Genomic DNA, 72089 nt, shown 5'->3' on the forward strand with positions numbered 1-72089 from the left:
GGCCAACTCCTCCTGCGTTCAGGGGAAGTATATGTGCTCACTGGCATGTGGTAACATGACATCCAGGAACTGGTCGAGTACCCTGGATGCTGATGCCTGTGAGATCCCCATGTTATCCCCAGTTGGCCTTTGGAATGTACCTGTGGCTAGTATTCTCAAGCTTACACATACCTTCGTGTCCACTGGGATGGGTTCCCCTCTGTTACTTCTGGCTCTGAGGCGTGACCGGCACAGCTCAACAAGTTGCTTTATGATGTCCCTGTCCACCCTGTAATACTCTACTATCTCCAGATTATGTAGCCCTGGTAGGTTACCCTGGGTTTGAACACTCGTCTCCTCCTTCGGTGCCTGAAATGGTTGTCAGCATCATCCTCCACACCACCATCAGTCTCCAACACATGCTGGTGAATCAAAGCTATGGCAGCCCCTAACGTATACATATTAAAAGTTCCCCGTCTGTATACACCAATGGTGCAGAGTGTCTGGGAATACACAAGTGTGTGTCTGGGGCTTTCACACCTTATACTATTGTGCAATGGATGATGCTGGTGTAATTGGGTGTGTTTTTGCTATTCCAGCTGCAGGGTATCTTAATTATTGGTTTTATAACAGGTACTACTATTGTGGGGCCTTTAGTGTTGACTTATGCTTGTCTGCCGTGATTCATCTATTGCCCTTTACTTCTATTTTCAACCCAGTTCACCTCCCATTGTCAGGCATGTATCCAGCTGCCGCCTTTCTTGTTTTGTGCTTCCACAACCCAGGATTGTGTTGGGAAATGTGTTATGTAGCTGATCTACAGCAAGTTTGCTTTGTTCTGCTGTGACAGTTCTCTTTTCTTTGCTGTACGGCACCTCACCTTTCCTGTTCAGCGGGTAGCTGCTAGCAGCCTTGTTAGCTGTTGTCTATGGCCTACTGTAAGTTTCTAGGTGTTAATTACTCATTTGTACTCCAATTACCATGCTGCAGCATTTCCTTATTGTTTTCCCGTATCCTTCCTGTTTCAGCTGTGGTGAGCGCCGCACACATCCGTTTACCGGGTTTCATGCGCGTTTTCATTCACATGAACTTTCGGTTACCTTGTGTGCTCTCAGCTAAGCAAAGCTATGGCTACTTCCACACCCCTATCCTGCGACTTTGCTTAGCAACATGCAACATGGATTGGCAATGATCCAATGTGCTTACAGCTATGGTGGCGCACCCCTCTCTTGATGTCATGTTTGCCTCCAGGCCACTCCTCGGTGTTGTAACACTATGCCGTGTGGTACATCCTTATGCCGGCGGGACGTTTGAGATTCAGTATTACTTGACTCATTTGCATGGCACTGACTGCTAATTCCTAGTTACCACACAGAACACTGTCACAGACCCTTAGCAACCCTTGCGCCATGGTTGTGGTGTAGCATGCGTGCCATTGACTATTATGGGGATATCATGAATTGCGTTACATTACAGTTTTATGACATGTAAATATATTTTCCTTATGATTCCATTTGTGCACCAATGCACTGTGGTTTTACTTTGCGTTGGTGTGGACATGAAATTAAATGTTATTTTTTATATGTTATGCATGTTGTTTTATGCCATTGGCTATATATTTAGCCATTGGCATATATTAACATTATAATACGTAAGTTTGGTCTACTTTCATTGCTCCAATTTTATGTTTGACAACATGTAAACTGTTTTTTTTCTTTGGTTTACATTTCTACATGCTTATGCTACGCCTGCACAACTTCGTGAATTGCTATATACCTTCATTTGCATGCTACACTGCTGCACATGGGGTAATTAGCATACATGCGCTGGGAGCTGTGCAGCTCTGGCATACCCTGGTAGTGCATGTGGAAACAGCTCTTACCTGAATCGCTCGACGGCCATATTTGGCGCTACATCGCTGACGCTACTCCGGCGCATGGCGCAAGCATCATGAATCCCGGGGTTCATCTTAAAGCTTACACAATAGCAAACTCAAATACATTAATATTTTACCTTTGTCTGATGCAGCAAAATAGATATTAGCTGTTGTTTTTATGATATTAATGTATATATATATATATATATATATATATATATATATATATATATATATATAATTTTCACATTGTTTTAAATATCTCAACAACCAAGTAACACAGACAGAACTCCTTAGCCTCACATGAAAGTTTTCAGCTAGATGAATAAAATGCTGCTGACAGTATGTGTATAGCTTGAGTGGCTGCTGAGATATTGTATGTTATTTACAAAATATTACAAATGTAATAGTTACTGGTCAGATTCAACAAAGCCTACACTATGTGTACACTAAGTGTACACTGTTCCGAGTGAACAGACAACACAGACATAACGCACACCACCTTTCTCCTAATTTTAGTTTTTCTACTGATATTCTTGCAGCTTTAAATATTGACAGGGATTCATAAAGGTTACCACAAGTTGTAGACTACATGTACACTTGCTGTGATCTTTCTGAGTGACTAGAAAGCACAAAAAATGTAATAAGAATTTTATTGAATACATATCGTGTACTCTTAGTGTACACTTGGTGAACACTTAGTGTAGGCTTTATTGAATCTTACCCACTGTGTTTACTGTGACTTATAAAATTCATTTTAAGATCTAGAACCTAAATAATAATACCACTATAAAAATACTTTGTGCTGAAGAGTTTGCCATTTATACTTCTTTCATAATCCCTATAGTTCCAGAGATGTGAAAATTTGTTTGACATGTGGAGACATAATTTGATTCTGTCAAAAGGCTGAGTCTCTGCCCATTGGAAGTTACAGTACAAACGTCCTAAGCTCCATTGGAGTGAATGAATTAACCAACACCTTTTGGGGCCAGTCAATCATTCCAAAATAAGAAGTTATGTAGTCACCATAATGTTTCATTTGTGTTGTCTCCTTCAGTCTTCATCAAACTTGTGGAACCTGCGGGTCTCAGTTCCAAGCTTGCAACAACTCAGCTGTCAGAAAGCTTAGGATTCAAAGCTAGAGCTCCTCCCACCCTACCCATACTGCCTAGCTCCTCTCAGATACCTCAGATCAAGTTTGCTGCAATACTTTCTTAAAGTAAAAAATTATATTCTAAAAGGCAACAGAGCATAAATGTTGCTCAGGAGCTCAACACAGGAACATAGTTTTCCAGTACAATCCATCAGGTCTTTCAGAGATAAGGAAGGGGGAAGGTGGGTGGAAAGGCTGAAGAAGACTGAAGCAGACAACACAGATGGAATGTTATAGTGAGTACATAGCTTCTTCATCTGATGTTGTCTATTCAGTCTTCAACAAACTTGTGGGACAGAGTCCCCAGCTACATAGGTCTGGGCAGTCTTATGAAAGAATATTCCAGGGCACTGTAGAACCAAAAGCAGCCCTGTTCCCGGATATGATGTGAAGTTTGTAATGGCAAATAAAGGTGTGGGAGTTTGTCCAAAAAGCAGCTGCACAAATATCGTTCTAAAGAAACCCTAGACCAGATAGCCTGGGAAGTGGCAATAGATCTCGTGGAATGAGCTCTGACTGGTTTAGGTAAGAGAACATTATTCAAAGAATACACATGAATGATAGAGCTGATGCTAGCCAATGAGCAATAGTATTTTTAACAACAGCTTTCCCTTTTCTGGAATCTGAGAAAGCTACAAACAACTGATCAGACTTCCAGAAAGTTTTTGCCCTACCCAGGTAGAATCACAATTGTCTATGGACATCCAAAAGATGCACCATATATTCACCCTTATTTTTGAAAGTTTAGAAAAAATACAGGGAGATTAATAGATTAATTAATGGCAACCTTTGGTAAGAAAGAGGGATTAGTATGTAAGGCAACTCTGTCTTTATGGAAAATAAGACAGGGAGGTTTGGAAGATAGTGGCTGAAGTTCAGAAGCCCTCTTGGCCAAAGTAATGGCCATGAGAAAGGCTGTTTTCCAGGACACGAATTTCAATTCAGCCTTAGCAGCAGGTTCAAAGGGGGTAAGGTCAAAACTTGAAGAACTAATGTAAGATCTCACAGATGAGTAGGATCCTTTATAGGTGTTTGAAGAAGGAAAGTACCCTTTAGAAAGGCTTTGAAAAGTCTGGAAGAAGTCAATGATGTAGCATTCTCTCAGATGTGAAAATAAGAAATGGCTGCTAACAACTTTGACAGTAGAGAAACTGGCCCCCAAATGAAAAAGACCAGCCAGAAATCCAAAACTGCAAAAATGGGCACCGTAAGTGGATCAATGTGATGCTGTTGGGCCCAAATGGAAAACCTCTTCCACTTACTTTTATACATTTTTGGGATGGAAGACTTATGGGAAGACATGATAATCTTCTGGACTGGGGAAGAAAGCTTGAATTGACTAGGCATCATTAGAATTGGAGAAGCCATGCAGTTAGTTCAAAGCTGTGAAGATCCAGGTGAATTTGCCCAGAGACAGAAGGTCCAGATGTGGTTCCATGGTCCATGGAGGGCTAATTAGGTGAGACCAAAGGAAGGTGAACCAAACTTGTTGAGGTCAAAAAGGGGCAATGAGGATCACCTTGCTCTTTAACCTGTGTGCCTTCTGAAGAAATTTGGGAATTAGGGGGACAGGAAGAAAAGCATAAAGTAGACCAGGATGCCAAGCATAGACTAGAGCATCTCTTGGTGACTGTCCCTCTGCAGGGATCAGGGCAAAGTACCTGTTGCACTTGTTGAAAGAGAGGCAAAAAGGTAGCAGTAGGGTTGATCCCATCTGAGGAAGCTCTGGTTTGCCACTGACTGATTCAGAGACCACTCATGAGGCATCAGAAGTACCTGCTAAGCCTATCCACCAATATGTTGTGCTCCCCCGGAATGTGCATCTCAACTGGAAAGCAGTTGGTAAAGAAAGCCCATTTCCACACTCGCATCGCACCTCAACAAATGGGGTAGGACTTGGTTCCACCTTGTTTGTTGAGATATCACACAACAGACATATTGTCAGTGTGAATCGCAATTGTCCCCAGAGGAAGAAGGGAGTGGAGGGCTTGCAATGCTAAAAGCACTGCCCTTATCTCTAGGATGTTGGTATGCAGATTGGTTTCCTGGGGACTCCACGTGGCTTGGACTGTCCATCCTGGGCAATGCCCCCCCACCCCAGCTGGAAGGCATCTGTAGTCAATGTGGCAACAGGGGTGGGAAGAAGGAAAGGTTAACACTGAGATACTTCTGGATCATGAAGCCAACACAAAAGAGAATTCCTGCACACCCGAGACAGTTTCACAGGATGATTGAGGGAGTGATACAGAAGGGACCATTGGACGGACAGACAATGTCCACTGGAGAACTCTCATATGTAAGCAAGCTGTTGGTAGCAAGGTAATTGTTGGAGCCATAGAATCCACAGCCCTGAAAACCAGACTTGCTGTAGGGACTAGTACTGCCAGCATTTGTTTGATATGTGTCCGCAGGGAAAAAATCATATCTGGTGGAAGAACGGCCAGTGCTTTAGTTGTGGCCAGGCAGGCCCCTATAAAATCTATCATTTGCACAGGTTGTAATTGCAACTTCTGGAGGTTTATGGTGATCCCTAAGGTAGGGGCAAGTTGTAAGAGAAAATCCCTGGCCTGGATCAGTAGGTGCCTGGATGGTGCAACTAGGAGCCAGTCATCCAGGTAAGGAAACATGTGGAATCCATGCAGTCTGAGGCAAGGTGCAGCCACTGCTATGGATTTGGTGAATTCCCTGGGGGCTGTGGTGAGACCAAATGGAAGCACACAGAATTGGTAGTGACTGGCTCCCTACCTGAAGCAGATATACCTTATGAGCATCTGTTCATTTTGATGGGATAATGCGTATCCTTCAGGTCTATCGCGCACATCCAGTAATCCCTCGGTAAAAAGGGAAGGATGGACTGAACTATGACCATCCTGAGCTTTGTGTGTTTCACTGATTTGTTCAGGTAAGTCAGGTCCAGTATGGGCCTGAAGTTCCCTGTTTTCTTTGGAACTAAAAAGAATCAGGAGTAAATCCCTGATCCATGCTGGTCTGAGGGAACTTCCTGGATGACTCTTTTTTGGAGCAACTTTGCAATTTCTAAAGTTGCTGCCTCCCTCTGATTGAGTGGAACATTGGGGAGGTGTTGTCTGGGCATGGGAGATTTAAAAATGGAATAATGGAGTAGCCTTGGATATAACACCTTGCACCCATTGGTCATTTGTGATGGCTAACCGTGCATCTAGGTGCAAGTAGCATTGTCCCTCAACTGCCTCCAGAGAGGGTCAGTTGGGCAACACCTCAGGAATGCTGCAAGGATTTTTCTGAGGGGGAATCCCAAGATCTGTGATTCAGCAGACCCCCTCTGACCCAAGGGTAGCATCTACCACTGGAATTATTCCCCTCTCTGCCCTGGGGGAAAAATCTCCCTGAGTCACTTAGAAAGGACCCTGGGTTTTCTGAACCACAACTTCTTTCCACTGCACTGATTCCTGGAGAAGGACCTTTGTTGGGCAGAGACGTGGATCCCGACAGTAGACAGGGTCTTTCCATCTTTCTCACTGCAGGAAAGTGTGTCATGTACAATCGGTCCAAAAAAGGAGGAACCGTCAAAGGGGGCATGGACAAAAGATACCTTTAAAGGGTTCCGCGAAATCACATAGCTGCATCTAGGCATGGCACTGAATGGCAATGCCAGAACAGGCTGCCCAAGAGGTGCCCTCATCTGCATGAGAAATCAACCTCATGGATGCATTAGAAATGGACTGCAGTTTGGCCATATGGGAGGTAAAGGAAGTTGAATCGTCCGGCATCATGCACTCAGGGCCAGAGCTAGAAAGTTCCTTAAGTAAGTCCCTCTGTAGACTGGTAAAATGTGCAATGTAATTCAACCCTCTGAGGGCAAAGATGAAAGAAGCATAGACCCTTTTTCTGAATTTGTCCATAGGCCTAGACTCCCTGTTAGGGGGATGGACAGTAGAGCTTTCCTGTACAAGCTCTTACTTGGTGGCCGCCACCACCACCATGGCATCTACTGGAATGCCTTTTGTCCAGTGAAGTCTATCCTTGGGGCAATAAGGATCTTGTCTGCTCTTTTTGGTATAGGTTCTGCAGCATCTGGTTCCTTTCATGCTCATGCAGATACCAGGTCCACAAGGGGATCTGCAGTGGGGGGACACTCAGGATGTAGATGGGCTGGTCCCGAAGGTCTCCAAGAACACTAACTCATCCAAGGTGGGATTTGGGGACAACCAAACACCTCTCTGATGAAGAATCTCTAATACATCTCCAAATGAGACATCAGGTGGAGATCTGGGTGACCCCTCCCCTTCAATGAAGTCAAGTGTCCATCGTGAGATATTCCTCTGGGGAATCTAGGTGCCTCATTTTGCACCTTTTCTTCCAAGGAACTTCCACAGTGGGGTGCTCTGGGAAGGTGTCAGAAGAGGTCTGGGCTTCCCTAAGTGAAAGAGACTGGAGGCCTTGTGGAACCAGCTGTCTCAGTGGCAGATGAGAGGTCTCTGACACAGCGCCCAAGATGGGAAGGGGTGGATCTGAAACGGTAGCTGCCAAAGGTCTCCTAGGGGTGGAGAGGACCATCTCCACCACCTTGAAGGCAGAAGGACTGCTGGAGTCTTGAGGAAGCCCACTCTGTCCTGAGGGATCAGGAGCAGATCGTCCCCAGTCATCAACAGCCCTCTTCTCTAAGGGGGGAGTCAGTGCCGAGCTGTCAAACACAGAGACACCAAGGGGAAGTGAAGACTTTGATAACTTCAGAGTGGAAGTCACCCCCCCCCCAGACTCAACATCGAGGCTTTGGCTTAGAGACATGTGCGGTCCTGACACAGTCGGAACCAAACAAGTCAAGGAAGCAGTTGGACTTGAAGCAGAAAGCACCATCAGGGCTGACAGACCGGCACCAGGGGCCAAAGGATTCAGGAGTTCCAAAATGGTAGGCTGGATTGGAGAAGGAGAGATAATCCTAAAAGGAGAGGCTCTGCTTGCAGATCCTGCAGGGGATGGAGCTGGGAGAGCCCCCATCTGGATCTGCGTATGGATAAACATCCTCATCAATCTGTCCACCTTGTTCTCTGACAGGCTCTGAGAAGACCTAATGGACGAGGACACAGAGGAGGGTCTGGATTGATGCCTGTGTGAAATGACCCTAGGGGACAATCTAGGTGCTTATTGGAGCCTGGAAACTGTGCTGTGACAGTCTTGGGGCCGTCTTAGGAGGATCTGACTCCACAGACATGGAGGGCACCAGGGACCATTTCTTATGGTCCCTGGTCTCCTTATATTTCTTGGTGGGGGCTTGAGTCCCTGTAGCAGAAGCAATGGCAGGAGATGGAGGAGGAGGAGGAATAAAACCACTGAGCACAAGCTTATGTCTATCTGCAAGGGCCTGAGAGAGAAAGGCCTTGCAAATAGAACAATCCACTTGAAGGTGGGCTGGACCCAAACAGTAAACACACTCACTGTGGGCATCAGTTACAGGGATCTTATGCCTACAGGAAGTGCATTTTTTAAAACCCATTTCTCTGACATGGTAGAGAAGAAAAAAGAGAGCAAGAAGTCACAACAACCACAGGCAGATGGATAAACTATACTACAATCTTAAGATAACAACTAACTAGCATTTTTTTTACTATCATTAGAAGAAGGGTGGTAAAAAATAAGGAAAGAATAGGAAAGAAATTGAAATATAAGCCACTTATGAATTTAAATATATTCTCAGAGGAGCTCTAACTAATCCTGATGCTTTCACGGAGCACGGCAAATGAGATCTGAGGTATCTAAGAGGAGCTAGGCAGTAAGTCTAGGGTGGGAGGAGCTCTAGGTTCTAATCCTAAACTTTCTGATGGCAGAGTCAGTTCCAAGCTTGGAACTGAGACCCACAGGTTCCACAGGTTTGATGAAGACTAAACAGACAACATCAGATCTGTAAGTTAGGACAGGAAGACAAACTAGTTTAGAGCTTGGACTTTGTTCCTAGATGTTTTAAGTATTAATTTTAGTCTTCTAAAATATTCCTTACTAAGTTTTATTTACATTTGTTCATGTTTTTTGTTGATCCTTCATCAATTCCCAAGTATTTATACGCTCCCTCTTTCTCAAGTTTGTTTATATCACATTCCTGTCCCAAACTGGTGTTTTTTGGTGCTGCAGCTTTCTTGCTTTAAAGGTATCAAAGATATGATCTGAGAAAGTGTTGACCACTTGAAGATGTGCTTTCAATTTGTCATCTGATGAACTATACAGTTGTAAATAATCTACAAAAAGAAGACGAGAAGTCTTTATACTTTGTTGTTTTCTGGGAGCCAAACTGTAACCATGACCTAAGTAGTTAGCTTAATGGGTTAAGGTCAAGACAAGAGAGCAGCGGTGACAAAGAGTCACCTGGGAATATCCCCCTTTAAATTTTTATCCCCGGAATAATAATTTGGATTTATCATGGCTTAACTACAAAATGATTTGTCACTGTCTCATGGTTGCTATAATGTAATCGATCAGTGTAGGGTATATCTTGTACAGTTTTAAGCACCTTTTTATCCATCAATGTGGGATACTGTCAAATGTGTTTTTTGTAGTCTATCCATGCCATACTTAGATTCTTCCCTTTTTTACAGTTCTGCATTATGTCTTTATTTAAGAGTAAATAATCCTTTATTCCCTGTGACTTTCTTTTATTATCCTTTTGTTCTATTGCCATGATTGAGTTTTCTTCTAAAATGACTATAAACTCTGTCAGCATCAGTTCCAGTGTATAGTTTATACATCATTGGAAGGCAAGTTATTTGTCTATAGTTTTTAGGAAAGCTAACAGGTTCACTCTTAAGTAGGAGTATTGTTTTTCCTGTTCTTTACCAGGCTGGTGTCTGTTCAAGGTGCGCATATAAATAGTGCTTACTCATGGCCAAATCTTCAAGTAAAGATGTTAATACTTTTAGCCAGAAGTTAGGTACTGTACCTGAGCCTGGGGTTTTCCACTTAGGAGTTTTTCTTAACTTTGTTTCCATCTTCTCTGGCCATTACTTCATCCCATTTCATATCCTGTACATTTGAACTTCTTATTCTTTCTTTTACTTATTCTATCCATTTAGCATCTTTATTATGTTCAACATGATCTTCATAGATATTTCTCCAAAATGTATATATTTCTTCTTTTTTTTTGGTGGTGTTTAAATTTTGCCTTGTTTCCCAATTATCTATAAAACTATTTTTGGGTCATCAATAAATTGCTTATTTTGTACTTTTCCTTTATATTTATCTGCATATCGTCTATGTTTTTTCTGTCTGTGCTGATATTTCCAGTTTATTATTTGTGACAGTATGCGATAGATCCTGATTTGGTCTGATACTTCACATTGCTTTTATCACATCTACCTTGAGTATTTCTGATGATCTCTTTCCTCTTCTATACTCAAACAGTGACACTTTTTGTCTTGTTTTACAGTTTTCTCTGTTGGCTAGTTCCACGATGGTATTTGATTTCTCCCCTTCCTTTCCATTACTGCCCCATGTTTTTATGGTAAGACTTTATCTGCTATTACAAAAACACTCTCCTTTCTCCTTCTCCTGTTATTAATTTAGCTGCAGAGTAATATATCCTAGTTATGTCTGTTATATCCATGAATCTCTATGGACAGTCCTAATTACTGTGTTCATTTGTTTTCTCAGACTTCTAACTTTTGGGGTTTTATAGACTTTCTGTAGTCTTATTTCTTTTATTGATCTTAATTAGACTGTCCATTTCAATTAAATCAAGCAACTCTTCTATTAGATCATATTATTCTAAAATGAGGACATATTCTTTGTTCTCCATATCATGTGGGAATTTCTATAGAAAGTTCCAGAGCATCTCGCATTTCCTTCAGTTTCATCCTGTGTCATCCGTTGCTTTTTCTTTTTGGGAGCTCACTGACCCACCACTCCACAACATTGACTTCATCAGAGTTGCCACAGTTTTCTGTTCTTTCTCTTGCTGTGCAACTTCAACTAAATGTTTGTACTGGTTTTCTATGCAAGGTTCCAAACTATCTTCATATGGCAACTGATCAGATGTTTCCTGCTCCACTGGTTTCTCCTTAATTTGAGGATCCATTGCTCTGCCCTGCTGTGATGCTTTCTGAGTTAGATTTTCTCACAATATCCTTCACTTCACAGATAATCCATAAACTCAGTTTCTATTTCTTTAACTTCTCCATTACTAATCCTCTTTGCTACTTTTCTTCTTTGTTTTCTTGTTTTTGTATTGTAAAATGTTCCATGTCCAGATGCCTTTGCCTGTATTTCTCTTAGGTTCATAGGTTCATACTAGGCTATCTGCCCTAGGGCATTTATAAGCCTAGCCAGAATGTGTTTGGCTTTCACCACCCATTTTAAATTTATTTTGCTATGCCCTTTTTCGAGGTTAGTATACTGTGCCTCTGTCTAACAGTGACACAGAAGTGATACCCAGGGTAAACCTACGATCTCCCATCCACTCATCAAGATTCCTCTTGAAGAGAGTCAATGAGGGACTCTGCTTAACCTGGACTGGGATTTTATTCCAGAGTGAAGGGAGCCTCTGGGTTATGAATCTGTCCCTCCAGCATGTCCTATTTATTTCAGTGCTGAGGTTCAAGTCTCTCGAGCGCGTAAGAGCGTAGCTCGATGGGATTTGGATTTTCTGAGTTGCAGCATGTCCATTAATTCCGGGTTGGGCATGGCTTTATAAGTCAGGCACAGATCGCCTCTGAACAGGCAGTATGCCACTGAGTAGAGCTGGAGTTTCTTTAACCGGGAAGCATATGGCATCTGTTTGAGCCCTTTGATCCTCTTGGTGAGGTACTTTTGGGGTCTTTCCAGTTGCTGCAGGTGTCTGGTAAGGTACATCCCAAAAGGGGCATTGTACTCAATTATGGGCCTGATGAGGGATGAGTAAAGAGGCATGATGACCTCCCCTGATCTAGATGTGAATCCCTTCATGATTAGGTGGGCTATATAAAATGTTTTTCTAACCACTTTGGCCACGTGGTTGTCAAATGAGAGATTGCTATCAACTTGGGTCCCCAGGTCCCTAATTACTTCTTCTGTACTTAATGGATTACCACCTATGTGGTAATTTATGGGCACTTTGTTTTTGCCAAAGGGGATGACTATACACTTTTTGGCATTTAGCTTGAGGCCATGGCTCTGGCACCGGTTGTCTGTTTCTAAGAGGCCCTTTTGGAGGATGCTTGTGTCGGCTGGAGAGTCGATTATATAGAGAGTCTTCAAATATCTTTGGTGCTGCTCTTTTTGTATTGATTAGTTTTGCTTTCTCCTTTGCATAAATACTCTCTATTTCTTTCCCATGTCCATATTTCTTCTTCAGATGCCTCCTGCTTATCCTGTTTATCCTTACTTTGGGGACTCATTTTATCTTGCTGTGACACAGTTTGACTAGTCCTATATACAAGGCCATGGAAAGAATTATCGTAGAACTAATAAACAAAGACATAGGAAATCTTCAAACACTGGACCAATCTCAGTCCAATTTCATCAAGGGCAGGCCATGCTTACTAGAGCCATTGATGAGGTCAATCTGGCACACACTGCCTACCTTGACCTGGCAAAGGCATTTGACACAATATCTCATTCAGGTATTATAGACAAACTCACAGATTTAGACAAAATTCCCTATGTCAATCAATGGATAGCCAAATGGCTTGCAGATAGAACACATGAAGATGGGTTTGATGAATGCACCTCCACTAAGAGGTCTGTTATTAGTGGTATCTCACAGGGCTCAGTAGTGGGACCTCTCCTGCTTGGAATATACTTCAATGAAGTCAAGGCAAATATAGAGGGCCTTTGGATGACCAGATTTTGTGACGACTGTCTCCCAGAAATGTAGATATCCTCCAGAAGAGTCTGACACAGATAAATAACTGGTGCCAGAGCCATGACCTAAATCTCAATGCAAAAAAATGCATAATTGTACTCTTTGGGAAGATGAACACTCCTGGAAATTGCAACACTGATAACATTCTTCTAAGAGTAGACACAGTAATAACAGACTTAGGACATCAGGTTTACAGTAACCTGAACTTTGATCACCATGTGTCCACAGTAGCAAGAAAATCCTTCTGCATGGTGCAACTTATAAATAAGCACATAGTATCCAGATTTAAGGAGATCATAGTTTCACTATAATGAGCTCTCATTAGAGCAATAATTGAGAACAATGCAATCTTTGGTGCATACCTGACCAGGTGTTTGCAACATCTGGTGTGGCCACAGAGGTTTCTCACTAAAACAGTAAATAATACATCTTATGTGGACCACCTCAAAGCCCTGTCCCTTTACTTGGTCTCATACAGACTACTGAGGGGCAATCTATGCCTAACCCACAAGGCATTCTCCAATGCAGCCCTGATGAATCTGCTACACATTCACAAAACAAACAGCACTAGAATTACCTGATCTAAAGATATAAATCCTGTCTGTGATATAAACAAAACATGTTGGAGGGACAGGTATGTGTCTCAGAGACTATCTCTTCTCTAGAACATATTTCCTATTTATGTAAAAGAAAGCTCTTTCCTAAGCCTATTCAAATGCAGTTAAGACCAATGGATGAGGACTCACAAATTCATCCCTGATTTGCAGCCTGTGGCCCTTGTGGACAGGGGCAGTTTGCAAAAGCCCTAAGGCACATGCATATACCAAAGCCATACTGGCCCATGCTCATTTATCATTGAAAAATTGGGGCATGAATAGCCAAGCTTAAAAAGTATCTAGGGCTGTTAGTCTAGAAAATAATCTTATGATCCTAAGGTCAGGATCAAACCTTGTACTTTGTAACTGTGAGTTTAAGTCATTAACCATTATACCAACCTTTCTCCCTTTGGAGCTATTCTGACTTCTGCTCTGATGGCCTCGTTTCTTCATCTGTCCCACAGTGTGCACCCTCCACTCATCTCAAGCACTTCGTCTCCATCATTTCTAGCTTCCACAATTGATACTGATCTGCTTTTACTGCCTATGTGTTGATACCAAACAGTACCACTGACTGCACCTCTGTTTTGTACACTTGACTTTTCAGCTTCTTTGACATTCTTCTTTCACACATTACCCTTCACAATCTGTGCCAGATGGCTGCAGGCCTTCTGATTCTAGCTTTGACAATATCAAGTCAGACTTTTTATACTACTCAATTACCCTTCCCAGATACTTGAAGCTATTCACCTGTTCCACTGTTTTCCCTTCTACATCAATTTTCAGTTTCCTCCGATTTCTCAATTTTCTGCCATTATAACAGTCTTGTCTGCCCTCAGTTTCATCCCATGTGTCTTAAAGTTTTGCATTCCATCCCTTACCATTTGCTGAAAGTCTGTTTGTAATGTCATATCATCTGCATACAGCAGCTTGGCTAATCTGTCCCTTCGGACCTGTTGGCTAATGTAGTCCATTACCAGTATGAACAGCAATGGGCTTAGCTAAACCCTTTTGCACACCCACTCCCACTCCTAGGTGGGAATGCTTCCTTGAGTCCAACACTGTTCATATTTGTATCACTGAGTCCTTGTACACAGCCTGCACCATTTCTGCCAATGTATCTGGGGCATTGAACCACTACAGGACTGCCCAAATCAACTTTCTTAGGATCTTGTCCCATGCTTTCCCCAAGTTTAGGGATGCCCAGTTGGACCCTTTCATCATTTCTAGCTTCTTTTCGACTATCTGTCTCACTGCAAATACTGGGTTCCTTTTGTTGCAGCTTGGTCTGAATCCAAAATGTTCATCTGCCATCTTGCTTTCTTCTTCTCTGTGTATCTGTTTATCAATCACATTTTCATGCAGTGTGACAGGAGTTTGATACCTCTATATTGTCCATAGTTGAGAATGTCTCCTTTGTTCTTTTACAGAGGAACATGAATGCTTATTCTCTAGTCCTCTGGGATATGCTTTTCTCTTCATACTGCTATGAGCACCCTCTAGGGCCATTTTTCCCCTAATCCACCAAACATCTAGTCATATCTGCTGTCACCTCTTCTGAGCCTGCTGCTTTCTCTGACTGCATGTTCCTTAGTGCTGTTCTTACTTCTACGGTGGGTTTTTCTTCCTCTTTCATCTTAAGTTGTGTCTGGGACAGTACAGTTTCTGTGAGGTTTTCTTCATTCAGTAGATGCTAGAAGTAGTCCTGATATCTGCCTTTGATATCCTGTGAGCTAGTGAGCAGGTATTACTTGCATCCCATATGAAGGGTGTTCCAGAAGCTGGTAGAATGCCTCTCATACCTTGCTCTTTGCTATGGGGACTGCTTTCTTAGCCTCTTTTTTACCCAACCAGTATTTCTTCTTAGACTGGTCTAATTTATATATACAATGCAAAACTTTGCGATCTCTGACTCCACCGCAATACCCTTTTTTACTAGGAGGTAATCTACCAGAGTTGCATGTTCAATACTCTTGTATGTGATCGTGTGACTGTCTTGCTGAACCATGTGTTAGCTACCATCATCGGTTTTCCAGAATGAAGGCTAGAAATGCCTCTGATTCTTTACTCCTGTTACCCCAGCTAGGTGGACCCAGGCAGTCATCATATCCTGTTCTGTCTCTCCCTATATAAACATTCAGGTCCGCCTTTATCAACACCAATTCATGTTGTCCATTTCCATCTAGCAGGTCCTATTGAATAATGCCAGGGGCTTATGTGAGAAAAAGGGTGAGGTTCAAGTGATAAACATAAAGGTAAGTATAGTATGTAGCTGTGACAAAAAACTGCATTTAGATTAAAATGGGAGTCTGCACAGAACTACAGGAAAACAAAAGTGATTTCATGAGTTAATATTCCACACAAGCATAGTAGAAAAGCTAAGTAGACTGGGAATAAACCCCTGTGTCACCCACTGGATTGCTAATTGGCTGACAGATCTGGCCCAGTTAATCAAAATAGAAGAAGTTACCTCCACAAAGAGACCAGTCACCAGTGGAGTTCCCAGGGATTATGTGCTGGGATCTCTTTTGTTTGGCATCTGCTTTACTGAAGTAAAAGACAATAACAAAGGACTCTGGATAATGTAGTTAGAAGATGACTGCAAGGTAGGAGCAGTCATTGAACCCCCAGATGACTTAGCTATCCTGCAGGAAGGTGTGTCCTAAATAAATAACTGCTGTCAAAATCATAGATATAAACTAATTGACAAAAATATATTATATCATTTGGGAAGTCATTTACCATAGAAAAATACTACATTGACAATACACCCCTAAAAGTTGACCTAACTGTTCAGAGTTTGAGATCTTATGCGGACAGTGACCTAACTTTCAATCAACGTGTCCAAGTCTTTATATATTGCACAGCTTATAAACAAAGGGATTGTGTCTAGATTTAGGGATGTCATTGTTCCCCTTAACTCAGCCCAAATTAGGCCATTCATTGAGTATAATACCTCCTTTGGCATGTATCTGTTCTGACACCTACAGCAACAGGAATGCACACAGAGATAACTTACTAAAAAGATAAAAACCTAAACAATATGTCCTATGTGGACTAACTCAAAGCCCTGTCACTATACTTGATATCCTACAGACTGGTAAGAGATGACCTGTGTCTGGCATAGAAGGCATCCTCTGACCTAATACTGGTGGATTTATTGCACATCTACAAGACAAATAGCATCATAAATACTTAGTCTTAAGATCTAAACCCCTTTTGCAACATCAGCATAACAGTTCGGAGGGACAAGTATATCTTGCAAAGGATACCACTGGTCTAGAACAGACTCCCCATCCATGTAAAACAAAGCTCATTCCTGTCCATATTCAAACCCAACTTGGATCCATGGATGGGAAACAGAAAATGTACCCAGGACTTTCTCCTGAACTACTAATGGGCAGAGGCAGCTCCTAAATGTGTTATCCCATGTATGAGTCACTGTAAATTATCTATGGCATGATCCCAATTATTCTCAGTAGGATAATATATAATTATCACTCATGGGATGGCCAAGGCCAATTTAACACCAAATGGGATAAGTTAATTCAAGCACCAAAGGGAAACTGGCAAGGTTTAAAATGGCCTACAAGGGCAGTTAGCATGTATTTACCTTTGAACATATAAGAAGAGAAGACAGGAATATGGGCAGTAGTACAAACTGGTTAGAAAAAGGTCATAAAGGTAACAAGATGATAACAAATCTGTAGAAAGATCTAGAAGCAAAAATAAAAGATAAAAGAAATGATATAGGAATTAGAAGATCACGGTACAGCTTCAGAGGTAGTTCAAGGCAAGGAAAAGGTACAATTGTTCAAGGCAAGGAAAAGGTACCATGGAATTGGAATAGGTACAACTTCTCAGTGAAATGCTTGCCTTTGTCTGAGCAAAAAAAGATAGAGGTGCATGCTTGGGGGGAGGGGTGAAGAACACATAAACAATCTGAAAGTAGTAGAATGTAAGAGGTGACGTGTCTGGCATAGAATGCATACTCTGTCCCAATACCAATGGATTTATTACACATCAGCAAGACAAATGGCTTCATAAATACTTGGTCTCAGTATCTAAACCTCTTCTGCAACATCAATATAACAGTTTGGAGGGACAGGTATATCTCACAAAGGATAAAGCTGTAGTCAAAGGTAATCAGAGGCTGGATTGGATTTTCAGAGGCAAGAGGCAGTAAGGCCAGAGATGTTATACTTCCCCCTCAACAGATCCCTGATCAGGCCACTGCTGAATTGCTGGTACCAATGCAAAGATAAGAGTGTCAAGCTAGTACAAGGAAGAAAGAAAAAATACTAACAAGGTATTAAAGAGGAAGGAAAACAATGGGCACGGGGAGAGGTTACAGCATCAACATTTATTTTAATATAAAGGAAGGCAGAAAAAAGACATGATCTAGGTGGTCAACATGTTTAGTGGACAGTATGATGTCGTGCATCTCAAGAAGAAGCAGAACAGAGTGGTGTCTACCAGATAATGAGTATAAAGTTCAACATATAGGTAGCACTTTCTCATGGAAATAATACTGATTAAAGTAAAGCATGCAGCCTTTCTAGGAAGAGGACCATAAGACTGGAGAACCCTTTAAAGGGCCTGGGATGGTTTCTGAACTAAGTATGGGGACAAATGAAGTACAGCTGGAGGATGTTAATAATATGATAGGCATATTAAATTGACAACTTTTTTTTTCCTGCAATCACATCTATTTAATGAAGTGTGTATAAACAATGTAAAGGTACTTAATAAACAGAGCAACACCATTCTGTCATGATTTTGTTAAATAGAACCTTCACTACACATTTCCCTTCATACACTTTAAGCAAGAAATGATCAATAAACTTTGTGAATTAATTTGCATAAACATATACATCATAAATTATACAGACAGACAAAATCTGTTTTTACAAATCCATAGCACGCAGCTCAACCAAAAGGATAAAATTCATAAATGTAATACACCGTGTTGACTTCTTAGCAACTACTTCTATTTACCTGTGGAGAAACAGTGTACAGAGACAAAATGCAAACAGCCAGATCAGCATACAGTTGCCTGTGGCTCATGGTATGTATGCAGATTATCAATATAGCAATGATATATATGCATAAAGATAATGAGTAATTTAAAGGAATTATACATTATGTACAGAATGCTAGAATATACTTCAGCTTAACAACATTAAGATTCAGAACCAAAGGCCTGTGTACTAATGTGAATCAGGCATTGCTTGGCATCATGGGTATGACTGTGGCAGGTACACAATGCAATTGACTAACACAGCCAATCAGAAATAGCCAAAATCACATCCAGTTATAGTAGCATGCCCACCAAGCATAAGCTACTGAACCATTATCATGCAACTGACTATGCAACCTACATTATGATATGGACATGCATACTGCCTAGAGATTCTGAATAGCACTGAAAGCCAAACTAATGGCAATGGTGAGGATTTCTGCCATGAACATGCTTCACAGGCTCACTGTCTGCAGATTCCATCGCTTAATTACTCACCAATGGATGAGTAATTAGAAATGTCTCCCTGGTCTGGCACCTATGTCTCTGACAGACATTGGCAGTCATAACTGTGGGTCATATTTGGGTTGCACAGCTAGGCTTATAAGGGTTCTAGTGGCTGTTATCCTAGTATAAACCTATGAACCTATTATGTCATTAATCTATAAGCAGGAGTCTACAACACTGCATGGAATACAAGCTCCTACATGTCAAGAAGCAGTAATGCCTTTGGTGCTTAGCTTCCACGTGCTTGAGAATATTTATTTATATTATTTGTTTCACATTTGTAAACCAAGTAAATGGTCTGCTCAAGTGACCCTTTTCAGCCATAACCCAGGCCAATCAGCAATACAGTTACTAACAATGTGTCATTTCTATAGTTAGTCACAACAGGAGTATTTACAGTTACTAGTCGTAACATATTGGATAAAATTTACAATGCATACATTTCCATATGACAAGTTTTAGTATTTGCTGTCACCAAGATCAACAGAACTGATATGTGAGGCTGCTCTTCATTTACAGATGTTTTACAAAGATTTAAAAGTGATGGTTATAAAGACAGGGGAGTTGTGAAGTAAGGTGATAACATTAATTCAATATGCAGATGATGCTACTCTAATCTGCTTATCATTCTCCCTACCCTCAAGTCTAAACTGTTACCTTTCCACTTACACTAAAGTCCTTTCTGCAATGTGCCCAAAATCTTTCCTTTAATAATTTGTTCTTGTTCTTTCATCTTTTCCTAACTGTAAACTTTTCCAGTCTCATTAATACCATCCACCATCACTCTCTCCTTAGCTTTGGATGCCAAGTATCTTACATTGCTTTATAACTATTCTTACTTCCTTCTACTGAAATCAAGTCATTGTGCTATTTCATTAATTATGCCATGTTGCAATGTTTTATATTTCTCTGTATTGTTACATTTTTTGTTGTTAGAATGTGCAATTTTGTGGAACTTTTCTCCCTGGACCTCAACTGAAAAAGAGTTTTGTACAGTCCAGTTGGACCATTCCAGTAATCAAATAAATAAAGCATAGGGAAGAATACGTAAAACTGAGTGAGCCTAGAGTAACACTTGACATGGCGGAAAAGAGAAAAAAGTGGAGAGAGGAGAATGCCTAGAATGCTAGCAGGAAAATCATCTGTCAAACCAAGTTTATTCATCTGATGTAAATAAAATGCACAAAAATGCTATAATGCATAAGGGATGTTCTGCATGGTCCTGTGTTAAGTCAAGATATTCCCTGTCCTCCTCCACATGGCATAGATAAAAAAGCACTAAAAAGGCTGCTTTTAATGACTGAACAGTTTTCATTGAAAAGGGTCAGCAGAAACTCTTTTGGATGTCAAAGAAAATAAAAAAATAAAACAAGAAGGCGCAGATTGCTAGTAAAACATGACTCTCATTCACTGATTCCAGATCCATGCACCCAAGATCAGAAAAAGCACTCCAAAGAACTGAGACAAATACAGGACCTGGATACAGGATCATAGGATCTTGCTAGGATTGGAGAATGCCTTATAGGTTAGGCATAGATTGCCCCTTGGTAATCTGTAGGAGACTGAGTACAGGAACAAGGCTTTGAGGTGGTCAGCAAATGACATGGTATTTATACCCTGCATTCTTTTAGTGAGGAACCTTTGTGGTTGCTCCAACCATTACAAATTCCTGGTCGGGTACATGCAGAAGGGTGCATTGTACTCGATTATTGGTCTAATAAGGGCTGGTAATAGTTGAAGTATGATCTCCTTAGATCTGGATCCAATGCACTTACAGGATTATATCATCCTAGATGGGACTCAAACTCATAATCCCTAGTTTAGGAGGCCAATGCCTTATCCATCCTTATATACATCAGCTATTCAAGAATAAACACATAAGATGTACCTTGAGGTCATGAAGATTATCATGATACTGACAGACTACATAAGAACCAATGATAAAATGTTAAAACCAATCAAGGTAGCTTTGAGCAAGCATTCTAATGAAATAGCTGCTGTGCAAAAGTCTAATGTGGCTACAAGGAAAAAAAAATGGCTGAGCTAGAAGCTAAGCAGGAAGAAATCTGGGAGAAGATGATGGAGCTTGAAGATCACTTCAGGATGAATAATCTTAGACTAACTAATGTTCTGCAGGGCTGTGAGGGAAATGGATGTTTTGTTGCCATAAGAAAAGAGATGCATATATGGACAGCTATCCAAGAGGACAAACTCTTGTTCATCAGAGTCCATAGGGTGATCATGCCATCTAGGGAGTTACTAAAATACCCAAGACCAATTTTCATAAATGTTCAGTACTTTCAGCAAAAAGTTGAAATTAATTCAAAAGTATAAAAGATGGGCAGGCAATTGTAAAAAAAAGTGAAAATAGGGCTTATGTTGATAACAGTTATTTGTTGGCCACTTGAAACAAAAGAAATAACCTCCTCCCAACTATCAGTTTGTCTAAGAAAGTGAACCTGTAATTTAAGTTTCAATACCAGCTGTTCTAAAGATCTTCTGGGTTTAGTGACAAATACATGCTTGGACTCTCATAGGGTATATGCAGATATGGAAACACTTCTGCAGGAGAACTCCACAATAATCCTACAAGAACATCAAGAAGGGTCGTAGAAAAATAGCCAGCAAAGCCCTTCTCAGTTTTCCATTGGAAGACAGAAGACAGCCAAGTGAGTGCTCAAAATGTATCAGATTTAGAGTCTAATTGATAAATGAACAAAATTCTTTACTATGAAAAATAGGTAAAGAGGAAAATGAACTTTAAAACTTGTATGTTTCTCCTTAGCTGCAGTTAATAGATTGACATTTGTTTGGACAAGGGGATTAAGCAATGTGATATTTGGTAGCTATCTGTTGCTCTGTATTCTGAAATGAAATTAGATTCATTTCATTTTGTTTAACATTATAAGTTTTAGAAATGCATTAGTTTGCATTGTCAGCTGTGAGGCTGGCTTGTTCCCATGTATGGCAGCCATGTTGGCTTACAACAAGTACTGGCTGTCAAATGAAGACTAGCACGAGTGGAAGAGATACACACGGGGTCAGTTGAGTAGTTTACTTGCTGTATTGGTTGGTAGAAGAGCTTCCCCTCAGAAGGTGAATAAAATTCAAGATGTCCTATGAGTTTATTTAAATCAGCTCAAATGTTCATGGGGGCATAAACACAGAACTAGAAGTGGTCACAGAGGTAGATACTTGGTGTATGTAACTGATTGTGTTTTCTTCTAAAGGGTATAGTAAGACAATTAAGCTATGCAAACTGCTGGCTTCAATAAATACACTGTTATATCACAATTCCTTATTTCAATAATGTTCTAGGCTAGGAATTATGGATGCCAGTATCCTGAGAAAAGTTTCATGAGAGATGAGGGAGACAAATATAATGGAAAAAGAGCTGCACTGAAAACTGAGGAGTGGGTGCCTATTATTGAGCAATGGCTCAAGATGCAGGAATGGAAGATGCGTGCATTGCTAACAGTTACTAAAACTGTTAGTAACAGTTCTAAGTTCAATAATGTTAATATTATTATTGTTATTCATTTTAGTTCTAATCAGCTAAAATTATTTTCTTAGGCAATTTTTCAGTTTTCAGGCTACTTTGCAGAAGGAACTACTAATACAACACAACACAAGAGGGCATATAAGCAATTTAAAGGACCTGGGGAAGAAAAAAAATGCATTCAAGAAATTAAAATTATTAAATAATTATCATGGAATGTGAAAGGGCTCACAGACAAAACTAAACTAAATAAGACATTAACATATAACTGAATATTTTTAGTAGAAACACACCTGACCCCAAAAAAGCATCTAGAGAATTATTTAAACAGTGTTTAAAAGGGGTGTTCTGCCAGGTGTAAGGGAGCAAGGAAAAGAAGTATTTTGATACTAAAAGGAATCTGCATGGTTATAGAAGATAACATCAAAGACTCACAAGATCAATATGTTTTAATAAGAGAATACTGATTGGACAGAATGGTTGCTGTTGCTAATGCATATATCTCCCCTTGCATAAAGGTAACCAAGTTAAAGATAATTTTAAACAAAGTAATAGGCTTTCTGCAACAATTGTTGGTACTGTGCCGTCCCTCCTCTAGGCCAGTAATCAAGGAGCCTCAATCCTCACTGCTGACATCATCGGGGAACATTCACTTAGAACAAAAATAGATACACACAGTCAGATGCATCTCTCTGCACCAAGCACAATTTCCTTTAAGAGCACATAGGGAGCACATTCCAATTCTGGAGCTGGGTTTTCCTCTCCAGGCCCCAAGAAAGACTCCACCTTTCTCTCTGCAGAAATCAGTGCTCTCTGGCCCTGTTCCAAGTAGCTGACACACACACACTCTTTTAGATTTGATTTTTACACACACACACACACACACACACACACACACACACACACACACACACACACACACCTGGGAAAGACTGGCACAGATTTACCTGCTATTCCCCCTCCACCCAGACTGTAAGATAGATTCACTACCACCAGCCAGCTACTTTAAGGTTCTTACCAGATTATCTCATTACTCTTACTAAAATTAATACTTATACAAATGGTAGTGTTGACCAATCGGCAAGACTTTCAGGAGCATGATGCCACAATGCCACCAAATACTTCAAGTACTCTCAAGGGTTAAAATATTTTCTAAAAGACCACAATGAAAGGTTTAGATATATTTTATAATAAATATTAAAAAATATGAAAATACTGAATATCTATTTACAGTAAACACCAGAGTTTCAATTCACATAAAATATAAAAACAACACAGATAGAAAGATTCAGACAGATACAGAAAATGATAGTTAACTAATCTCACTATACTTCCCACTAAATAATTACTGTTCCCTACATACTTGCTAGAGCAAGGCAAGATGAAATGGGTGAGTGGTCTTGTCAGTTCTAAAACAGAATACTGAATGCCCCTGACACATCTCTCACTAGTATCTAAATACAATTTCAGTGCTAGCTACAGGATGACATCACACCTGGTCACCTGACTCTGTGGTTCCCACACTACCACCTCACTAGAAACTTGAGCCAGGATCTAGCTCAGATGTGTCAGAATACACACCTAGAACTTTGCTAAGACGTATTTCAGCATGTGGAGACTGTAAAACAATTCCAACCCTTTCATCCTTCCTGCAGAGACTAACCAGACATTCTCTGGCTCCCCAGGGTAGCATTAGCTCACTACTAAGGACAATAAGAGCAGGATCCCAGCAGAGACATTATATCTCTGGTTGCATTCAGGCCTGTGAGATAAACAGTTGGATTTTGTAAACTCTGTGTAGGCTCAGTGGAGACCCTACATGGAATGTATATGTGTACATGACCTTGATCAGCCCTCGGCAGCATATAATGCATATTAATAAGGCATGACACATTTAAACAAGGTTTCATGACATGGACCAGTGCATCTGGCCACGAAACCTCTCAACAAATGTGGATAGCACTTTTGCATACTACTCCAGTGTACAGATTTTTGCAGAATGTCCAAATGTTTGCTTCATATTCATGGCCTGTTATCATTATAAAATCTTGGAGGATGAAATTCAGAAAATAATGGCATACATTTGAGAGTTAGACATCATATTCCTCAGAAATGTCATGCAAATGCAACAACTGTTATTTCATCAACTGTCTAAGTTTGTATGAGAAATATGTAAAAATTGTCCCTATATTCTGACCTTTGTCCCCCTATTATTTAATACTTGGTCCAGATGTCTTACTCTAACAGGTTGAGAGCTATGCACTTCCATGTTGCCTGCAACAGGCTGATTGCAGGACAATTTCTTTTACCTTGCTCCATATATACACTACGATTATTCTTAATTAATATTATATGTGCAATTCCTTACTGTTCTCTCTTTTTTTTTTTTATTTCTCATGTTTGCGTGATGCACCGCTCATTTGTGTGACTGCATCAGCCACAAATCAAACATGACCCAGACATCCAAAAATAGAAACTGGATGCATTCAATTAATAGTGGTGTGCAGCTCACAAACCTGGTAAGTAAGTCTGCACTACACTAATACTATGAAGTTAACAATGGATATTAATACAGGGGACTTAATGTAACTAATTATGTGGCAACAGGTGTTAAGTATTGGGCTAGAGTACAGATGGTCCTGGGTTCTAGTACAGGATATTCACCCTTCTCTTATACTGTTGTGACATTACAACCTGTACAAATAAAGTGCTACCTCAGCATCCTTGAGGCAAGATTTGTAAGAGTAAGACTACTGTATATATAATCTTGGGTTCAAATACTGCATATTCCATATACATTTTACACTTGTTCCACATCAAATTATATTTACTTCCACTTAAAATACCTGACATAGATTTGCTGATATGACAAAATGTTGATGAATGTATAATTCTGCTCCCCCAGATGATTACCAGATTTGCACAAGTGGCTGGACATGAACTAGGTTTGCAATTGCATTGCTTAACAGTGTGCACTGTATACTGTTTGATACATTTGAAAAAGCTGTGCTATGCCTACCATCACACAATCATGGTAAAACAAGTACATTTATTTGTGTGATGGTAAGTGGAGCACAGCTTTTTCAAATGTACCAAAATGCAGACAGTGCGCACTATCAGTAAGTGCAATTGGTGGCAAAACATTCTATTTCAAGTGGAATTCATAGGAAATGGGTGGTCATTGGAGAGGGTGCTCACTTCTGGGTGCAAAGCTGGGCTGTGCAGGAGTCCAAGGTCTTTATTGGGTTCCTGGTTAAAGATTCTGGCCCCTGCCTCCTGCAGGCAAACTGTACAGGCTCACAATACAAATCTGAAGCCTGGTGTAATTTGGCAAGGGCTCTGTCCAGTGTGATAGATATCCCACTCACTGTGGAGCAATGTCACCATTTTGACAACCTCCAACAAATGAAACGAGATACCCTTGATCGTTGGATCAGGGACTGTCAGGCAGGGAACACCTCACAGATGTGCAGGTATTCATGGCATTTATTAATTGTAAATATTAAAGCTGAATATGATAAAAACTGTTATTCATAATGCTTTTTTTCTCTTTCCACAGCTGCAGAAGAGAGGGCCTCAAACATGAGGTCCCATGCCAGGCAACTGGCCAGGATGAGAGAAACTTGTAGTATGTAAGCATAATTATATAAAGTACTGTTATTGCAGTCTTACCAGTTAACACTAGTCTAAAATTGGAAATGCATATCTGAACTGTAAAACCAAGTGTGCATGCATCACTCTGCAGCATAGCTCTCAATTGTCCATATTTTTTGCTGAATATCCAGATTTATGACTCACTGTTATGGTCTGTTCATAGTAAGATATATGGGTGTCTGGTAAATAATTTATACTGCAGTCACTAAATAATGATTGCCAAAATGTATGTTAACACAATTCCTATGCAACTTTCCATGTGTGTACGAGCAATATTTAAAATATGTTTCAATTTATGGGTCATTGTACCCCCATTATTTTGTGATCTGTGCAGATATCCTGCTCTAAAAGGTTGAGAGGTATGGTCTGTAACACAAAGCAATAGCTGCACATTCTCAGAAAACAGTGAACATGAATCTCTAAAGTGTAAAAGCAAAGTGTGCTTGCATTATGCTGTATTCCAAAGGAAAAGTACAGTATTACAGTAGTCAGTGGTTGTGGGTTCAAATACCACACTTCCCATATATAAAACCCAGTTGTCTACAACAGTGTTTTAGGTTTTCATCAATAAAAATACAGTACTATTAATTATTCATCATGATATCATTTTAAGTGCAGATCTTTATGCCTACCGCTTGAATAGCCTGCTGTCAAGTGTAATCAGTGTACATGGAACATGCATATGTGCAATATATACACTCAAGAATGATTGCTGGATGTGATATGATGTGTACTATAGTGTGTATGTGTTAGGAACAGGATAGTTATTTTTAGATGTCTGCGTCCTGTCTGATATGCGGGTGGTCATATAGTGCAGTTTGTGGACTACCGCTGTGTGCACAAATCAGCTGAGCATAGCAGAAGCTATTTGTGCTAAGTGCAGCACCATGCAAACAATGGCCCAAAGGTTAAGAGATAAAAGCAAGTCATAACAGGCAGAAACAGAAATCAGTGCATGACATACACAATACAACATGTTAGTACACATGAAATATGCCTACATAGGTCTACAATCCAATTTAACATCCATTGCACATTCAGAACACAGGATGGGTGCCTTAACATTGTTTTTCATACATAAACCTTTGTAGCAAGAAGCAACATTCATTCAGCACACAAACAAATTGAACAGAATTCACAGCTATATTACAATATTAAATGTTACATGTACATGTAGTGAAATGTTTATCTTTAAACATACTGCAGTTAGTGATTACACACACTGTTATGATTCTTGTTTGAAAATATACAGCACTGTCTTACCTGCTTGTGTTCCTTGGTCATTCAGCAGCTATCTGACCAGTACTCTGGGACATACAGTGCATAAACCATTCTATATCATTGCACTTACAATGTTAAAGGATATTACCTGGGAATAATATAATATGCAGTTGCCAATTAAGGAAAACCAGGTTGCATGTCACAAACAGGCATGGACTGCTGTTTTCGGGGTGGGGGAGCAAAGTTGTTTTCCTGATATGGCACTAACAAGACTGCATTGGTCTGGTTAATCTGCTTGTTTGGCATCTTACCTGTTGTCTGATTTAGGTAGGGTTGAGAAGTGAGAAATCATAATTTGTAGCCTTACTGCTGAACTGTTATCTGTAATGCTTTCCCAGTACAAAAGTATAGTGATGTAGGAGGATGGTTTTAGGCTCCCAGGTGGTGAGTCAATGTGCTAAGATTCTAAGTTCAACACATACCTTACTTTCCACTGTGATGGGTTCTCTGCGTTTGGCTCTGGCTGTGAGTTAAGGGTGCCAGAGGTTGCACAATTCCTGTACTGTGTCTTTGGTCTGCAAAGTAGTCACCATCTCTGTCTAGGGCTATTGGCAGCAGCACCAGTATTGTCTCCAGCCTATAGCACATACAAAAATATTCAAACATCAGCAGCTACTAACAAGCTGTATGTGATTACTTTGAGTCTCTACTCCACTATTTTCTCAGTCTGTATAAAAAGCCAGCATGGATGCTTTACATCTTGTTGACTAGCTCCAGAAGATTGGTTGATTATCATAAATTTCAGCTGTGTATGCTGTAATTTGCATCTCTAAAGCATAGACTGGGACAGATGCAATCAATTACTAATGTGCTTCATTATAAAAAGGCTAATGTGTAGCTAGGCCAACTGAGGTAGATGAGAGTTATTGCATTCTTGAACTTAGTGACACATTGATTTTCAACATTATATGTCTACAGAGGAGTGCTGTATTCCAGCAGGTATGTATCCATTTTGTTAACTCCATATGCTGGAATGTAATTACGGATAATGTGTTTAGTGTTATATAGTGGATAATGTTAACATTCCCGGTTAACAAATGTTAAATAAATAAATAAATAAAATAAATGTGACATGAATCTGTATACATTTTTTGATCTGTAATCAGGACATGGCCTTGTTTTTCAACCCATATCAGAGGTATGGAGGATGTGGAGTAGGCTGAAAATGTAATGTTGTGTGATAACTATGTACAGATGTTTCATTCTAAGTTCCTTTGATAGCACTTTTAGCATTTTATAGTTGTTTGGTTAGCGAAATTGGTTCTTAGCATGTTGGGGTTTTTTTGGTGGGAGGGGACAAAGATGAGTTCCTGCTATGGCACAAACTAGAATGGACTATTATTTTGTGTGTATGTGAGCATAATTGAGTATGTCATGGCACAAAGAAGGATATGTTCCTTTTGTTACTCTCCCTGTTTTGTACTCTCCATTGTTATTTCTGACCTTTGTGAATCTTTAAATTTTATCAAGTGGGGAATACTGAGAGCCTTCCTTGGCTGCTGTATCTGTAAACAGTTTATTTGTACTTCTGTGATCCCTATATGTGTTATTATTTTAATGTATTTTAGAACACAAAATGCCAATTAGATGTAGGCCCCCATTTACCAAGGCTGAGAATGACCTAATCATAGAGGGACAATGTCAACATCATCCAGTACGGCTGTCCTAAAGGTGGGCCAATATGTCTCAGCATACAGCCCTGTGGGACAAATTTGTATGCAACATTAATGCTATTGATCGACACAATCACACCTCAAAGCAGGTATGTCACCGAGCAACAGACATGATGATAGCTGCAAGGAAGCATGCAGGTGCAGTGGCACGTGATCATCAGATCACCAGCGGTGGGCCTGCTGCAGAACCCCCTCTCACTGCCACAGAGGAATTCCTGGCCAACATTACCACAGAGGACAGCTCCCAGCAATCACTGACCCAGTGTGTTCTTGATGTGGGTATCAATCCTGCATCTCAAGATGAGCTTCCAGGTATGCTTTGTTAGATCATCATTAGTGTACTGTGGCATTCTGAAATAGTGTCAATAGTTTATTTGTGTGTGTAAAGTTGTTTCTGGTGGGAGTATTAAGATAGCTACACTTTTATGCTTATTTTGAGATTGTCAGCCATGTTGTTGTTAAAAGTTGTTTTAGTGCAGGTATAGATGGGTAAAGTTATTACCCCGTTATACTGTTAAATGTGGTGCTGTTGCAATCACCTGTTCTTTTACTTATTTCAGGACCGTCAGGAATTCGGAGACATAGGGCTCCTGCAGTTGGTAAGCATAACAAATTTATGTCATTACTATAGATAAATACTAAGATATCTGTTAATGTGCCCTCTCAGCCCTGCCGTATGTATTGCTGCACTGTCTGCATACCTATCAACTGTACAGATTTTTGCTGAATGTCCAGATTTTTGACTCATCTTTCTTGGCCGTAGTTCATATCATAATGATTTCCTGCCAAATTATTGACAAGTCATGAAAGATAGAAGAAATAAAATAATGACAGAGATCTGAGTTTCACACTTCATACCCTTCATAGATGTCATGCTAAAGCAAAACCTGTTATTCTATCAACTGTCTAGGTTTGTAAGAGCAATATTTCAAAACTGACCCTATTCTTGGCACTTTGTCCAACCATTATTTATGGCTTTGTCCAGATGTCTTGCTTTAAGAGGTTGAGAGGTATGACTGTCTGTAATAGTGACAGCAGCTTAAATTGTTTAGCATATATTGCAGCATAATAGTGCAGGTATTAATGTATTTGTGTGTTTCTTCCTTTTATCACAGGTGATCATGGAAGTGGAGCTGTGTCCCCTGTGCCACCTGATATCAGTGTCTCATCTGACTCTAATGATGATGGTGGCCAAAGTGAGACACAGTGGGGGGTTGAAGAGGCTGCATCTGACACAGAGGTTGACACTCAATTGCCCACCCCCTCATTTTCCCTGTACACAACTAGTATGCCTATGCATTTCTAGGCCACTGAGGCCACAGATATTGGATAGGTGGAGGGCAAGGACATTGACCAGGGAAGTGTAGCTACCGCTGCTTCAGAGCCTGTCTACTCTGGCCATAGCCAAAGTGTTGGCAAGGTGCCACACAGGAGGCTAGATAGGGGTGCTCAGAGGAGGCCTGCTATTCCTCCTCCACCTTTTGCAGATGTCTCTTCACGTGTGATGCAACATATGTTTATGGCCATCATGGAGGCACAAGCATGTTCAAAAAGACTCTCCAGAAAAATGCTCAGGGTTCTAGATGTGGCACAATCTGACATCCATGACTGCCTTCACTGTGTTGTTGATTCCATTTATTGGATGAATAACACACTGGAGTGAGATGTGTCTGTGAGGGAGCATGAAGCATCTGTCATGGAAAGCACATAGTCTGTGCCGGAGGGGAACATTGGCCTCATGATTGTGGGTCAACAACTACATCTGCTATGAGCCAATGTGGCCATATCTAATCAAACTCCTGTAGTGGCAGTACTTCCAGTGCTCCATCAGGGAGGGCACTGTCTATACACAGACATGGTAAGCATTGGGTCATGGTCCTGGGCTTTCCTGTGAAAAGACATGTCCAGCAGACATCAGTCACCTGCAGTTAGTAGTCCTGCATCAGATCTTGGGCATGGAGGTTCCAGTGCAACTCCTGGCAGAGCCAGTTCTTATGGTTGGGGGCAACAACGATGAACTATCAACTCTACCATGCACGGCTCACATCTGTCCAACATACAGACATGTAGAGCTAGCACTGAGCTTGGCTATCTGCATGCAGACACTCACACATCAATGTTACATTTAGGACACCTACAGACACACACATTTTCACTGTCCATCTTGCCTGGCTCACTTCCTTACTCACACACACTCACACATCTTTTGTGTCAGCCTAGGCCTCCTGCACCTCCACCAACACCCTATGCAAATGATGATAACTGTGCCATATCCCTGTTTTCTATCTTTTTGATTCAGGGATAGTAAAGCTATGTGTCTGATGCACAGGATGACTATTTACAGAAATTATAATTACATATGCATGTGTGGTGTTGAAGTGATGATTGCACCAGTCCATTATATTGTACTTGGCCAGTTAGACAGATGCTACCATCGTCATTTCACTACTTTACAGTGGATGCTCTCATAAGGGTTGCAAAGTTAACAGCTGAAATTTGTATCATACCATTTTAAGTTTTCCATGTAATTATTTTTATTACATAGTTATGGTGCACATCAGAAGTCACAACATCAGATAGAGATATTAGGATTGTAGGAATGCACTGTATTCAACTGTCATCAAAACAGTAATACAGTATATCAGTATTTCTGGCATGTACATCAACATAGCTTCATAGGTACATAAGCTGTTACAAGGCTACTGACCTGATGGTGTTTAGAAGCCTAGGCATGACATCACAATATAAAATGCCATGTCAGATATTACGTATGGTCAAGATTTGTCTAGCAAGGACCACCCTTGTCCAGGTGAGAAGTAGGGACAATGCAGGACAGAGATTAACAGTTTCATATCAAGTCATCTAGGCTGTGATGAAACAGTGTCATAGAGGTGCTTGGCATTACATTGTTTTGGAGTCTAGTACGGAGTAATGGCAACCTATGGGAGATGTATCTGTCTCTCCAGCATGTCCTGTATATGTCAGCCTACACTGATGGCCCTTGAACAGCTGACTGTATTCCCAAATGAGATATGTATGGGCATCATTTCCATCAGTACTGGGTCAGAGATAGTACTGTAAGCATACATAAGTCACCTTGAAGCAGTACATATCATACTGAGTACAGTGACAGCTACATCAGTCTGTCCATATTAGACACATTTGACAGCCAGTTATATATGACTTGTACATCTCTGAGGTCTGTCAAGTTTCTGCAGGTTTGTCAAGTTTCTGCAGGTGTCTGTTACAATACATAGCAAAGGGAGCATTATATTCCAATGTAGTATTGAGGAGGGATGACTGTAGTGTATTTAGAAATGAATGTGACACTGGTGCAATGGGTTTGCTAACCTGATGCAATGTTTAGAAAACCTTCCTCACAGCAGTGTAGACATGTTGCAGTCTAGTTGTGTTCTCAGATATATCAATTCAGAATTGATGATTAGGATATTCATGGTTATGTCATAATAAGCTGGAATATTGTTAATGCCAAAGGAAATGATGATGCATTTATATGACGGTCATTTTGCAACACAGTTGTCATCAGTCATTGGTCTGTGTAAGCCCCTTTTTAACAGCAATCACATACCACCTAAGTGTCACTCAACCACAAACTTGGCTAGCTACAGACACTCTGTTTTGGTCTGAACTTCAGAAACATACATAGCAAACATGAATGGATACAGCAGTGACACCTGTGGTGACCCATGGGTGATGGTTCTTCTGCTAGAGGTCAACTCTCAAACTTTAAATGAGTGTAGTTTATCTGTGAACCAGTTTGAGCCCACCAGACAACATAGCAGTTGATATTCACCTGGCTTCACTTCACACTGATGCATAAATGTGAGATTGTGTGGAAGGCCTTGGCCAAGTCAAGACAGACAAACTCAATGCTGTGCACACAAGCTAAGTCTCTGGTCATATAACTGAATACCAACAGTTTTAGCATGCACAACCTTCCCTTGAGAAAACCATGCTGGAGCACATGTCATGTTTGGATGCCAACTCTGTTCTTGTATCTGACATCCATGAAAATCCATTTCATTGTCTCACAGCTGAGGCTTGTGAAACTTAAGGGACTATAAGTACATGTGTATGTTAATGATCCACCCATGTGTAGGGGGAAATAGGCAGTACTCAGACTGTGATTGAATATGGTGCCTAGTGCATTAGTTTGATGATTATGAACATTAAGAATGCATGATGGAATGCATCTGGTTCCATGGAGGCTCTGTTCCTATTCTTGGAGAGAGCACTTATTACTTATGTTTGTAGAGGGAGGTTGGATGTGATGTCGAAAACGTGTTGTATTAAGCTTGTTGATGGGTGGGGGGATAATTTTTATCCAAGCATGTATGATAGCTGGTTTTTATTTACACAGGTTCAGTGTGTGCAATACCATCCACAATTAATTCAGTACACATCTGAGTTACACCTTTGATGCTGCACATGTAAAAGAGGAAAGCCTTATGGTTATCCTTGGCTATGGTTTTAACATACTTCCCATAGCTGCTTTATGAAGATTTTACAAGGTGTCTTATTGTCTTACTTAGGCTGGGGATGTTAATCTTCCAGTTTGGGATTTAAACTTCTGTATTTGTAGACATCAGCCTTGTTCACTTACTGTATACTCAAGTAATGTCAGGCATCCATCAGCATGGTTATGATTTTCTTAAGGATCTCTCTTTGATCCTATCAGTTACATCTGTGTCTATACATTTGTGCTGGTGTTTATACAGCCCATCAGGGTATACCTTCCTATACTTATCAATGTCCTCTGTGCAAACTGGAGTGTGAAAGATGATTATACCATCCCTTAGGATGGTGAATTTATGCTGGAAAAAGTATATTCAGCTGACCTATCATTTTTAAATTCTCTACCTATTGCAAATTGTGAACAAAATATTTTATGGTTGGATTGACACAGTGCTGGCCCTACACATGAAGGGTTGCATTGGTCAATGCTATTTGTGAGGACTAGATCAATAATATTATATTGTGGCATGGTGCAGTTTTAGTTCCATGGCATTTGAGTTATCAAAAATCCAGGAATTATTATACAAGTGAGTTTGGGCTCAAATAAGTTTCACAGTCAAGGTAGTTATAGTTGTAGTCATCCCTGAGTAGTTTGTTTTGTTCAACTGTAATTGTTACAAGTACTTATAAATAGGCTGTGTGGCCTTTCTTGTACATGGAAGGTGACATACAATTGTTGATAACATTAAGGGGTTTCTTAACCACAATAAATTGGAGTTACATTAACTGCATACAGTTATGTTGTGTAATCCCTGAACAAAAGGAATTATCTTCAGTGAGGAGAGATAATCCACCTCCTGTGGTTCACACAACTTCAAACTGTATTCTGAATGTGTGGAAGGCCTTGCAATCTTGCAAGACTGGGTTACTTACTGCAACCTTTAATCAGGTTTCTCTGACTGCACAGACATCTACCACTTCCATTCTGACAAATGCTGACAGAGACTGCAGTTTTGAATGTTAACTCCTACAGTTTAGCAGCATGACCCTTACTTTGTTGGAGTTACATATTGTCACATAGTAACCTCTGATATTATGTTGTGTCTTTCGGCTTTATCCGGTTAGGGGTCACCACAGCGGAACTCCGGTCCGCTAATGACTGGCAGTAGATTTTTACATGCTGTGTTGCCAGCCCTGATGCACAACCTTCAATTAAGGTATGCCCATTTACGCATGCCTCCATACAGAAGACTCTCTAGCTGAGAATCAAACAGGACAATGTCTTACTGTGAGGCGACAACGCTACCGCAGCACCACCACTGCAGTCTAACCTCTGATATTATGATATTGCCTAATAAAGGCATTATGGATGAGTGAATGAGGCATGTGCCTTAGCCAGCAAACAAAAGCCTAGAAGTTCCAATTGAAGTCCATGTCTTACAAAGCAGCACGGTCTATCCAAAATGTCATCCCACACTGAAAGGAACTGGATCCTCTTAGAATGACACCAGACAAAACCAATTGCAGAACATCATTTCTTCTTGATATTCTTGTCTCATCCTAGGCAGGCTTATGATACTGACCAAACAAAGGGCTGTACATGCCTGGGATAGACATTTAGAGAGCTCAGGCATATCTGTCTCCATATAATCCCTATAGGTACATCTGAAGTTGTGCATGCCAACAATAACTATGATGGGTTAATAGTGGGACTTATTGTTGAGAGATTTGATTGCATGTGTCATGTGACAAGTACTTATGACATACAGCTTACCCAACATTTCCCCTTGTTTAAGCTGGAGAGTGGGGCATGTGTATGTCTCACTGTACAATCAACTGTAAGGACAACCTTTTCAATAGATAACTATTGCCTTAGGCACTTCCCGGGTGAGATACTGTTGCTCCTTTATTTATGTGTATTGTGCTTTGGTTTCACTGTTAAGTGTACCATGCTTGTGATTTGGATGTCTCTGCTGTTTCTGTAGTTTGCTGGGGTGCACCTGTGCCCATGATAGTACTTAATTACTGCTGTAGTGCAGGCTTGAGCCATTATCTTCTCTGAGTCAATCAAGAAGTCAACTAGACTAGCAGATGAAAGAGATGGGCATAGACAGCTCATAATGTGAGGTGTGATCAAGGTATCTGCATAAAGAATGAGTAAAAGATGGGTGTTAGGGAAAATAATTTAATTGTTGGTTCTTCATCTATAACCCCAAGGAGTTAAGCTATTTGCATGCAAACAACAGCAGAGCAGCTAAGACAGTGAAACAGGGTTAAAGCTCATAATTATAGCAGAAACAATTAATTAACAATATATATAGTTCTTCTGTACACTGCAGGCACAAGGGTACAGAGGTGTTTTCTCACAAATCACATCATGATATTTACTTATCAATAGTTGAAAGGAGTGAGTTGGATAAAGTGGTGATGACTGTACCCAAGGGTGAGAGAGTGGTGACTGGAGCAGATTTCAATGGGCATGTTGGTGAAGGGAACAGAGGGGATGAGGAAGTGATGGGTAGGTATGGTGAAGGAATGCAGAAGGTCAGATGGTAGTGGATTTTGTGAAAAGGGATGACATGGCTGTGGTGAATATGTATTTTAACAAGATGGAGGAGCATAGGGTGACATACAAGAGTGGAGGAAGATGCACACAGGTGGATTATATCTTATGTAGGAGGGCCAGTTTGAAAGAGATTGGAGACTGTAAAGTGGTGACTGGGGAAAGTGTAGTTAGGCAGCATAAGATGGTGGTTTGTAAGATGATGTTGGTGATCAAGAAGAGGAGGAGGAGTGTGAGGGCAGCACCATGGATCAAATGGTGGAAATTGAAAAAGGGTAATTGTGAGGTGGAGTTCAGGGAAGATTTAAGACAGGCACTGGGTGGCAGTGAAGAGTTACCAAATAGCTGGGTAACTACAGCAGAGCTAGTAAGGGAGATGGCTAGAAATGTGCTTGGTATGACATCTGGACAGAGGAAGGATGACAAGGAGACATGGTGGTGGAATGCGGAAGTACAGGAGAGTATACAGAGAAAGAGGTTGGCAAAGAAGAAGTGGGATTGTCAGAGAGATAAAGAAAGTAGACAGGAGTATAAGGAGATGAGGTACATGGCAAAGAGAAAGGTGGCAAAGGCTAAGGATAAGGCATATGAAGAGTTGTATGAAAGGCTGGACACTAAGGAGGGAGAAAAGGACCTGTACTGATTGGATAGACAGAGGGACCGAGCTAGAAAAGATGTTCAGCAGGTAAAGGTGATAAAAGATAATGAAGGAAACATACTTACAAGTGAGGACAGTGTGTTGAGCAGATGGAAAGAGTACTTGAGGGGTTGATGACTGAAGAGAATGAGAGGGAGAGAAGGTTGGATGATGTGGGGATAGTGAATCATGAAGTGCAATGGATTAGCCAGGAAGAAGGAAGGATAGCTATGAAGAGGATGAAGAATGGAAAGGCTGTTGGTCCAGATGACATACCTGTGGATGCATGGAGGTGTTTAGGTGAAATGGCAGTGGAGTTTTTAACCAGATTGTTTAATGATATTTTGGAAAGTGAGAAGATCCCTGAGGAATGGAGAAAAAGTATTTTGGTACCGATTTTTAAGAATAATGGTGATGTGCAGAGCTGTAGTAACTACATGGGTATTAAACTGATCAGTAACAGCATGAAGTTATGGTAAAGAGTAGTGGAAGCTAGGTTAAGAAGGGACGTGATAATTAGTGATCAGCAGTATGGTTTCATGCTGGGAAAGAGCACTACAGATGTGATGTTTGCTCTGCGAGTGTTGATGGAGAAGTACAGAGAAGGTCAGAAGGAGTTGCATTGTGTTTTTGTAGACTTGGAGAAAGCATATGACAGGGTGCCTAAAGAGGAGTTGTGGTATTGTATGAGGAAGTTAGGAGTGCCAGAGAAGTATGTAAGAGTGGTACAGGATATGTACGAGGGTAGTGTGACAGCAGTGAGGTCTGCTGTGGGAGTGATGGATGTGTTTAAGGTGGAGGTGGGATTACATCAAGGATCAGCTCTGAGCCCTTTCTTATTTGCAGTGGTGATGGACAGGTTGACAGATGAGATCAGACAGGAGTCCCCTTGGACTATGATGTTTGCAGATGACTGTGATCTGTAGTGAGAGTAGGGAACAGGTGGAAGAGACCCTGGAGAGATGGAGATATGCTCTAGAGAGAAGAGGAATGAAGGTCAGCAGGACTAAGACAGAATATATGTGTGTAAATGAGAGGGAGGATAGAGGAATGGTGAGGATGCACAGAGTAGAGCTGGCGAAGGTGGATGAGTTTAAATACTTGGCATCAATAGTTCAGATTAATGGTAAGTGTGGAAGAGAGGTGAAGAAGAGAGTACAGGCAGGATGGAGTGGGTGGAAAAGAGTGTCAAGAGTGATTTGTGACAGATGAGTACCAGTAAGAGTGAAAGGGAAGGTCTACAAGAGGGTAGTGAGACCAGCTATGTTATGTGGGTTGTAGACAGTGGCATTGACAAAAAGGCAGGAGTTAGAGTTGGGTGTGGCAGAGTTAAAGATGTTACAATTTGCACTGGGTGTGACGAGGGTGGACAGAATTAGGAATAAGTATATTAGAGGGTCAGCCCAGGTTGGAAGATTTGGAGACAAAGCCAGAGAGGCAAAATTACGTTGGTTTGGACATGTGCTGAGGAGGGATGCTAAGTATATTGGGAAAAAGATGCTAAGGATGAAGCTACCAGGTAACAGGAAAAGAGGAAGGCCTAAGATAAGGTTTATGGATATGGTGAGAGAGGACATGCACGTGGTTGGTGTGACAGAGCAAGATGCAGAGGACAGGACGAAATGGAAACAGATGGTCACTGTGGTGACTCCTAATGGGAAGAGCCAAAAGAAGATGATGATGAGTTGAATTGAACTGGATTCATGCAGTGTGAATCCAATGTATAGTGTCGGCAATACAACTGCAACAGAATAAAAGCAGTAATTGACAACTCATTTTTTCATAACATTACACAGGCAACGGAGTCAAAAGCAGCACCATTTTTTAAGAAAGTAATCATAATAACTCAAAGAAAATTAATCATAATTTTTCTTACATAACTAACAACAGCAACTGCACATACTGCAGGGTTTTCACGTCATACCAGTGGCTAAATAAAATAGCATCATGAATATGCATAGACCAGTGTTCCATATGCTGCTGTAGGACATTCTCTGTGTAATGTCCAGAAACAACTCAGAAACATACACCACTTACCCCCAAGTTGACTGCATTGATAATAGAGCCCCTACCTATCTAAGCACAGAGACTACAGAACACAGTACCTAATACACACACCACAGCACATGTCTGTTTTTAACAGGACTGCAGATGGTCTTATAGTAGATGACATCAGCAGGTCATGTAGGGAACAGGAGATAGGAGGCCTGCTTGAAATTAATGTTTGTGCAAGCACCAAACCACTGCAAAATCATGCCATTGGAGAAGTCAATTTAGGATACACAATTCCTCTATGTTTTATGGACACATTCACTCACACACACACACACACACACACACACACACACACACACACACACTTGACTGTAGTGAGAATAGAACCCCTACCTATCTAAGGTACAAAGACTAAAGACCACAGTACTTAAAGCAAGTGCCACAGCACAAGTCTGACTTATGCGAGACTGTAGGTGAACTTATAGTACATGACATCATCAAGCCATCTGGAGAACACCAGCTTGGGAGGCCCTGGTTAGGCACATCACTCCTTAGTATCATCTGAGTCTAGTGCTTAACAGTAGTATACTGTTTATAATCCTAGCTGTGTAATAACACAAGTCCCTTATTGAGCATATTTGGTTGCTTGAGTTTGGCAGTGCAAACCTGTGAACATCATTAAATGGCCCTGTCCATGTGGGAGCATACAACATTACACACTGTTTTGTGTTTGATATATCTGTTGTTAATTAAGGAGATACCATCTTTGTACTAATTGTTACTGTGGTTGGTAGTAGGGAAACAAATGGATGGATATTAAATTTATGTACAAATAATTATATTGTGCCTTCAGTTGGCAATTTTTACACATGTAGTCTTTGGTCAGAAAAAGCATCTGGGAAATATAGAACAGTAAGAAGACAGATATATGTATGTAATGTTATAGTTAAGCATAACACAAATACAATGCTTCTTGTGCTAAATGCACATGCATGCACATTTCCCTTTTTTGCCTGTTTGCATATAAGTAAGCAATGCACAAACATGAGGCACACTGCTAACAACTGAGGCTTTCTGTTATGTAATATATAAATACTACTATAGCCCACTCCTATCACTTCTCCAGGCTGGGATTTCCCAAATACTAACAGCAATAATTGAATGTATCCAGTTGCAGTTGTTGGCAGTCTGACAAATCTTATTTGCTTTTCCCTGTTTTTGCAATACTGTGCTTCACACAAACTAGCTAAGCCTTATCCAAAATGTTTCCTACACACAGTGGACTGTGCAAATGTGGAATTAAAATAAGGCAATAATGATGACAGTATGGGACACAAGAGTCAAAGTCTGTACAACAGACTACCTATCCCTATACACCTCCAAAATTTCTACTTATATCAGGATTAGAACCCTCTACATCAATACAGGTTCAGCAAACAGGATCGCTGCCTTAGTCCTTTTGGCCACTGAAACAGCTTGCCAGAACACTACTGGGGTCATTCATCACACAACCACCTACATAAAAATGTACATTGCTATCAAACCATGGACTGTATATTGTTGCATATATACATCTCTCTTACATGTGTGTCTTTGCTGTTAATTCTACTTAACATGTACAATGTGTAATTAATTCTATATACTTGTCCTTAGAATGTGAGGCGATATTAACTGTGACATAAACATGCATGTACTGTGGGTTTGGGGGTAGCATAGCTGAGTTATTGTTATGGCAGTTACAAGGGGCATTCCTGTATTGGGGTTGGGGGAACTAAGCACAGTTACTCTTAGGATACAAAGACATATGAAGTCAGAAACTGCAATGTGTAGCCTCAGTTTCTAACAACTCTCTTGAATGACGTACCAGTAATCTGCTGCAGTAGGACCGTGTGAATGTTTCATGTATGAGACCTACTAATTACTAAAGGACACATATTAGTAAAACAAGTGTCTGTAGTCACATGTTAATTTAATTTCTGTACAAATACACCACTATTTACTTGCATACTGTACTAAGTTCATAGATACAAGGATATATCATAACACTCTTCAAGAATACAGTTTAGGTTAATGACTAACCTTGCAAATGCAGCAATTGACACAACTTTAGTTCAAGGCTAACTTTGTCTGATGTAAGCAGTAAGCAGCCAATACATGGATAGGTACAGGTTGTGTGAATTGCCTGGCATCAATTTTAATATATGTATTTGAGCAGGAGAAAGGTATTATTCCCTAGGACCCTTAGTGGTCAGTGAGTGTGCTATGTGTTGTCTCTTGGCCAAGGCAAGGTCATACTGAACTTGCCTACATCTGCCTACATGGATATCAGCTGCTGGTTCCTCTTCCTAGTCCTCCTGTGACTATGACTGTGGTGACCTAGGCATTAGTGGGATGATGTGTGTCCCTTCCCCTTGCTGATCCTGCTGCAGCTGTTTCTGCAGGATCAGATTGTGGAGCATAGCACATACTGTGAATATTTGTATAGATTTGCATGGATTATACTGCAAGGCTCCACTGGCTATATCTAAGCACAAGAACTGTGACTTCAGAAGCCCAGACACCCACTCTATGAATTTTCCAGTTTGTGTGTGTGCCTCATTATGCCAGTCTTCTATGTGTGTGTGTGTGCATTTCTGATGTGTCATCATCTACCATTCCAAGGTGTAGCCAGCATCCCCCAGTAAATGGCCCTGTGGGATGCCTCCCCCTAGCAAACATCTGGTACAGCTGTGATGTATGCCAGGTATGGGAGTCATGATAACTGCCAGGGTTGCCAGCACACACATTCAATATAATCCCCTGGGCATTGCACACAACCTGGCAGTTGATGGAGTGGTATCTCTTGTGGTTAATGTAGATTCTACCCTGCTCACCAGGTAGTGCCTTGATGTGTGCATGAGAGCAATCTATGGCACCCAGTAGTTCAGGGTAGTGTGCTACATGGTAGAACTGTTGCATATTGCCGGCCCTCTCCACAGCATAAGGGGAGAAATATATGTGCCCACTGCTATATATGAGCATAGCATCCAGGAACTGGTAGAGTATCCTGGATGCTGATGCCCGTGACACACCCATCATGTCCCCAGTTGGTCTTTGAAAAATACCTGATGCTAATATTCTAAGGGCTACACATACCTTAGTTTCCAATAGGATTGGTTCCCCTCAGTTGGCTCTGGCTCTGAGTGGAAGGTGGCAGAGCTCACAGAGTTCTTAGTAATGTGCCCCTGTCCACCCTCTAGTGCTCTACAATCTCCATGGAAGGTTACTCTGGGCCTGAAGATTCATCTCCTTTTTGGCCTAGACCTATTGTCAGCAACACCAGCAGCACTGACTTCGACCTCTAGCACATACAGATATAGAATAGCTGCAGCAGCCCCTAGCATTATCTTAGTTAAGATTTCCAAGTTAAGATTTCCAAGTCTCTACTCCAATGGTATTGAAGTATCTAGGGAAAATAAGAATGTAGGCTACATGGATACTTTACTAATTTCTTGAATAGGTCCACCATGTGGGATTGGCTAATTAAGATGCAATTCACCTGCTTAGGCTGTAATTAGCATGATTTAAAACACCTGCCTGAGTGCTCAATAGTGCGCTAGGTGCACCATCTCGCAGCTCCATGCAACAGTGTATAAATAAGATAAGGATAAGAAAAATGTATAATTTTAATCTCAGTTTTCTGGATAGCTCAAAAACGTGGCACATTAAATGTGAAGATAAGACTGAACATCCTATACCCAAACCCAGGACCATCGACACTGTAACCCTAAACTTACAGGTGCTGCCACAGGAATAATTAGATAACAAGCTTTTTATTGGTATAATTCAGTGCACCGATGCGCAAACATGTTTAAAAAAAATGGAAGCTGACACCCCCCCACCCAATGTCATCACTCACTGTTGACATCCATTGGAGACATAAACTCTGTGTAGATCCCTACACAAAGTGACCATCCCTACAGGGTTACTGTTTTTTTGTAATTCAATAAGTATACTGATCTTTGACCTTATTTGTATAATGACCATGATGACAGCCTGGATTCTACATGGTTAGCAGCCATGTAAACAGGGCAACTGTAAGGGACCACAATGTTGCGAACATAACACAAGGTATTACTTTTGCCTATATATGTGATATAGAACATATTATGCTTGCTGTACATTATAATGCTACATTTCTTCAATTTTTAAAAGCCTGCGTTATTTGCATATTTATTATTTAGTTGGGGGTGAGGGACCAAAGGTGCATTTTTGTCAAGGCAGATAGAATTATAAATTTTTATTTGACTGACTGATGTTCTAGCATGAACAGTGTGTACTTTGGCCAAAATATATGTAATATTATCTGTTAAGGTCAGTTCTGTCCACATTTCTATATTTTTCATTTCTCGTGTTCCTGTTTATACTCGTGTATGCGGTAAATTTCCACATACACTACCAACATGTAAATGGAGGCTACATGGCTTCATTTTAGGTTGTTGGATTGCTCAGTTGCATCAGTTTGCTTCATTAGCATACGTTTCACCTTCTCATGCTGAAATTTGCATTCTACGAAAGTTTCCATATTTGTGGATGAGTGCAAGTGATTGCATGCCCCTTCACTGAGTTTACTGAACCTAAAACTTGCCAAAACCATATATGCATTGCACCACAATGAGAACACGGTAAAATCATTGTTTAAGGTTTATTGAATTCCCCTGAAAATCTTTATGACCTAAACCAAGTCATTTAATTTCAAGCTATTTTTCTTAAGGTTAGCTGGGCTGAGCTTAACCCCTTTCCTTCCAGTATTCTCTGTTGAAATATATACATTTCCTCAGTTATAACAGTACAGTTTGATATAAATCTATATTTATTTTCAGTCCAGCAGAACCCACTGTTGATACTTTTTTAACAAAAGCAACTTTGCAAATACATTTTTAACACAATCACTTTGATATTTAAATGACAGCTATTTATGCTGGCATATGTTACACATGTACTGCCTACTCTCTCTGGCATAGCTGGCACTACCTCATATCATCACATCTCTCCTCCCTTTGAAGACTCAAGCTAGTTTTTCCAAGTGACCCTGGAGAAATGTTGCTTAAGAAGAATGAGCTTGTCTGGGAACACATTAACCCATACCCTGTCTTGAGAATCCATCTAGATTTGCATTGCTTACCTCACTCCTGATACCAGATTTCCCAGTGAACATGCCCCCAACCTCTGCTCACATTTCTCAAACCTGGGTAGGGAATAGCCACTGGGACATTGCTACCTCATCCAATGAGGTATCAGTATGAGCCTCACTGAGGAGATCAGCCACCAGATCACCCTCAGACTCCTCCTGCCATCCACTGCAAATACTCAGCATAAGGGCCTCCCTATCATGGTAAGGCTTCATAATGTTAACTTGGTACAATGTGTGCCCCTGCCTCCTGCCTACCAGGTTTTTCATGTAGTTAACATCACTGACCTTCCTTACCACTTTGAAAGATCCCTCCCAAGCTGCCTGCAGCTTATTGTATCTGACAGAAATGAGCACCATAACCAGTTCTCCCACAGCATACTCTCAGGCTTGAGCATTCTGGTCATACCAGACCTTTTTCTGCTGTTGGGCTCCTGCCAGGTTCTCCTGGGCCAAGGCCACAAGCTCCCTAAGCCTTGTCCTGAGGTTTAGGACATATGCCACAACAGACTTCTTCTGGGATTTACACTCACCCTTTCACTCATCATGAATCAAATCCAAGGGTCCCCTCACCCTATGCCCATACAGCAACTCAAAGGGTGAATAACCTGTGGATTTATGGGGCTCATCTCTGTATGCAAACAGCAGATGGGGCAAATATTTGTCCCACTCTCTCTTAAACTGGTTTGCAAATGTCCTTAGCATGGTCTTTAGTATAGAGTTTAACCTCTCCACAAGACCATTAGTCTGGGGGTTGTAGGGGTGTTCTTTTGATGTTTCACCCCACAGTGCAACCACAGACAAGCCAGCAGGTCTGGCATGAAATTGGCACCTCTGTCAGTTAATATTTCTCTCAGAAAACCTATCCTGCTGAAAATATCTAACAAAGCATTTGCCACCTTCTCTGCCTCAATTGAGGACAGAGCCACAACCACAACCTCAGAGTATCTTGTATCATAATCTGCTACCACTAGGATATATTTCTTCCCTGTGGAACTTGGGGTATTCAGAAGCCCCACAATGTCCATAACTACCCAGTGAAACAGCTCCTCAATCACAGGCAAAGGCATCAAAGGAGCTTTGACCTTGTCTCCTGCCTTGCCTACTTTTTGGGACTGCTCGTGGGTTCTGCAGTACCCTGTCACGTATTGCTTGTTCATATTTGCATAAATAATTAAAAAACTATGCTACATACAAGGTATCAGAATATTTTTTGTTGAAGCATACATGATGGCAAACACATTTGTATTGATATTTGACCTCTGTTAATGATGAGTTTTTGTTAGAACTGTATGGTGATAACTTTATTTTTTTAAAGGCTCAAGCCACACCCACTGGGAATTAAAGGTACACACTCAAAAGAGCTGTACTTGAGGGAATAAGTTAAGGCTTTAACCAGGGTACCCTATTACTCTTAGTAAAATGAATACTTATACAAATGGTAGTGTTAACCAATCATCAAGACCTTCAGGAGCATGATGCACAGTGCCACCAAATACATGTAAGTACTCTCAAGGGTTAAAATATTTTCTAAAAGGCCAGCCACAATGAAAGGTTTAAATATATTTAATAATAAATATTACAAAACATGAAAATACTGAATATCTATTTACAACAAACACCAGAGTTTCAATTCACAGGAAATATGAAAACAACACAGATGGAAAGATTCAGACAGATACAGAAAATAATAGTTAACTAATCTCACTATATTTTCGTAACTGACTGAAGGATTACTGTTCCCTACTTCCTTGCTAGAGCAAGGCACAATGAAATAGGTGAGTGGTCTTGTCAGTTCCAAAACAGAATGCTAAGTGCTTCTGACACATCTCTCACTAGTATCTAAATATAATTTCAGTGCTGGCTACAGGATGACGTCACATCTGGTCACTTGACTCTGTGGTTCCCACACTACCCCCACACTAGAAACGTGAACAAGGATCTAGCACAGATGTATCACAATACACACCTAACATTTTGTTAAGACTTATTTCAGCATGTGGAGATTGTAAAACAATTCCAACCCTTCCATCCTTCCTGCATAGACTAATCAGCCATTCTCTGGCACCCAATGGTAGCACTTGATTCACCACTAAGGACAATAAGAGTAGGATCACAGGCCAGACATTGTGTCTCTGGCTGCATTCAGGCCTGTGACATAAAATCTTTATGGCCTAAACCAAGTAACTTAATTTCAAACTGTTTTTTTTTTTTAAGGTTAGCTGGGCTGCACTTAACCCTTTCCTTCCAGTGTCTTCTGTTAAAATATATACATTTCCTCAGTTATAACAGTACAGTTTGATATAAATGTATATTTATTTTCTGTCCAGCAGGACCCACTGTTCATACATTTAGAAATGCATTTTAACAGAAGCATCTGTACAAATCAGTTTGATATTCAAATGGCATAACATTCTTTACAAAACTCCAGCTAATTATGCTGGCATATGTTACACATGTACTGCCCTACTCTCTCTGGCACAGTTGGCACTGCCTCACATCATAACAGGTACTAACAAGAGTATTGGACTACAGTCACTTCAAAAAGTGATGGGGCTGAAATTGAATATCTCCAGATGGTATGTTCTTAGGTCTCAATATGAAAGCCTTTGGCATAAAATATATTGGCATTAGCCTATGTTTCATAAGAAATTTCACATTATTCTTAGATAAATATAAAAACATGTCTAGGTATGATAGGATTTACAACAACAAGGAGCATGTGTATATATTGAAATATATGAATATCCTTCCAAAGATATTAGTGGACCAGGCTCAGGTCTATGGAGAATTATTAGAAAATCATCAAGTAAAGAGAGGCTCTGGTCCTTTCTTGCCTATTGGCATATGAGTGACATGAACAGAAAAGCTGTTTTGAAAATCACGTATGAATTGTTACAAGATATACATTAGAAATCAGATGCCATAAATAAAATAAGGAAGAGTTTGACAAAAAACAAACTTAAGAGTAATTGAATCAAGATGGATAAGATAAAATAGAGAGTAACCAATAAAGGATATCTGGCTGGGTTAGATGTCATAAAGATTTACAGGATAAACTAGAGCAAATAAGTAAAGAAGACAGGAGATAAAGTTGGCAAGTAGAGAAGGTAATACAGGAGCATCTAATGAAATTAAATTAGAATAGAATAGTGTCATTGAAACTGGAAACATTGACAACAAACCTAAAACTTAAACCCTTTTAACTCAAAAATTAAGACAACATACGGTGGAGAGGCACACTATAAAGACTCAGGATATTAAGACGAGAGTGGTGAATCATAAGTTTGCAAAAATTCTAAACATCTTGAGAGATTTTTTTTTTATAAAGGACAATACACTGCAAAGAAGTGCAAAAAAGGCGGTCTTAGCAGATAGCTTAATTTCATATTAGGAATGGACTTAGCTAGATTCAGCAGGGGGAGGGGCCAAGTAGATTTATAGCTACTATGACAACTGACAACTGAGGAAATAAAGACTTTAGCTAAAGAAACAGGTTTTAGGGAAATTCTCTCAAACAGATGACATTTAAGATAGGAGTATGGAAAGATATGAAGGATAAATTGACTGAGGTTTGGCCTGTGTCATTTAATACAATGCTGCATCAAAAATGAATGTCCTCAATGTGAGAGAACATGGTTATTTATATAATTCCTAAAGATGATAAGGATCATCTTAGCCCTGCCTCCTATAGACTTATCTCAAAACTAAATTACAACAACTTTCTTTTAGGTATTTTGGCAGACAGGATAGCAAAAATGTTGCCACAACTTTTAAATCCACATCAGCTTGGACATAAACAAGGCAGGCAAACATTTGACACCAAACTTAGAACCTACATACTACAGCAGAAGGCCAAAAGAACCTCTACATATCTTCTGTAAAAGCCTTTGACAGTGTACAATGGAGTTACCTTTGCATGATAATGGATACAGTTGGGATACATAAGAAGTGTATTCAATTAATAAAATAAACATACATTAGCAGCTGTTAAAATGTGTGTGGAGGGGACTCCCCCCAAGAAATTTATGAAGAGGAACAAGGCAAGGCTATCCACTCTCTCCTTCTGCTTGCATCGTATTTGGAGCCCTTGGCACAAAAGACATAGATGAGCAGACATAGGGGGTTTACATGTAATACTCATGAGCATAAATTGTCACTATTTGCTTAGAACATTACAGTTTGCTTTGTAGATCCTGGACTGGACAAGGTGTTTCTGAACTTTTTTGATATTACAATATAGTTCACTTTAGTTCACTTCATTCTCTGCTTTCCAAATTTATGAAGACAAGGGCAAAGCTAGAGCGGTTAATTTTGCTGCCAGTTTTGATTTGGTTCAGAAATACTCCTTCTTATTGGCTCACTATGATGTGAGATAATTAGGCATGTAGTTAAGATCTAAAACAAGTGAAGCAACAAAACAAGCTATAATAGGTATAAGGGGAAAGATTTGGAGAATGTTAAAATGGTAAACGTTAACTATGGAGCTGAAAGACACAGTCCAAGCTAAGAAATGCTTATTGTCCTGCAGATATTATACTTCAGCCAGACATTCATTTTTACTCAGAAAAATGTATTTGGAATTCACTTGTCACATATTATTGAGGTGCTTCATGATATAATCAGCAATGTATTGGGTTACAATTTGTAGTTGGATAAGAAACATTTCTTCTTGGGTTGGTGAGGAGACACCCATGAACCAATGTCAATTAGAGCACTATTGCAATTATTCCATATAGTATATAAAAAGGTTATTAGTACAAAATGAAAGGAAATTCAATCACCCCAAACAAAAGAGGGGATTCAGTTAATGAATATGCTTAATGAGATGGAAAATAAATGCAAGGGGAGGCAAGAGAATATGGTGCACCACTCAAAATGGAACCTCTGGAACCAGTTTATTATACATTATAATGTGTAGTAGAATCAGTAAATGTTATTATGTGTCCTACAGGCTTTTGATGAGAGATCTATGCCTGGCATACAGAGCATTGTCAGACCCCACTCTGATGTACCTCCTGCATATCCACAAAACTAACAGTACCAGAATTACCCATTCTAAAGACTTAAACCTTGCATGCGATATAAACAGGACTTGCTGGAGAGACGGGCATGTATCCCAGATACTACCCTGTCTATGGAACAGGCTCCCCATCTGTGAGAAGCAGAGTTCCTCCCTAATCAAATTCAAGTGCAACTTGGACAATTGGATGGGAAACTCGAAATTCATCCCTGGTGTGGCACCTCTGTCTCTGATGCAAACAGGTAACCTGTAAATGGTTCATCTTCCAGCCCATGCTTACACTTATCAAGAGTATCAGAACTCATCAGAGATTTTGGATGAATGGCTAGGCTTAAAAAGGCCCTTGTGACCGTTAGCCTAGTAAACACCTATGAACCTATAAGGCAATGCAATTTGGGTTGACTATGCAATGCAGGCTGATATTAGTATGATGAAAAGCTAAGCCCAACTGGAAGGGAGAAAAGCTAATAAGATTTGGAAAACATAAGAAGATGGATTTTGTACCTGATAAAAACATTAGGCTTTGTTGGAGGAAAGATGCAAATTAGTCTTCTCCCTGGGATAAATTGTATATAAAATTTATCAAATGGCTGTATATCTTTGTGGAAATTATTTTTGTATAGTTTGGAATGACTGGGAAAGGAGGAAATTGATTGTTTTTATATGAACAGTGATATGGCCCTTGTGTTCACAAAAGTGCATCATGCATAAGAACTACACTGTGTGTGTGCTTTATTCTTGAGTGGTCTGGTAATAAAGCAGCATAAAAAATGCTCTACTGTGTAGTCAGTCAAACCAGCTTCTGTGTCTGAAGTTAAGTGGCACAGATGGTCTGTACAGTCATTACCCTGCTACATCTAATAACAAGATACATTTACATAGTCCGCACTCCAGTTATGAGTAAAGCAATGTGTCCAAAAGGACAGCAACTAACATGAAAAACATAACAAGAAACAGTGTCATCCAATACAATATACACTGCTGTCATAGGTTTACTGGAGATTACTAGATTCACGGCTCAAGAGCCCTTACAAGCCTAGCCAGTTTTACCCAGATTTTACACAATTTTCTATCTCTGGGGAAAGATAACAAGGGTCAGCAAGTGGGATTTTGAACATTTTTACACACTGCCTCTGTCCATAAGGGACATGGGTGCTGCCACAGGAATTAATTTGCAATTTCCCATTCATCAGTACAGATTGTGCTTGTAGATGGTCAGAGAAGAGCTTTGCTTCACATGAATAGGAAGCCTATTCCAGTGGCGGGTCAATCTCTGTGACACATATCTGTCTCTCCAGCATGATCTATTCATGTCAGAGATCAGGTTTAGATCCTTGGAGCGGGTAACCCTAATGCAGTTCATTTTCTGAATATGCAACATTTCCATCAGGGCTAGGTCAGAAACTGCTTTGTAAGTCAGGCATAAATCCAACCTCAATAGTCAGTAGGAAACTGAATACAGACATAGGGCTTTTAATAGGCCCACATATGACATGTTGGTTGCACCCTGTATATATTTGGTGAGAAATCTCTGAGGATGCTCTAACTGTTGCAGGTGCCTGGTGGGGTACACCCCAATGGGTGCATTGTACTCAATTATTTGTCTGATGAGAGCTAAATACAGTGGTACTATGACATCCTTAAATCTTACTTATGAGCTGAGCCACACAGAAGGATTTCCTCACCACAGTGGACACAAGGTAGTCTAAGTTCAGATTATTATCTATATGAATACCCAGATCTCTCACCACTGGGTCCACTCTTAGCTCTTAGGGGGGGGGGTGCTATCCATGTTTTAATTAGCAGTGGTATTTAATTTCCCAAAAGGGTATTATTATGCATTTCTTCACATTTAGTTTAAGGCCATAGCTCTGATTCCAGTTGTTAGTCTGTGTCAGTCCTTTCTGTAGTATATTAACATAGTTTAGTGAGGCAATGATTGCTCCCAACTTGCAGTCATCAGCAATCTTGATCAGCCAAATGCCACCTACATTTGCCTTGACATCTGAGAAGTATATCCCAAACAGGAATGGGCCTAATACTGAGCCATGTGGTACAACACTGGTAAATAACCTCTTGCTGGATGTGGATTCCCCTCCTCTAACAGCTATCCTGTCCATTTGGCTATCCATTTGGTAATGTTCATAGGTTCATAGGTTGGTGCTAGGCTATCGGCCTAGGGTCTATACAAGCCTAGCCATAACAATTCCCTGGCTATTTCTTCCCACAATATTTACTTCCCTGGACCCCTGTCTAGCAGGGTGACTGATGTGATCCTCGGGGTGAATTTCCTATCTCCCATCCAATCATCAAGGTTCCTTTTGAAGAGGGCCAAAGAGGCGCTCTGCTGGAAATGTATGGGCAATCTATTCCAGAGTCTGGGGAGTCTCTGGGTCAGGAACCTATCCCTCCAGCATGTTTTTTTTCATTGTGATGACAAGGTTTAGATCCCTGGAGCATGTGGCTCTGAGGGATTGGGATTTCTTTAAGTGTAGTATGTCCAACAGCTCTGGGTTTGACATGGCCTTGTATGTTAAGCATAGATCACCTCTGAGTAGATGATATGTGACAGAGTATAGCTGGAGTTTTTTTAGATAGTCAGCATAGGGCATCTGCTTTAGGTCTGTGATTCTTTTAGTGAGGTATTTCTGAGTGCCTTTTCAGTTATTGCAGATGTCTTGAGACGTACATACCAAACGGGGCATTGTATTCTATAATGGGTCTAATGAGGGATGAGTACAGTGGGAGGGACAATGACCTCCTTTTTTCTAGATGAAAAGCCCTTAGTGATGAGGTGTGCCACATAGAAGGATTTCCTGACTGTTGTGGTGATGTGGTTATCGAAGGTGAGACCACTGTCCACCTGTGTCCCTACGTCTTTTATCACACTTTTGGTGTTTAGTGTACTGCCACCTATGTGGTAATTGATGTGTACATGTTTTTTCCCAAAGGGGATAACTAAACAATTCTTGAGCTTGAGCCCATAGCTCTGGCACCAAGCATCTGTTTCTGTAAGGCCCTTTTGTAGAATATCCACATCATTTGGGGATTCAATAATGGCACCCAGTTTGCAGTCATCTGTGAACTTTGTTAGCCAGAGTCCCTTAGTGTTGGCCTGTACTTCAGAGGAGTAGATACCAAACAAGAGTGGTCCCAGGACTGAACCCTGAGGTACTCCACTTGTCTGGAGCTGCATTTGGAGTCGGCTACTTTTACAGTGTGGTTTCTGTCAGTAAGCCAGTTGGCAACCCATCAAGTGATGTAGGGATTAATGCCCAGTTTAATAAGTTTATCTACGATTCCAGAGTGGAGGATGGTGTCGAAGGCCTGGGCGAGGTCCAGATAGGCTGTGTGGACTGCCTTACCCTCGTCCACAGCTCTGGAGACAGATTTGAAGAAGTCAATCAGGTTCAGGAGACAAGATCAGCCCTTCACGAACCCAAACTGGGTGGGGTCCAGTGTTTGAAGGTTGCCAATGTCTCTGTTTATAAGTTCCATGATAATACGTTCCATGGCCTTACAGATCAGGCTCAGCAGACTGATGGGGTGGTAGTTCCCGGGATCCAAGGTGGATCCCCCCTTGTGGCGTGGGATAACTGTAGCTGTGCGCCACTCAGTGGGCATAAAGCCTGAGGTGAGGCTATGATTAAACATGACACTTAGGTGAGGTGCCAGTTCATTTTGTAGTTCATGTAGTACACACCCCAGGATGTCGTCTGGTCCCATGGATGCTGTATTCTTAGCTTTGGAGAGTTTGTGTTTTGCCTGTGTGGCCATTATTACCGGAATTTGGCAATCTTTTGGTATTGAGATGGGCCCTTTAGGGGGTGAGAGGGAGGTGAAGTTGGCACTGAATCGATCTGCCAGGATATTGGCAATTTCCTTGGGATCAGTATATTTAATGCCATTCTGTTGTAGCTCAGAGCAGATCTGAGCATTGTCATTTAAATTTTTGACATAGATATAGAATGCCTTGTGGTTTTCTTTGGAATCTTTGGCAATTTTATTTTTGTAACTAGCTTTGGAGGATTTTATGATGGATCTCAGCTTTTTACTGAGGCTGGTAAGGGAGTTTCTTGCATCCTGGGATTTTCCTCTTTTCTGCAACAGTTTCTTCCTTTTGTTGTAAAGTTTGTTTATGGTAGGGGACCACCAGATTGGCTTCCTTTTTTTGGAGGAGAGCATCTTGGTTCTATTTGGAATGGCACGATTCATGCACGAATGGTTGTGCTCGTACAGTGCCTTAGTGTAGGATTCAGCAGTCAAACTTTCAGTTCCCGTCTGCATGGGTGTCATGAAGTTTGTCATTTCTGACTTGAGTAGCATGAAGCTGGCTTTGGAGAAGTTTTTTTACAGAGTTTTCCTTACTGGGGTGTGGGGGAGGGATGTGGATGTCAAGGATGATTAGCTTATGGTCAGACCTGACCAACGAGGGGGTGACCATAGGTGTGGAGCATCGCTTTCCCATGTTGATAATTACCACATATGAGTTAGACTAATGGGTCAGTAGAGGCGTTCATCTATAATACCTGAGTGTGGTACTGTGTCTAATGCCTTGGTCAGGTTAAGTGAGGCAGTCTTACTCTCATCCATGGCCTTGGTAACCTTCTCAAAGAAGTCCACCAGATTCTGCAGGCAGGACATCCCCTTGAGGAAGCTGAACTGGCTTGGGTCTAGAACCTGGAAATTCCCTATGTCATTGTTAATCAGGTCCAAAAAAGGCAAGAATTGAATTATTTTAAGTAATGTTGCTTAGGTTAAATGATATATAGCAATATATATGAAGTATAATGTTTGTAAACATTAACTTGTTAATACAGTTTGATTACTTTTATATAAATGTAAATTTGCCTATGTCACAAGTGATAATTCAATAAAGGTGTTTAAAAAAAAAAGATTATCCTTTTTATGGCCTCGCATATGAGTCAGACTAATGGGTCAGTAGTTTTGTGGGTCTGTTGATGATCCACCCCATGTGCAAAGGGGTGACGGTTGCTGTCTTCCACTCTACTGGAACAAAGCCTCTTTGTAAACTGTGGTTAAATAGAGATCCTAGTGTGTCTGCTAGGTCATGTTTAAAGCCATTTAATAGGCACCCTCAGAGTCTGTCAGGGCCACTTGATGCCATGTTTCTAGCTTTAGAGAGCACAGTGATGACCTGCTTTTTTGAGATAACAGGCTAAAGAATGGTAGGGGTAATTCATGAGGAGTGACCAGAAGTGATAAGGGGGTGAAATTTGAGCTGAGGGGGTGAAATTTGAGTTGAATTTATCAGCCAGCAGGTTTGCTATTTTTTCAGTCTGTTAATAGGTGGTGCCATCTACAGTCAACTCAGCACATTGCTAAATGTTTACCTTAAGATTTTGGACATAACTAAAAAATGTTTTGTGGTTATCCTTTGCATGGGAGGCTATTTTAGTCTGATATTTAGATATTTAGCTTTTGAAGACTTGTGACTAATGAGAGATTATTTTTTTCTGTTTTGTACCCTCCCACTTGCTTCTAAACAGGAATTTCTTCCTTCTGTTGTATAATCAATTTTTGCCAGGGGTCCACCGGGGTGATTTTCTTTTTCCAGCAAGACATTACTTTAGTCCAGTCTGGTACTGGCATTTCTATGCAGTTATTTAAGTGGCTATAAAGGGCATTCCCCAAACCTTATTAATAGTCATTAACCCTAACCCTAATGCCACCCCTTCCCTAAACCCTAACCAACACCTTACCATCACTAAAACCTTCCTATAATACTGCCACCACACAACACAGTCTCAGACGCACAACATTCACAAACACACACAAACAACACTACATCTGTCCCCTTACCTTGCCCATACTCTTACCCTAAAATACACAAACTCACACACAAGCACACAAAGCCCATCCTTCCTGTCCCTAACCCTAACTCACATACACACACACACACACACACACACACACACACACACACACACACACACACACACACACACACATACATGCATACACGGTCTCATCTCCCCACCCCACTTACCTGTTTCAACATTCCACAGCTTCAGCCATCCATACCATCAAAGTTAAATCACACCCCTGCATTTGTCAAACAAACATATGTTTAGTCAAGTACAGGAGAACTCTCTCTCCCTCTCTCTCTCTCTCTCTCTCTCTCTCTCTCTCTCTCTCTCTCTCTCTCTATATATATATATATATATATATATATATATATATATATATAGGTCCTATTTATTTTATTGACAGTACAGTTCATCGAACCGTACTTTGTCAAAATTACTTTAGTGAAAGTGCATTTTGTCGAGCATGCACTTTCCCTAAAGTAAACAAATAAAAAGGAAAACATTCAGTTTGCATGTTGCCTAAGTTGTACATCAAAGTATACTGTTGATGTACAATTAAGGAAAGTTTTGTTGAGATTGTAGTATAGTGGGGGTAAGGAAATATTCCCCTTTCCCCCACTGTAGTACGGTCTTGGAGTGAGAATATTAAAGTAGGGTGGGTGTGAGGGGCTTACCCCCCATGCATAACACTATTTAGTGTGTTATTTTAGTTTTTTAGTTAGCTTTTGTTTTTTTATTCCGCAAAAGTGTATTTTCGATGGAATGCACTTTCGCAGAAGTAAGTTCAAGGAAGTACGGTTCGATGAATCATACTTTCGATTTAAAAACGTAGATCCATATATATATATATATATATATATATATATATATATATATATATATATATATGTGTGTGTGTGTGTGTGTGTGTGTATTTATGCCTTTGTTATTAGTGGCATTATAAGTGTTAAAGTAAATCGCAAACATGCTATTATATTAAGGAACAGTACCCACAGAGTTCCTAAAATCAGAAATTAATAGTGTTTCTATGCACTCTACAGACTACCCTTTGCCCCTTTAACTACAATGTAATACTGATGTTCTTATGTCCAGAAATCATAATCTTAGATGGGAACATACGCTGTATCTGGTTACTTTACTATAAATTTAACATGCTGTTTATGCAAACTGTGCAAAAACTGCAATATACTTGCTGCTCGTGCAAAATAATGACATTTTAAACCAGACATTTTAAATGCGGGTCTATATCACATAGCTGAAGTTAATAACTTTGAACACGGAATGTTCGAACCATCCTGTTCGAAGTTAAAAAACTTCGACTATGGATAAAAAACAAAAAAAGAAAAGAAAAGAAAACAAAATAAACTGTTGTAACTGGGGGGCAAGCCCCCCTGCATCCCCCACACCCCCCGCTAGTTAAATATACCAACTCCGAGATCACACCACATTGAACAAAGCGGAAACCTCCCCTTACAGAGATTTCCTTTGAAATGCTTGAACTTCTGCAAATTCGAATTTATGGTCTCAACCATATGAGGTTCGAACTTGCAGAAATTCAACTCTCTGATAGGAACCCTTTAAATGCACATGTGATAATTAATATAACATGAAATGTTGAGTTACTGCACAACAAACTCAACTAGAAAATGTACTGCTTGTTTATGTGCTGAAGTTGAAAGTGATTGGCTTTGTTTATTTCAGTTTTAACTGTTAGTTCTTAAATTTGGCAATGCATTTAACTGATACTATACATTTGATAACTATCTCACTGTTGCTGGAGCTAAATAAATACTAGGCAACTTTTGCAATGCATTAAACTGATACTATACATTTGCTAACTATCTCACTGTTGCTGGAGCTAAATAAATACTAGGCAACTTGTGTGCATCATTATGGCCACTGTATTTCTGGTTTCAACATGTAACTACAAAAGGTGCAACAAAATAAATACCTATAAAATAAATAAATAGCTAAATAAACAGGCAAAAGAGGCATGAACCTCCCTGGAGTAGTTTTTAAAAAATGTTGTCCTTCAGATGAGATATTAAACCAAGGTCCCATCTGCTTGAATAAGTGAAAGCTCAGGTGGATATAAAATATTCCATGACATCTATCAAAAAGAGTAGTGGTCCTTTATTTACATACAAAAATAACTCTTATTTATAAGATATTTACATATTTACAAACATTTACAAATATGTAACCACTGCAGCATCCCTACAGTCTCATCCTCCCTGGTAAGATTTTACCTCAAAGCGATCACTTTCAAAGTCACCATCTCAACCAACCCCCACCCCTAGCTAGGGTCAAATATAAAATATTCTCCAAATCTGATTACAACCTTTTGAGGGAAAGTATAAAAAGCTTCACAGCCCCCTATGCCTCCTTAGGATATGGCCCAAATATCCAAACTTACATCAAAGTACTGTACGAGCATTAATATAGCTGTATGGAATCAGGAATACCTTAGAGGACAAAATCATCCTCATCAAGGAAGAGTAAACCTATCTGGTGGACAACTGCAATAAATAAACTCTATAATAAAAGGAAAAAGTGTTGCTGTCCAGGACCAAGAAGGAGCAGGTGCCTAATTGGAAGCAATCTTTCCTTAGCCTGGACAAGAAAATAAAAGCACTAGTGAAATCCTCCAAAGCAAACTTCGAGTCCAAACTGGTCACATCTACAAAGGAAATCAAAAGGCCTTCTTCACATATGTCCACAATCTCAAAGGAAGCACTCAGATCTGCTCAGAACTGGTGGTCAAGGACACCACATATACAAATACTGTAGATATAGCCAACCTGCTGGCAGACAGGTTCAGTGAAAATGTTACCCCTCTGATGCCCCCTATTAGTAAATCAGGACTTCACCAACACCTGCCCCCTTATCTCTAAGGAACAAGTCATCACTGCCTTTTCAAAGGCAAAAAATACAGCCTCCATGGGATTCGATAACATCCCAGGCTGCATCCTATATGAATTCAGGTAGGAACTTGCAGCACCATTAGGCACCCTATTCAACCAAACTCTGAGTACTGGCTTCATCCCAGCCCAGTGGAGGACAGCCACTGTCATCCCTTTGCATAATGGTAGAGCAGTAGACCTGTAATGAGCAGTGTACCCCAGGGATCGGTCTTAGGGACTCTGTTGCTTGGGTTATACTTTTCTGAGGTGCAGGCCAAAACCAGTGGGCTATGGCTGACCAAGTTTGCAGATGACTAGCAAGCTGGGTGCCATCATCAATTCCCCTAATGATGTGGACATCTTCCAAGAGGGTCTCACCCAAACAAATGACTGGTGCCAGAAACATGGCCTCAAACTGAATGCCAAAAAAATGCATCATCGTCACCTTTGGAGAGAGTTACATTCCCACAAATTATCACATTAATAACAAGTTCCTAAGCACACAATCAGTCGTGAGGGACTTGAGCACCCAGGTTGATAACAAACTGACATTTGAGCACCATATTACCTCCATTGTACAGAAAGCTTTCCACGTGACCCACCTCATTGGGAAGGGTATCTCATCTAGGAACAACAAGGTCATAACATCCGTGTATTCTTCCCTTATAAGACTATTACTGAGTACGACACCCCTTTCACCATGTATCTCACAAAGCACATGCAGTAGCTGAAGAGACCACAGAGGTTCCTCACCAGGAGAATCCAGGACCTCAAATATCTACCCTACACAGACAGGCCAAAAGCTCTGTCCCTCTACTCAGTCTCATACAGACACCTCAGAGGTGACCTCTGTTTGGCATACAAAGCAATCTCAGACTTCAACTTGATGGGACTGCTGCATATCTGATAGTCAAGCTCCACTGGAGTAACCCACATACGCGACCTCAACCTTGTCTGTGACATCAAGAAGACATATTGGCGGAACAGGTTTGTGTCCCAGAGACTCCCCCTTCTGTGGAATAGAGTCTCTTTCCATGTTAAGGAGAGTACCTCATTAACCATTTTAAGTGCAACCTGGATAACTGGATGGGGAACAGAAAATACACCCCTGGGATTCCACCTGTGTCTCTGCTGGACAGAGGCAGCAGGTGCTGACTTGTCAGAACATGGGCTAAATTCTTGGCTAGGCTTGCAAAGGCCTCAGGGCCAGTAGCCTAGTAACTTCCTATGATCTCATGACCATATAAATGTACAAATATATAGAAATAAAAATCTGTTTGCATATATTTATAGTTTTCTTTACAATCATATTAAATTTCTATCTCTGTTAGACCCCTACTCCTTTTCCATAATAACCATCTGATTTTAGTTATTATTGTTGCTAAAATACATTTACCAGTAAACATAATTTCATTTATTCTTTCATTCCATATAACCCATATAACATAAAATACATTTTTATCTATTCTTTAACACATTCTTTACTTCTGTTCTTATAATATCCATATTTAATCATATCCATGTTTATTTTATCCACAGCTTTTATATCTTTGAAAAAGAACCTTCATAACATAGTTTCCCCATAACTATTTTTACTCTTTTACATTTCAAAAACAGATGTTCTATAGTTTCTTCTTGACAATGTAAACATATTCTGTCACTTTTCTTTTTATATGGTATATTTCCTTTTACTGGCAATTTATCTATTACCAGTCTCCACAAAAAAAATCTTGACATTCTACTTTCTGATTACACCATTTACTTCTTATCTTTATAGCTTTAATTGTTTTCCTCTGTTAGATTTTCCCATGGTTTTACATAGTAACATGCTATCATTACATTCTTATACCATGCTTTCTATCGTTTTCAGTATAATCAGTTTATTTTCCACAAAAGTATGTTTTCTTGTTAACATTTTATTTTTCATTTATATACTCATTTTCTCATTTACTATTTTTCCCATACCCCAAAATTGATCATACTTATATTTATATAATTTTACTACTAATTACTCATATTTTTAATTTATCTACTTTAACAGTTTATACACATTTAATGAAACAGCATATACCAAATTAAAATAAACCTCCTTCCTCTTTATTTACATACAAAACTCCTCTTTTTACTGGGTTTAATCTGGAACCCCATATAAAGAAAAAAAATAATCTCAATAATTAATTTTCAAAAACTGTTGGTAATATAAATATACTTGCTAAGTATGCTATTTCCCTATCAGTACTGAATTTATCAAATAAGCCATTTTTTGAATGATAGTTTATGTGTTTTCCAGAAAAGACAGAGTTGTTTTATTTTTTCTATTGTTTTTCCATTGAATTCTACTTATATCTTTCTCCCAAATTCTACACCTAACACAGAAATTTAATTTATTCTAAAATATATACCCCCATCATTACTACATCACCTAAACCTTTACTTTTTTCTTTATTTAAAGCCACCCTTATTACCTCTAGGTACTCATTTTTGCAAAGTATTACTTTATTTATTCAAAGTTTATTTTATGAAATTATTATGGTGTCATCAGGATATGTTAACAGAGCTGGAATTCTTAACCCTTCAGGTGTTATACACCCCCTTCTTCATTTTGTAATTCATTTCACATACTATCACATTTATATCTAATGTAAAGCATTTACAATTCATTGGACATCTCTGTCTTACACCACTGTTCATATGTACCTCTTGGCTTAGCCAGCAATTTACAAGTATTTTTTACTTTATTATTACTATACACTGACATACATAATTTCCTAACTTTCTCACTTATATTATTTCATTATTGCCCATAGGATTTCATGTCCAATTGTATCAAATTCCCCATTAAGGTCTCTTATCATGATTTTTACTTCTTCTTTTCTATTCATAATATCATCCACATTCTCTCTGACTATCATTAATAATTCTTGACAAACCTTCTCCTTTATATTATATATACTATGTTCCATAATATATTCCATTTTAGTTTAAATCTTTCTTGTATTATTTTTGTAAAGATCTTATCATTATTATTCAATACTATTGGTATCCAGTTTTTGATTGTCTTTTATCCTCCTTCCTCCACATGAATTTAAGTATTCCACTAAATAATTATTTAGACATAAAAGCTTCATTTAACCATTCATTCAAAATGTTTAAAATATATTTTTTCCAGTCCATTAAATTTTTATACATTTCATACCCTATTCTATCTGGTCCTTCAGCCAAATCAATGACTTAATAATTTATCTAACTCATTTAAAGAAATGTGCTTTCCAATTCTTTGTTCCCTTTTTCTGTTAACTTTTTTACTTCCCATGTTTTTCACTACCTTCTTTTTTTCTTTAAACATTTCTTGTGTATATCGTATTACACAATACCTAATCTTTTCCTGAGTTCTTTCTATTTCTCCTTTTACATTTTTTTATTTATCTCATTAAACTATGATCTTACTTTACTAATCTGCTTAAATAACTTGTTTCTGCTTCTTTTTTCCTGTTAAAAATATTTTTGCTTGTATAACACTTTTTGTATTTTTTTCTTGATTTCTTATATATAATTATATATAATTATTTTTCTTTGTCAGAGTACTTTCTATCATTATCTTCTAAATCTTGCAATGCATCATTTTATGCTCTTTTATATTTTTTCTTTCTGTACTTTTCCCATATGATATTGCCACTGTATTTTTTTTTATATTTCCCTTTAATATCATCCACCATTCAGACCAATTTTTATAAAATGTTCTCATAGTAACATGATCTTTACCATAACTGTAATACCAATCTTTTTCCCCTTCTTCATTCCATGTTGATATTTGTCCTTTTTTCTTTGCCTATTTTTGCATATTACTTGTTTCCTTTCTCTAGCCATATTGCAAAATGATCAGAAAATCCTATTTCAACTACCCCCCTTTTCCTATAACTAAACCTCCGTATGCTATAAAATAATCTATTTCAGTTCTATACATACCCTTTTTGTAAGTCTGTGAATTTTTGTCCCAAAGGTTTAACTTACCACATCTTATAACTTCTAACATTTTCTCATGTCATTTCCTTTCTTTTTACACTTGTATCTTAAATCACAATTAAACTCTCCTGTTAGTATAATATTCATATTTATCACTAAATACCCTCGGATTCAGCAAGCCCTGCATGGTGTGCAGGACTAGTGCAGGAGCTCCAGCAGGCAATATGTCTGCCGTGCAATCTCGAAATAAGCTGTAGGGACGTGCATGAGTGCTCCTGCACTAGTCTTGCATGGGCTCAGCTCCTGTATGCAAATTACCCCATTTGTAGGTGAAATCCATGAATATGAGGTGAATTTGCAATCCAGGAAGCTGGCAGCTGGCCATGCAGGACTAGTGTAATCTGCAGAAATGTACTCAGTTAGTAACCGAGTGAATTTCTGCAAACTACAAAACGGATCCATGACAGCTCCAAATAAAGGGTGGATATTATGTAGAAAGCATGCCAATGGACAAATATATGGCCACTGGCATGGAAAACAGTTGAAAAAAATTAACTTTTATTTTTTTTAGCCGATTTCGGCTGTTTAAGCATAGGGCAGTGGGGCACAAACAGGATCTGGTGAAAAATATAAAAAAAAACCTAAAATAAGCATTCTAACCAAAATCAGTATTTTGCCATTATACTCAATGGCAGGCAGAAGACAACATGGCCAGTGAATAGTGGTTGCGAAGAGGGAGGCTCAGTGTGGGACCTGTAACTATGCATCAGCAGGCAATCCTATGCAAATGAGGGGAATGATACTGAGTCCCAGATTTCCCCTCAATGCTAGTCAGCACCCAACAGAGTAAGAGCAGAAATATCTTGGTGTAAGCCTAGGAGTTAGCTGACATCATAGGGGTGTGTGTCAGGCATACTGTAAGTGGATTGGAGCCCTGTGGCTTGAGTTTGCCCTTAGCTTAGCAGAGCTAAGCAACGGGTGTGTCTGTGGCTGCTTAGCACTCATTACATTGCCTAAGTGAGTGTGCGCACCATGCACCGTGTTTTAAAGGGAAGAAAAAAAAGTAAACCAGGAAATAACAGCTCTGTGCACATTTGAGCACTGTGTTTGCACAGCGCACCCCCAGGCTTAAACAGGAAGGCAATGGGAAGGGAAAACAGCAGTAAGAAGATAATCAGGGAGAATTAGCATAGCTGGCAGGTGAAATGTATCAGAATCAGCCAATTACACAGGCAGCAGACCAGCCCAGCACAGAACACTACTATAAACTATGCAAACACCTTTCCCTCTGGTTTTTCCCACATACAGAAAAGTAGTTAAATAGCATTTAAAACTACTACCAAATCAGTCGACTGAATAACGCTATTGGTAGGATACCTTAGAAGTAAGCATGATACCGACAAGCAATGATACCACCAGTTTAATGAAAGTATAACAACATATATTTCAAATACATATCGGATTAAGCACTTTCATCCACTGCAATGTGGACTTCTTCAAAATAATTTAATTAATCAATTAGCTCCTTTATATACTTTCTGGTGCCAAATTTAAATCTTTTCCCACATACTCTACACCACCGGTGTATACAAGCAGGGAAATTTTAACAAACAAAAACAACAAAATGATAGGGGCTGCAGCAGCTATCAGACATCAACACGTGGAAGAGGCTGAGAGTGGTGAGGATGGGAATGCTGTTGACCAACCCACAGTGAGGAGACGGAGAAGGGTGTACAGACCTAGGGTAACCTACCAGGGGCTACACGAGCTGGAGATAGTTGAGCACTATAGGGTGAACAGGGACCTCCTACAGCAAATTGTTCAGCTGTGCCGGCCACATTTCACACACAGAACTAGCAGAGGGGAACCCATCACAGTGGATATCAAGGTATGTGTAGGCCTAGGATACTAGCCACAGGTACCTCCCAAAGGCCAACTGGTGATATCATGGGAATCTCACAGGCATCAGCATCCAGGGTATTCCTCCAGTTCCTTTATGCCATGTCAGCACATACTGGTGAGCACGTATATTTCCTCAATACCTGTGAGGTGTTGGCCAGCAATATGTGTCTCTTCCACCAAATAGCAGAATACCCCGAGGTAGTGGGTGCTAAAGACTGCACGCATATATGCATCAAAGCACCACTCTGTGAGTGGGGTAGGGTCTACATCAACTGCAACGGCTTCCACTCCATCAACTGCCAGGTCATGTGTGATGCCCAGTGCATTATAATGAATGTGTGTACTGGCTGCCCTGGAAGCTATCACGATTCCCACAATTGGCATCTGATGCAGCTATACCAGAGATTTGACAATGAGGACATCCCTTACATTCACCTAGTGGGGAATGCATGTTACGCACTGGAGCCGTGGCTGATGACACCCATCAGAAATGCACACACACCCGAACAAGAACTCCATAATGAGGCACATGCACAGACCAGAATTATAATAGAGAGTGTGTTTGGGATGCTCAAGTCATGGTTCTGGTGCCTGGACACATCCAATGGATCCTTGCAGTACTCACCAGCTACATGTACTCAAATTGTCATTGTATTTGTCATGTTACACAATATGATCCTGCAGAAACAGCTGCAGCAGGAACAGCACGGGGCAGGGCCACAGCCTCCCACCAATGCCAAGGCCTGCACAGGCACAGAGTGACTCAGAGGTGGAACAACCTGAGCCTGACCCAGTAGGCAGATGGAGGCATGCCCAGTATGCACTGGCCATGGCAAAGAGGTAACTCGTAGCACATACAATGAAACAGTAGGAACCCAGGGAATGACACCACTCTCTGACTCGCACATGCAGTAAAAGGGATGCCAAACATGACACTACCTGTGCTCAACCATGTACAGGGAGTGTACTATGTGCATCCGACATAGGCAGCCCTCTAGCACCATCCTCAATATTGGCACACCCACAAGATAAGTCACTCTCCTTACCAATTGCTGAATGGAGTAGTATGTGTTGTTACTTGTATCTATGGTATGGATGTGACCATGCAAGGGAATTGGGTGGCTGAATGGGATACCAGCAGATAGTAGACACCTATAGTGGCAGCATGAGGTCTTTAACAAATACTGGTGTCACCATAGTAGCCAGTACTACACATGGTGACAAAACCCACTGCAGGAAATGTGCTGGGCCATGTGTGTCCATGACACACACATGCCAGTCAGGGAGGTTCACATACCCAACAACAGTCTCAGTCAGCAGGACAGGTGTAGACAAACACAAACAAAGGCTGTGCTAAGGCCTCTGAATGATGTCTATGGGTAACCTTCCCCCCAGGCCTATGCAGACAGACTACATCAGGTCAGGCAGTGGGATGTTAGTTCCGAAGGGTAGGAAGTCAGAAACTGATATGTAGGTCTATCAAACCTAAGACCTGTAGTACACTGATATGCCTCTAGTCAGCATTATAGGTTATAATACAGAATGAAATGGAGTACCTGACATACCGTTACAGTCATATCAAATGTGTACAAGTGTCAGGTGTGCCCCCCAATCCTATGTAGAAGTGTAGAAACAGTCAGGTGTGCCCTCCCGATCCTGTGTAGAAATGTAGAAACAGTCAGGTGTGCCCCCCAAATCCTATGCAAAAATGTAGAAACAGTCAGGTGTGCCCCCCAATCCTAAGTAGAAATCCAGTAATAGTTAGGTGTGCCCCCCCAATCCTATGTAGAAATGTCGAAACAGTCAGGTGTGCCCACCCCCAATCCTATGTTGAAATGTAATAACAGTCAAGTGTGCCCCCCCCCAATCCTATGTAAAAATATAGTAACAGTCAGGTGTGCCCCCCTCCAGTCCGATGTAGACATTTAGTAACATGTATGTATAGGTATAATACCAGTGGAGCACAGATGACCTGAGGTGGCCAAGGTAGCAGGATAGATTGTAGCATTTGTACAATATGCAGGTATGTGTGTGCTAGGTTGGTGTGTGTTTCATATTGTGTGAGAGTGGTCAGTATGTATGCATGTTGAGGTTTGACCTGGTGGCCATTGCCCACTACTGCCATTGACAGGGCCAAGTCCTCACAACTGTAGTGCCAAAGACAATGCTCCCAAGTAAAACACTTGCTAGCAATAAGCCATTGTAAATGTATGGTAGTAATATATGTCACCATCTAAAAGATGGACATGGCATGACTGTTGGGCTAGATATACAAGCAGTACACAGGGAAAAGTACCCCAGACATACAGTATATAATGTGTAACTGTGAAATGGACACACCCTTGGAATTGTACATAGAGGTATGCATCACTGTTAGAAAAATATGTATTAATGTGTGCTTAAAGCTAATTAGAAGCTAAAAGAGTTAACACGTTTTTCATTCTATTTTATATACAGCCTAGTTTTATATGAGACTAAAAGATGTTTTTTGAAACTGCAGTGTGCTTTCTGAAGCTTGCAAGATGCCCTCTGACATAGTAACTGCTAGCACAGCAAAATTCATGTTTATGCCTTTTGGAAATGTACTTGAAAAACAGGTGATTATCTGCTAGGTCAGGAAGCAATGAATGAAACAATGCTATATTCTATAATGTTATGATTTTGAACAATTAGCTCTGTTCGTGGTATGAGAACATGTGCAACTGCAGAAGGAAGAGATAAAGACAGACAAAGAACTGTTGAAGAAATGAACTGCAATCTATACTTGCTTTGTGCTCAAATTAGCCATAGTACCTTGAATGGTAACATTGCATATATCTAACCGGTGGTAGCCAAGGCCACGTTGTTTTTCTTAGGAAGTTTCTCACAAAAATTTATAGTACAAGCAGAAAAGTATGAAAACAACTGCTATGTAATGATGATGTTAAAACTTGTGATCTGCTACGTCAGCTTGGTAGGCAATGTCTTATTAGAAAATGTATAAAAATGTTGGTATTTCCTGATTCTAGTTAGACAAACTCTGTATTAGCACGTTTTTGTCTCCTTGCTGCAAGATTAAAGTGCCTTAACCTGAACCTACCGTGTACTGATCATTTTTAAAGTTTATTTTTCCTATGACAGTTTGGTCCTTCGGACCGGAAATATCTCTTGCTCTAGCTCAGGTCAGATGGGCCCGGTGGCATGAAACCATACGGGGAAGAGACCACATCGGTTCTTCTGCTCTGAGAGACCTCCGACTGAATTGTCGTTCAAAAGAGGCCAGCCACTGTTTCTGATCTGCGATTGGAGGACGAGTCAACAGTTCCGGTGAGATCAATCACAGAGGCTCAGCTAAGGAGGATTTTACCTTTTCTTTGTTTCAGATCAGGGACTTGTTACAGTATTTGTTTTTGTCAGGAAGATTTTATGTAAATCAGGGACAAAAAAGATTGCTGTCTTGTCATAGATCAGGGAAACAGGATAGGTAGGCAGTTATTCTAGATAAACTGTGAATAAGTGGAAGTCGTGGTACCACGTGATAAAAAGGGTTACGTAACAATTTCTAAACTTAGCTAAGACAACATGGGAAATAAGTGCACAAAAAGTTCCCGAGATCCGCCTTTAACCGAAGACGCGAAATATATGCAATTGCAGCGTGCCGGCAATGTTAGGTATTATACAAAATGGGTTAATAAATACAAATTTGATGGCAAATTAGACAAACCTTCACTTATCAAACTTGTCAAACAACTTAAAACAGACGCAAAAGGTCAGATAAAAAAGCAACGTCAATTAGGAGTTCCCCAGGCACACAGGTGGCTTGAGGAAGCAAACTGCAGGGAACAAAAGAATAAAAATTCAAAAGCAATGTTTCTATATAAAGAAGACAATAACTTGGTAATAGCATCGGCACCTTCATCCCCTCCACTCCCCTTACCAGAATATGAAGCGAGTGAACAAGCAGATCCACCTCCGCTATACACAACTGTCCCTGCGAAACCAAAAACGTTTGTCAGAGATCCTGTCGAGACTAGGTCTCGAACATGTAATTTAAGAGGGGATATTGAATTGTATGAAATAAATAGAAATTCACGAGCTATGAGTGAAGAAGAGATATGTCCACTCATAGAAGTACCAAATCCACAGGCAGGACAGGACCCAACTCTCCTAGTATATAGACCGTGGACACCGGAAGACATCCGGAAAGCCACAGAGGGAATTCCCCATCCGAAAGTTAATTTTAGAAAATTCTTAGACTTACAGGGCATGAGGTTAAGTTGCCATTTAAATGGAGAAGAAGTAGAGAAAGTAGTCAGACAAATCGTGGGTCCAGATTGGCACATGATCAGTGGCAACTGGAATCCCCGTGACGCAGAACATAGGCCACTCCCACATAATAACGCAGAACTGGATAACAGAGTGAAAGGTCTGACAGACCAAATCTCTGAGAAATGGAAGCCTAGGGCTGACTGGACTTGTATTAATCAATGCATACAACAAGAAGGTGAAACTGTTGATAGATATTATGCCAGATTATTAGAGTGTTTTAATAACCATTGTGGAATGCAGGTATCTGAAGACCAAACACATGATTCCCCATATGAGCAGCAGCTAAAGAATGCATTTTTGAAAGGCAGTATTGCACCCATTATCAGCTTTATTACAAAGCACATGGTAGATCATCGTACAAGTAGATTACAGTCATTACTTGAATATGCAAGACATGCCGAAAGGCATTTTAATAGCAAAAAGAAAAAGAAAACTCAAGTATTTGCAGTGGAAGATGGATCAGAAGTCTTTGTAGTACAAACTGGGAAGTAGGGTAAGAAAAGTGCCCAGGGAAACAAACAATCTGATAAACGATCAGAGGACTTTGAAAAGAGAAAGAAAAGGGGTGAATGTTTTAAATGCGGGGAAAAAGGGACATTTAGCAAGGGATTGCAGGCAAAATAAAAAGGTAACCACAGAAGACAAGGAGGGTGAGGACTGACTATATGATAGTCAAAAATCACTGGAAAGGAATAATCAAGAAAAGACAAGTGCAAATGTGATAGAAGAAATAGAGGATGTGCATGAAATCGCAGATAATGAAGAAAATGAAATTTTAGACTTGGCATTATTAAGCCTAGACCTCTACTTAGCAGACACAAAAATGAAAGTTACACTTCTGGTAGAGGGGAGGGAAGTTAAATTCCTGTGTGACTCAGGGGCTTCACGGACCCTGATACATCCTTCCAAACTACCAGAAAATTCAGAATCACTTGATTACATATTAGTGAAAGCATCTAATGGACAGCTGTATCGGGAACCACTCTCCCACAACATAGCAATAACTGACCCTGTTTCAGGGATGACCCAGAAAAGCAAAATTGTTGTTTCTGCAAAATGCCCAGTAAATCTTTTGGGCAGAGACCTAATGCAGATATTTGGCATAGCAGTAGTTCCAACTATGCAGGGTATGGAGGCACAGTGACAAATGGATACTTTTGTAGTGCGACCGGAGGGTGAAACATTTTATTGGTACAGCCAGAACTTGGTTACAACTGGTCCAGGGGCAGTAACCGATGAACTGATGAATGTAGCCATCAGTAAATCCCCCTCCCTTGACACTGACAAACAGCATTTGTTGCATTGTACTCTATATTACTGTAGCAAACCAGGACCTGATAAAGAATATGAGCAAGAACTGTTTAGAAACCATGCTAACAGATTAATATTACGAAATCTGTACTGGGACACAGAAGGAAACAGTGTAGTGAGCTGTTCATTGCCCCAGGAATTCCTAGCACTTTACAAAACTAATCGATTACCACATGTGAGTTTGACTAAAGATAAAAATGTGAAGTGGGCAGACTTAGGTGAAAAAGTCACAAGGTGGGAAAAACAGACAGAGATAGAACTTTCTGAACAGGGAGTACAAAATCAGAAGTTAAATTGGATAACACAGACACACCCAGCAGTACACTTGCAGGCAAGTGAGGACAGCTGAGTAGCACTCTTACTAGAAGAAGAGGAAAAAGCCTTAAGAGATATACCAGAGACTCTCTGGTCAACAGGAAAATCAGATGTAGGACTTATTCATACAGCAGGATCAGTTACTATCACACCAAAGTCAGCATTTAAACCTCAAAAGAGACAGTATCCCTTAAGAAAGGATGCAGAAGTAGGAATCAAACCTATAATAGCAGCCTTACTTAAGGAAAGAGTATTGATAGAATCTCCCGATTCACCATGTAATACACCCTTATTTCCTGTTAGGAAAGCAAATGGAGAATGGCGTATGGTCCAAGATTTACAAGCTGTAAATGACGCAGTTATACCTAGAGCACCTACGGTGCCAGATCCACACACTTTATTAAATGATTTGAAACCTCAACAGAAGTATTTTTCTGTGGTAGATATTAGCAATGTGTTTTTCTCAATACCAATACACCCTGACAGCCAACATTGGTTTGCATTTACATTTCAGGGGAAAAGGTATACGTACACGCGATTACCACAGGGATATTGTGAGAGTCCAACAATATTCACACAGGAAATGGCAAGTAACCTGCCAGGATTTATCCCACCGAAAGGCAGCCAGATTTTACTTTATGTAGACGACATTCTGCTGGCAGCCCCCACCCAGCAAGAATGCAGAGAAGATACCATAGCATTGCTACAATTTCTAGCTACTCAAGGACACAAGGTAAACAAAAACAAACTGCAACTTTGGAAAAAACAGGTGAAATACCTGGGATATGTAATATCCAAAGAAGGCAGAATATTAGATGAAGACAGAAAAATAGCAATATTACAAGCACCTAAACCAACTACCAAGAAGGAAATGATGTCCTTCCTAGGTACGACTAATTTTTGTCGGAGTTGGATTCCAAACTATGCCTTGGAATCTGCTCCACTGACTAACTTGATATTCAAGAAGCCTATGGCAGCACAAGTGGACACCAAAAGCAGAATCAGCTTTCTGCAAATTAAAACAACTGATAGCATCCTCATTAGTTTTAGGATTACCAAACTATCATAAATGATTTTTCCAAACTGTAGATTGTAAGCAGGGTTATATGACATCAGTGTTAACACAACAGCATGGGGACAAACAACACCCCATAGCTTACTATTCATCACAGCTAGACCCAATGGTGCAATCCCTGCCCCACTATGTACAAGCAGTAGTCACAGCTGCAATGGCAGTGCAGGCTTCAGCCTCAGTAGTGTTATTCCACCCTCTCACATTGAGAGTGCCTCATGCAGTCGCGATTATTTTACTGCAAGAAAAAGTAGCATATCTTTCTCCTGCTAGACATCTTTCCTGTATGACTATACTGTTGAGCCAACCTCATATGACAATTGAACGATGCACAACTCTGAATCCGTCAACCTTGCTCCCAACCTCTGCAGATGGGAAACCACACTGCTGCCTGCAGGAGATTGAACAAAAGACACTACCTAGAAAAGATCTCACGGATGTTCCCTTGGATGATGCCGAGGTGACATACTATGTGGAAGGCTCGTGTAGGAGGGGTCCTACAGGATAGAATCTAGTGGGGTATGCAGCAGTTTCTGATACTGAGATTTTAGAAGCAAAGTCCTTACCACACAACTTATCTGCACAAGCAGCAGAATTGATTGCTTTAGCAAGGGCATGTACCTTGGCAAAAGATAAACGAGTGAACATTTTTACTGACAGTCAGTACGCTTTTTCTACTGTACATGTTTTTGCGCAGCAGTGGAAAAATAGAGGAATGATAACATCTACTGGTAAACCAATTAATCATGCGCAATTTATTTTAGATTTGTTAGACTCTATTCAGTTACCTCAGAAAGTAGCTATTTGCAAATGCGTAGCTCATACCAAACAACAGGATAGGATTTCGAAAGGTAATGCGAAGGCTGATACAGCTGCAAAGCAAGCAGCTTCAGCTTCAGAAGTATTTCTTTTGAGTGGGGAATTACAACCATCTGAGATTTTAGACTTAGAAATGTTAAAAACAATGCAGACACTTACTACAAATGTAGAAAAACAAAAATGGATAAGGCGAGGAGCAATTCTTGTGAAAGGGCTGTACATCTCCAAAGAGAGAACCAATTTTACCATCTAACTTGTTTAGATATGCAGCTTTGTTGAGCCATGGGCAGTACCATGTCTCAACAGGGGGGATGGTACAGTTAGTGAATCAAGTGTTTACAACGTATGGATTTACAAACTACACAAAAATTTTTTGTGCAGCATGCCATGTTTGTAACAGGCATCATGCACAGGGGGCACTGAAGCCCAAGCAAGGGAGTTTCCCTACACCACCGTATCCATTCCATACTATCTGTATGGATTTTATAGAACTAAACAAATGCGAAAATAAAAAGTACTGCCTTGTCATTATAGATATGTTTTCCAAATGGGTGGAAGCTTTTCCGACTAAAAATCCAGATGCAGCTACTGTTGCAAAAGTCCTCGTTAAAGAAATTATTCCTAGATTCGGCATACCGGAAAAGATTTATAGTGACAATGGCACGCACTTTGTAAATCAAACTATACAACAATTGAGCCGTTACTTTGGGATTTCTCTGAAAAACCATTGTGCATACCACCCCCAATCTGCAGGATTA

The sequence above is a fragment of the Protopterus annectens genome, chromosome 4.part0, assembly GCF_019279795.1.
Source record: "Protopterus annectens isolate FY-2018-M chromosome 4.part0, PAN1.0, whole genome shotgun sequence".
Taxonomy (NCBI): domain Eukaryota; kingdom Metazoa; phylum Chordata; order Ceratodontiformes; family Protopteridae; genus Protopterus; species Protopterus annectens.